We start from the raw sequence: 72,089 nt of genomic DNA, 5'->3' as shown, positions 1-72,089 counted from the left end.
AGGGTTGGTAACATTTTCTTTCAACTCTTCAGAAAAGCAGGAACTTCAAAAAAGCCTAGATCTCCTTTTTGTTTTCATGAGTCATTCTTCAGGGCGGACAAATCTTAGATCGGTCTTGAAGAACCATTTCCCGGGTAAGAATGGGTAGCAATCTGACCAGCATACACACACACAACCCCGCATGAGGCCTGCCTTCCACATTGTAGACAGTGGCCAGCTCATTTCTGCTGAAGTACAAAAAGAAAGAAACTACCTCCTTCAATGATTATAGCAAAGTTCTTTGTAATATGTTTTAATCCATACCTGGAAGGTGCGAATTAAACTACAAGACATTCAGTGTATCCAATAGCTTTCAATTTGTGTCAACCTGATTCTCCCTTCGATCTTTCTCAATGAATAAATTCTTACCAGTAGAATACTGTACTGCTCTGCACTTTCCTCTGATACGATCTCTGGTGGCCATGAGGGTAACCACGGCTGGCTTGTTTGCACTTGTCTCAGGGGCTAGGTAGAGGAAATTGGACACAATAATTAATTCAGATTCAATGCCCAGGGGTGCGTCAAGAAACCTGAACTTGAAGCTCAGGTTGCAAAAACGCAATTCAAAGAGAACATGATATTCCTTCTCCCCTGGCGTTTTGCTGATAGAATTGTAAAGCTAAATGGAAGATTACCCCCTACTGTATTACATTCATTTTAAACATCCTCCACTCTAAGAACAGCAAAGCTACAAGTAAAATGATATCGCCAATGTACTTCCTTGATTTAAAATTCTGTCAGCATAAATCCAACTTCAACTTTTTAAATGATCTTTGAAAAACAAACAAACAAAAAAAGGATCCTTCTATCAGTTGCTCCTACTTTAAAAACACACTGTAGGGTGAGACTGCTGATTTTTATTTTCTTCCAAGAGCAATTTTATAACGGAAAAACACTGTGACCTTACCCTTATGAGAAGTTGAAAAACACAGACACACTTTATGTTGAGCATAAACAAAAATACCTAACTACCAGGTTTATTTCCTGGCCAGTGAGCATTTGATGTGTTTATGAAGCCTTGTAAAGTATTATAGCAGCTATGACTATATGGAAAGTCTCCTTGAACAGGTTAGTACATGACCTCAGCCTAATAAGGGCTGCCATCAGCTCCTTGTGGGATTCTGGCTTTTTACAGTGGTCTGTGATCCGGTTATGCTTTCCTGAGTGTAGTCACCGGCATCTATATGATTATTTCAGGGACTTAACAGAGATGCTTATTGAATAATTGTATAGGAAAAATTTCTCATTTGACTACAAACATGGAACATAGAACATAGTCTTTCCCCTCTTCTCTCTTCTCGTCCTTCTTTCTTTCCTTTAAAAAAATTTTTTTTAAATTCTTACTTTTTTAGAGTAATCTCTACATCTAACATGGGACTCAAACTTATAACCCCAAGATCAAGAGTCACATGCTCTACCAACTGAGCCAGCCAGGTCCCCTCTCCTCCCTCCTTCTTTTGCTTTAATTACAAAGGCAATGTATGTTCTTTTTTAATGTAGAAAAACAGAGAAAAGAGTTTTTTAAAGAAACTTTTATTACCTCATCGCTGCTTCCCTCCCCTGTTAATATCCTGGTGCAAAATCTCACCATTTAATTTGTATGCATTGGTTTCTATGTGACAAAGTTAATGAATTACACACACTACACAATTTGGTGTTCTGCTTTCAAAAAACAAAAAACAAACAAGCAAAAAAACACATTGTGTCAACTGGTGCCTGGGTGGTTCAGTCAGTTAAGTGTCTGACTCCTGATTTTGGCTCAGGTCATAATCTTGGGGTCATGAGATTGAGCCCCACATGGGGTTTGGGCTGGCATGGAGTCTGCTTAAGACTTTTTCCCTCTCCCTCTTTCCCTCCCTGCCCTGCCCTTGCTCTCTCACTCTCTAAAAAAGGAAAGAGAAAGAAAGAAAGAAAGAAAGAAAGAAAGAAAGAAAGAAAGAAAGAAAGAAAGAAAGAAAGAAAGAAAGGAAGGAAGGAAGGAAGGAAGGAAGGAAGGAAGAGGCAAAGAAAGAAGGGGCATCTGGGTGGCTCCGTTGGTTAACCAGCTGCCTTGGCTTAGGTCATGATCCCAGAGTCCCAGGACTGAGGCCCTCATCAGGCTCACAGCAACGTGGGGAGTCTGCTTCTCCCTCTGACCTTCTCCTCTCTCATGCTCTCTCTCACTTTCTCTCAAATTAATAAATAAAATCTTAAAACAAAAAGAAGAAAGAAAAGGAAGAAAGAAAGAACGAACAAACATTGTCTCATCACTTTTGTTCATTTTTAGTTACTTTAATGACTACATACTGTGGTATAAAGTGGTGATGCCACAGCTTACCTCACCATTAGCTAGTTTTCTCCCCAGTCCAATATAGACGCTTTCTTCTGCTATTAAAACAACACTGTAATGATCATCTCTGTGCAAAAAGAATAGTGAATTCCAAAAATGTAATGGACCAAAAAGTAAATTCATAGCTCCCGGGTCAGCATGCCAAATTACTTTCCAAAAGGGTTCTTTTAGTTTATACAGACACTGGCTATGTGCAGAGTGCCCACACCCTTCATTGCCATGGGAGTTTATGGTATTTTTAATGACTTCTCTAATTTAATAGATGCTTTTGATAGTTCCCAGTTAGGATTTTCATTTCTTGGACTACTAGCAAAGTTAATTTTTTCCACAATTTGACGACTTGCAAAGTAATTTTCTCCCATAATCTTGTTCCCTATTTGTATTTCTTCTCAGACAAACTTGACTCTTTGCGCTCTTTCCCGCATATCTATCAGTGTCTTTGTGTTTTTCTAATGGATTTGTGGGAGCTCTTACTATTTAATACTTTGGTCTCCTATTTGCTGTAAATATTTGTTTTGCTTTTAAACTCATGTACACAGAACTTTCAAGTTTCAGTGTAACACTATCTGTGTAATTTTCCCTTATTGACTTCTGTTTCTTTTAAACTTAGGAAGCTCTTCACATGCAAAATATACAAATTTGATTCCATTTCTTCTAGGTTTTCCATGTAAAGTGTTTAACTCTTTAATTTATCTTGAATTGGTGTTCATATTGATGTATATATAGGTCTAAACTGTTTTCTCAATTGCTAGCCAGTGATCTCACTCATTTGAATATTTATAACATTTTATAGTACAGATGTAATTCTGAGATTCAATCAATTGTGTTTTACAGAGGTATCTATTTAAGACTTACAGCTGAACTGATTGTAGCTTTATAAGATGCAGGCATAATGCTTATGGCTCCATAGGTAACAATTTTTTCATTAGAATGCTTCTTGGATTTTACTACATAAATTTCATTGAACATACTTATTTTTCAGTACAATATTTTCACCACTGCTTATAGAAAAATTGTATATTTCTCCCAAACTCACATTTTTAATAAAAGCACAGATAGAATGTCTTGAGTTAGTATAAAGAATAATAAAATCAGTAATTATTCTTGAGTCAAATCAAATTAGTAGAATATCATAATTATGTTAGTATCATAATGTGTAGACCATTTAAAAGCATACTAAGCAACAGTAAAGGGGACTATATCTGGGGTGTTACATACAAAGCAAAAGTTTGTTAATAACTATATTAATCGGTGATCAGAAAGTGATGTTTTAACCATATTACATATTAACATTGTATTTCATATATAGAGATAAGCATTGTAGGCATTTTATTGTACTTTGTTCCCTGCTAAGGAAATCAGTTGGGTGGTTTTTGGGGGGATTTTGTTTGTTTGTTTGTTGTTTTAAGATTTTAAATTTTTTCTTAAAATTTTATTTATTTACTTGACAGAGAGAGAGATCACAAGTAGACAGAGAGGCAGGTGGGGTGGGGATGGGGGTGGGGGGAACAGGCCCCCTGCTGAGCACAGAGCCCGAAGTAGGGCTCAATCCCCTTCCCTGAGATATCATGACCCGAGCCAAAGGCAGAGGCTTAGCACACGGAGCCACCCAGGTGTCCCAAGATTTTATTTTTACGTAATCTTTACACCTAATGGGGGCTTGAACTTATAATGCCAAGATCAAGAGTTGCGTGCTTTACTGACTGAGCCAGTCAAGCACTCCTGTTGGATGTTTTAAGTTGATATGCCAACCATAAGATTTTTCTCATTTAAAATAATGGAAAATAGGCTCTTATTCAACATTTTCAGGGCAATAAGTCTGATTACCAAGAACAAATTATTGACTAAGTGGGAGGTACCTATTCTTTATACTTGTGGGACCAGAGCTGCCTTACCATTAATATTCTTTTCTTTAATATTTTTTCAAGCCTTTTTTTAACTGAACCACTAGGAATAAGTTTCCTAAATGATGCTCCCAAACCTCCAAATACTTTAATACATCATTCTTATAAACCATGACATTTCCTACATAACCACAATACAACCATCAAAATTGGTGAATTAACACCAATGTCCTACTACCATCTAATTCATAGACTACCCATATTTTGTTCATTGTCCCAAAAAATGTTCTTTATAGTAAAAGGATCCATTCCAGAACAGTGTTGTATGTTGTTGTCCTGTCTCCTTAGTCTTCTTCAATGGAATAGTGTCTCAGTGTTTCCTTGTCTTTCATGACCTTGACAATTTTGAAGAATGTTCCTCGATTTGGGTTTGTCTGATGTTTTTTATACTTGGATTCAGGTTTTGATTTGGGGGCAGAAATGTCACATAGTTGTTGTGTTCTCATTCTATTGTGCCACAGAGAAACATTAAAAGTTAGTGTATCAGTTTTATCCTCAAGTTTGTAAAGGAGCAAGAGTAAAAAAAGATTACCTAAAACTGGACAGAACAACCAATATTTCTCTTTGTTCTTGGTTAACAGTAAACCAAGTAGAAGGGTGTTGTACCAGTTAGCTATTGCTATTTAACTAACCCACTTCAAAACTTACAGCTTAAAACAACAACCTTTTTTTAGTCCATGATCCTTTGAGTTGGCACTTGAAGCTGGGTCTAACTGGGAGGGTTCTTCTGGTCTGGGCTGGGCTGAGCTGATCTCAGCTGAGCTTGCTCATAAGTTTATGGTCAGCCAGGGACTCAGCTGCAAGGTCATCTGGGATGACTCATTTCTCCAAGCTCCAGCATTTAGAAGAGAAAGAGCAGAAGCCCAGGGTCAGAACTTAGATATCATTTCTGCCACATCTGAAATCATAAGGTCCTATAGATTCAAATTTTGTGTAAGTAACAATTTTTATGAATGGGAAGGGCAAATGCTGTTGATTAAATAGTAAATTCAAAGTAAAAGTGGTTTAAAGAAAAAAAAAAGTAGAAGTTTTTCTGGTTACCCGTGGCTATGTAATAAATTGCTTCCAACTTAGTCGCTTAAAATGACCAATTTATTTTGCTCATGATTTTTACACATCATGAATTCAGAAAGGGTTTATTTCTGATCTATGAGGCCCCTGCTGGGGTGGTAAGGACTGGAGGATCTACTGCTAAAATGATTATTCCACTGGGATGTGGCACATTTGTTGTTCGGCTTTCTCTCCTGACCCATGATGTCTCATTTTCCAGGGTCTCTTCACTTGTCTGGGTTTCTCACTGCATGCTGGTATTAGGTTATATATGTTTCTTTAGACCTGACTGACTTCCAACCCTAAGAGTTCCAAGAAACAAGAAGAGAAAGTTGCCCATTTCCTTAAACCTGGATCCAGAAACCAGTGTAGTTTCACTTTGGCCACTTTCACTTGATTAAAACAGCCACAGATTTTAACTAGGTTCAAGGGGAGGAAGGCAGATTCCCCATTTATCCATAGGAAGAGTGTCAAGGAATTGGTGGACATCTTTATGCTGCCTAGGGTCACAAACTATTTATATTCTTCCCACGTGCAAAATTTGCTAACCCCCTTCCACAGTCCCCAAAAGTTGCACCCCATTATGTCATTAAGATCTCAAAGCCAGGTGCAGATAAACCTCCTTGGATTTGGTTCCTCAGGTATATGTCCTCTTAACCTAAAGTCCTGTGACTAAAGACTTAAGTTACTTGCACACACACACATACACACACATACACACACACACTCATATACCAATGTACAAGGCTGGGGCAGGCCAGTGTAGACATGTGCTTTCAAAATGGGAGAAAACAGGAGGCACAGAGCGATCACTGTTTCATAACAATGCTGACATCCAGAGAGGTATTGACAGTTCCTTCATTAAGCCCTGCACCCTGGTACACAGCTCTGTGGTTCTTGGTTCTGTCCTCTAAGTCATTTCTCATTTTCCAAAAGAAATAGTCTGTGTTTTCTACTGAGTAATTTTCTCAGCCTGACTCCTTCTTCTGTTAGTTTAAGGATCCAGAGCCATCTTTCTAATTTTATATTTTCTCTGACACTTTCATCTCAAGGTGCTATAATTCCTTTAAAAATATCATGGGGGTGGGGGGAGATGCCTGGGTGGCTCAGTTCATTAAGCGGCTGCCTTCGGCTCAGGTCGTGATCCCAGGGTCCTGGGATTAAGTCCCACATCCAGCTCCTGGATCATCAGGGAGCCTGCTTCTCCCTCTCACTCTGCCTGCAGCTCTTCCTGCTGTACTCTCCCTCTCTGTTAAATGGATAAATAAAATCTTTAAAAAAAAAAAAAAATCAAGGGGGGGTGGCACCTGGGTGGCTCAGTTAGTTGAGCAACTGCCTTCGGCCTGGGTCATGAACCTGGAGTCCTGGGATCGAGTCCCACATCGGGCTCCCTGTTCAGTGCAGAGTCTGCTTCTTCCTCTGACCTCTCCCTCTCATGCTTGCTCTCTCTGTGTGTGTCTCTCTCTCAAATAAATAAATAAAATCTTATAAAGTTTTTAAAAAATCATGGGATTTCTGTGTATAAAACTATAACCCATCTGTTAGATAAAAATCATGCCTACAAATATTTTTGAGATAGGCTCTTCTCTACCTTTGGTCTTCTGAAAAATTGCTTAAGGATGGAAAAATATCCTTAAAATTATTAGAAACTCTATCATTTAACAGAGGGTCTGTAAAGGTACCCTCAAAATCTAGCTGATAGAGTCTATGAATATCAACTTAAACTTTTCTGAGATCTTATCACAGAGATTTGTACTTGCAGTTTGACTTCATCTTTGCCCTGAGTCTTTGTTTTACTACCCTGGTTTTGATCTTTTCCTGAGGCTACTGTGTACCTTAAAAATGTTTTCTCACCTGGAAAACAGATGGGAAATAGTTCTTTTTTTGAAGCCAACAAGTCTTGGCTCCTATATATTTCTTATGAATTCTGCAAAATAATAATAATAATAATAATAATTTCATTATCTTATTTCTCTTCATGCATATTTTATCATATGCAGATACAGAAAACAGTTGTCACTTTTAACAACCTACTTATCGAGATCCACTGGTTCATTACGTCCATCTTGTTTCCAAAATACTTCAGGTGATAGTTTTGCACTTCTGTAACTATAATTATAACTATACATTATATAACTATACCTTATGTAACTCTACATAGTGGGTTGCTGTTCTGCCAAGCCTCAATGATAACCTTCTGTCCTTCCAGTCTCAGTTAACATCTTTGTAGTCTCTGCCCACCATTCAGTCTCAAAATCCATGCCGCATAGTATAGGTTTTTTGTAATGGCAACACACTTTTACTAGGTACCTATATATTTCCTATTATCTATTGTTTCTTAACAAACCACCGCAAAATCTAGTATCCCAAACAATTATTTCATTTGCTCAAATTTTGAAGATGGAGAATTCAGGCACATACAGGGTGACCTCAGCCGGGCAACTTGTGTCTGATCCATTTGTTGATCAGTGGGGGTCACTGGAGCTGGGTATCCACTTCAGAGATGACTTATAGGTTTCACTCATATGTCCAGCTTAATCTCAGTGCTCCTTTGTCTCTCTTACTCCACATGGTATTCATCCTCCAAGGCCTTTTCATAAGGCTCTGGTTTCTCACATCATAATGATCTTAGGGTGGTCGTACTTCTTCATGGAGGCTGGCTTCCATAAATGAGTGTTCCAAGTGAGAAGACATAGAAGCTGTCAGTCTCCTAAGCTCTGGGTCCCTAAACTAGCAGAGTATCATTTCCACTATAGTTTATGCGTCACAACAGTCAGGGAGCCAACTTAATTTTAATTGGAGGAGACATAGAGTCCACCTCTTAATGGGGGAAGTATCGAAGATTTTGTGACCATCTTTAATACAGCACAAAGTTGAATCTATTGTTCTCCATACTTTAACAGACCAGGAGATTTGAAATAGGAAGGCCATCCAATATGATTGATGCCCAAGTCTAGTCTCCTTCACTGATGCTTATTATCTTGGTTTCATTTTCCTTCTCTGATTCTCAGTCTCCTCATCTGCAAATACAATAGGACATAAGTATTCTGTAATTTAATATTCATGGCTACCTTTATATTAGAATCATCCTAAAGGTTTGTGATATGAAATAATTTGTCATTTGGTCAAAATATCCATTTAAATCATGATTATTGTGAGGCTGCTGATCCTGGCCTACTTATAAACATCTACATACAACTCATTAGAGCTTTGTTTCTCTCTTATGTCGCTTAAGCAGTAATTTTTTGTAGTATTTTAAAACTTTATTCCTTAGGGGACCAAGATAAAGATATCCGCTCTCACTATTACTGTTCAACAAATACTGGAAGTTATAGCCTCAGCAATGAGACCCCCAAAATAAATAAAATCCATCTAAGTTGGCAGGAAGAAGTCAAACTTTAACTATTTGCAGATGGCATGATCCTCTATGTAGAAAACCTGAAGGACTCCACACAAAAACTTACTAGAACTGATACAGGAATTCAGCAAAGTCACAGTGCACAGAAGTATCTGTACAGGCTTATGTGTATATATTTCAGTGTATAGAAATCTGCATAAAGAAGCAGTAGAAAAAAGAAATCAAGGAATCAACCCATTTGTGATTGGACCAAAACAATAACATACCCAGGAATGAACCTAATTAAAGAGGTAAAAGATCTGTATTCTGAAAACTATAGAACACTTACGAAAGAAATTGAAAAGGACACAAAGAAATGGAAAAGCATTCCATGCTCATGGATTTGAGAACAAACATAATTAAAATGTCTATATTACCTAAAGAAATCTACACATTTAATGCCACTCCTATCAAAATACCACCAGCATTTTTCACAGAGCTAGAACAAACAATCTTTAATTTATCAAGTGATAAATACCTAATGGGGATGCCAGGCTTTGGGCTTCTCTGAGTATGATGACCCATAAAAGTAGGCCTGTACCTTGCAGGATCCTTGTAACTATAACATCAACATCCTACAAGAGCTATTGATATGACCCAGCAATTGCTGAATCTTAAAACTTGTGTGGAACCACAGAAGACCCCAAATTGCCAAAGCAAAAAAACTGAAAAAACTGAAGAAAAAAACTGAAAACATCATGAAAAAAGAAAAAAAGAAAAAAACTGAAAACATCATGATTCTGGATTTCAAGCTATATTACAAATCTGTAGTCATCAAGACAGTATGATATTGCCACAAAAGAAGACACATAAATCAATGGAACAGAATAGAGAACCCAGAAATGGAACCACAACTATATGGTCAACTACTCTTCAGCAAAGCAGGGAAGAATATCCAATGGAAAACACACAGTCTCTTTAATAATTGCTGTTGGGAAAACTGGACAGCAACATGCAGAAGAATGAAACTGGACCACTTTTTTGCACCATACAAAAATAAATTCAAAATAGTTGAAAGACCTAAATGTGATGTGGGAAACCATCAAAATCCTAGAGGAGAACATAGGCAGAAACCTCTCTGACCTCAGCTGTAGCAACTCCTTACTATTGGGACTTCATCAAGATAAAAATCTTCTGCACAGTGAAGGAAACAACTAACAAAACTAGAAGACAGCCTATGGAATGGGAGAAGACATTTGCAAATGACATCTGATAAAGGCTTAGTATTCAAAATCTATAAAGAATTTACCAAACTCAACAACCGAAAAAACAAATAATCCAGTTAAGAAATGGACAGAAGACATGAATAGACACTTTTCCAAAGAAGACATCCAGATGGCTAACAGACACATGAAAAGATGCTCAAACATCACTTACCATCAGAGAAAGACACCTCAAAACCAAGATGAGATACCATATTACACCTGTCAGAATAGCTAAAATTAACAACACAAGAAACAATAGAAGATTCAGAAAAAAGAGACCCTCTTGCATTATTGGTGGGAATGCAACCTGGTGCAGCCACTCTGGAAAACAGTATGGAGCTTCAAAAAGTTAAAAGGAAAAAAAAGTGAAAAGAAGAACTACCCTATGATTCAGCAATGGCACTACTAGGTATTTACCCAAAGGATACAAAAATACTGACTTCAATGAGATACATGCACCTCACTATTTATAGCAGCATTATCAAAATAGCCAAACTGTGGAGAGAGCCCAAATGTCTATCAACTGATGAATGGATAAAGAAGATGGTGTGTGTGTGTGTATGTGTGTATACATATGTGAATGTATGTATATATATGTATGTATACATACACACATACACACACACATACACACACACACACCCATAATGGAATATACTCAACCATCAAAAAGAGTGACAGCTTGTCATTTGCAACACTGTGGCTGGAGCTAGAGTCTATTACGCTAAGTGAAATTAGTCAGTCAGAGAAAGACAAATATCATATGATATCATTCATATGTGGAATTTAAGAAAGAAAACAGATGAACATATGGGAAGGGAGAAAAGAAAAAAGAAGAGAGGAGAAACAAGCCATAAGACACCCTTAACAACAGAAAGCAAACTGAAGGTTGGTGGAGTGGAGGATGGGTTGTATGTAAGCGATGAATCACTGAATTCTACTCCAGAAACCAATATTGCACAGTATGTTAGCTAAAATTTAAATTAAAACAAACAAACAAACAAACAAACAACTTTGGTCCTTACGGGGAATTTTCTATTTTAAGTTATACTGGTGTTGAAAGAAAAACCAAAGACAAATAAAAGATGTGGCTCTTAAGAGTTTTGGATAAATAAAATAGAAGGATGTTTCATTTAATAGAGTCTCTAGTGCTGACAGGAATGAATATGCCATCAAATTCAGTATTTCATCTGTTAATTTAAAACACATAATGAAGTTTCTACTTCTCTACTATATTTTTGACTTTGGAATTCCTAAAGATCTCCACATTTATCTACTGTGAGTGACAAAGGTTTACTAAAATGATAAACCTGAAATTAAAAATGAGATAATGTATGAGTTGCTGAAAGGTATATAAAAATAACCCATTGACCTAAAACACTAGTGTTTCACTAGAATGTAGGGTCTTGAGGACATGTTTTTGTGTCTCTAGTACATAGCATACTGCCTAACACATATGAGTGTAGAATTTTCCTATTGAAAATGACAGAAATCCAATTCAAATAACTATAAGGAAAAATGGGAATTTCTTGCCTCACTTTATCCAAGAAAGTGTGACAAAACTGTGGGGAGAGCATCTGGATCAAAGGAATAGCTGGAAGTACTTCTCAGATTTACCAGGAACTACATCTTTCATTTCTTTTTTCTTTGAGAGATGATTATCTTCCAAGGCTTGCATCTTACAACTTCCAATCGGTCTTTTACCAAGCCCAACAACCTTGGATATAATTTGTCAATTTTAGGTCAGGTGAAAATCTCTAGAGCAATCAAATATGAGTTGAAGTTGAGGAGTTTGATGATTGGTCCCTCTGGGTTCATGCTTCTACTCACAAACCAATCCACCATGGCCGGGAGATCATGTGAAAGCATATAGGTTTCCAAGATAGTCACAAGGAAGAGACAATGTAAGTTATGAGAAGATTTTGAATTGGTTTCTGGAGCGCATAGTGTTACAAATTTCTAATAATCTCAGTATTTGACAAAAAGTTGCTTAACAAGTATCTGTTATTTCATATCATAGTCCATAAATTTACTCTAAATGTCATGGTTGTGTAAGGGGCCATTAATGTGTCAGCCGTGGTTGCACAATCAGACAAGACATTATCACAACTGCCACATAACTAGCTCCCTCCACCACAGGACCTACTGCCTGGGGTTCTAATTTCTGTCTGACAGCTTTACCTGCAAGGCTAGGAAGTCGGCAAGTTACAACAAAAGGTGAAGCATTTTGGATTCCTCTCTGATAAGCTGGCAAGGAAAAACTGACTCGCTGATACCATCAGAATTTGGGTGACCCATTAGGTAAAAAAATAAATTCTGGAAATTGTGATCCATTATTGGCATAGAAATACCACTGCCATGCAGGTGAGGACTGTAAACTAGAGTTAGATTCTGCTATTTTTAGCAACAAACTACTCAACGGCCACTTATTCAAGAAACATTAATTAAGGGACACCTGGGTGGCTCAATGGGTTAAGTATCTGCCTTAGACTCAGGTCATGTTCCCAGGGTCCTGAGATTGAGTCCCATGTCGGGCTCCCAGCTCAGCAGAAATCCTGCTTCTCCCTCTCCCTCTGCCTGCTGCTCTGCCTATTTGTGCTCGCTCTCTCTCTCTCTGTGTCAAATAAATAAATAAAATCTTAAAAAAAAAAAAATAGAACCATTAGTTAAGCCTCTGCTAACCCAGAACTATGGAAAGGACTCCCTCATCCATTCTTCTCTGTGATCACTGACTCTGTCTTCCAGAAACATTTATTTTGGAAATGTTTATTCACAAAACATATATTAAGAATCTCCCAAGCCCCCAAGAACAAATTATACATAAATCATTTTAATATAAAGTGATAAGTTTAAAAACAGTGATAAGCTTAATGTTAGATATGCAAGGTTTCTCTGAGATGGCACTTGAAGTAAGTTTTAAATAGCAGGAGTTAACCAGGCAAGAAGGAGAAAGGAGGGTATTATAGGAAAGTATGAATAGAAAGAAGCATCTTTGCTTGAAAGAAGCATCAAGTTATGAGGAAGATACTCAAAATACTTTGGTGTTCCTGAAACAAAAATCATAAGAAAGTAACAAGAAATGAGACGGCAAAAGAAAACAGGAGTTGTATGTGTGGGGTAATTGGGTGATGGACATTAAGGAGGGCACATGATGTGATGAGCACTGGGTGTTATACATAACTGATAAATTATTGAACACTACATCTGAAACTATTGATGTACAATATGTTGGCTCATTGAATTTAAATTAAAAAAAAAAAAAAGGGTTGCCTGCGTGGCATGTCAGTTAAGTGGCTGCCTTCGGCTCATGTCATGATCCCAGGTCCTAGGGTCGAGCCCTGAGGCAGGCTCCCTGTTCAGTGGGAGTCTGCTTCTCTCTCCCCTCTGCCTTTCCCCACCATTCATGCTCTCCCTCTCTATGTCTCTCTCGCTCACTCTTTTTCAGTCTCACATAAAGAAATAAAATCTTCAAATAATAATAGTAACAAAAAAAGAAAAAGAAAAAGAAAAGAATACAGCAGTTATATCACAAAGAGCTTGGGATGCTACGTTAAGGGAGCTTAAGTTTTATCTTAGAGGGAATGGGAGGCCACTGAACGGTTCAGTAGCAACTTCTGGTTGATGTGTGGAGGATAGATATGGCATATCCTAATGATGAATGACCTACACCAGGTTTGATTTGTTTTACTTCAACACATAGTTTCATGGTTTGGTGACAGCAGTATATGTAAAAGGTTATGTTTGGGGAAAAGTCAAGGAACCATTGTATCTAACTGTAATTCCAAATTTTATTCCTTAAGTAATTCCAAAGAGAAAATAATTGATTACCCGTAACTTCTCATTCCCTTTGTTCTCAATTATCTCTACCATTCCTCTGCTGCTCTAATATTTTTTCTTTATGCCTTATTATCATCTTTCCACTACAATTTGGGAACGTATGGTAGGCATATATTCATTTAGATTCCAAAATCTTACTGGATAAACATAAAGGCCTCCTACTCAGAGACAAAGAACGCACTTCGATTCCGTGTTCCATTATCCTCCTTGCTACCTGTTGCCTGGGCCCTGAGCTAGTACCACGGGTATCCCCAGTATATTGTTACATCCCAGTATATTGTTACATCAGTGCTATACGCCTTTCACTGATCTTTACATCAGGGGGATAGACTAAGTTATGCTCTAACAGACAACCCTCCAGTCTCAGTAATGAAAACAACAATGTCTTCCTTCTCACTCTTACCCACATATCCATTCGCATCAGTGTGGCCTTTGCTCTGTCACCCTCCCTAGAAAGCCACCTGAACAGAGACTGGGACTCTGTGATTCCATGATGGCTGAAGCCTATGCCGTCCAACATGGTAATCACTGGCCGTATCTGTCTACTGAGTACTTGAACTATAGCTAGTCCAAATTTAGATTCAGTGTAAAATACATACCCCACTCAAAGACTCAATATACAAAAAGGAATGTGAAATATTTCAAGAATAATTTTCTATATTGATTACCTGTGGAAATGAGAGTTTTGATATAAACTATCTTGAGTTATAATAACATTACCACTAAAATTAATTTTACCTTTTTCTTTCTACTTTTTTAATGTGACTACTAAAAAATGTATACTTACATACATGGCTGGTATCATGTTTCTATTGGATCGGGCTGATCTTGTCAGAAAAAAGGAAACACACCCAAGTGCTCACTGGTTCATAAAGTTTCTACCTAGGAGTATCACAGACAACTAGCACTCGTGTTTCTTTGTCCAGAACAAGTCACATGGTCACACCTGACTTTTTTAGGAAAGAGGAAGTAGAACTGAACCATATGTGCCCAGGAGACCCAGAATGACTTAGTCTACAGCACTACTGACACCCACAACTTCTTTCTTTAAACAACTTCACAAATGCTGTCCACAAGAGCCAAACTATGGAAAGAACCTGATGTCCATCAACAGATGAATGGATAAAGAAGATGTGGTGTATATATATATACAATGGAATACTATGCAGCCATCGAAAGAAATGAAATCTTGCCATTTGCAACGATGCGGATGGAACTAGAGGGTATTATGCTGAACGAAATAAGTCAATCAGAGAAAACAATTATCGTATGATCTCCCTGATATGAGGAATTTGAGAGGCAGGACGGGAGGTTTGAGGGAGAATGGAAGGAAAAAATGAAAGAAGATGAGATCAAGAGGGAGGCAAACCATAAGAGACTCTTAATGCCACAAAACAAACAGAGTTGCTGGGTGGGGGTGGAGGGGTACGGATAAGGTGGCTGGGTTATGGACATCAGGGAGGGTATGTGCTATGGTGAGTGCTGTGAAGTGTGTGAGCCTGACGATTCACAGATGTGTACCCCTGGGGCAAATAATACATTATATGTTAATAAAAATAATTAATTTTTAAAAAAAAACAACTTCACAAATGCCAACTATGCAGCTGACTTAACATTAAATGTCAGTGAAGGGTGGAACTTCATCAGTTTATCATTCCCAACACTTGCTTTTCTCTTTACAACCCCTGTCCGCACTCACATTTCCCAAGAAACACTGACTGATGAGCTAACGTGAAGCTGACGTTCCTAGGGCAGGAAGGAGAAACACTTGTAAGAATTAACTTGCAACCCTGCTTAGGGGCAGTGACACGCATTACTGCTGACCACAAGGGAAGAGATACAGGAGGGGGACTTTCTGGGTGGGAAGCAATCAGAGGTGGAGTAGTTACTGGTGAGCCAAGCGTCATGAAGTGTATAAAATAAGGATGTACAACCACGGCGTCCAGGTATTTAGAACAATCATGAAACAAAAAGCAGCCTGTGTGCATGCACTATAGTTCGGCAGAGTTGCTGTGGGGGTGGTGGTTGCACAGAAAGACAGGCAGGAAGCTGGGCTGGGAGAGCAAAGAATGTGCGTAAGTTGTGGATCTGGGTTGCACAGCTAGGCCTGCAACCTGCCAGGAGGCCAGGGGCCAGAGGCAGGTACAGATCAAGCACAAGGGCAATGTTGTGAATCAGACCACCAGTCTGGGCAGCACAGCAATGACCAGTCAGGCCAGATGGCGGGGTGTGAACCACTCAGGAAGGTAAGAAACTAGGGGTCCTTCAGCACTACAGAGAAAGGCCGGCAAAGTGACGCTTTACCGGAAGGAAAAGGGCAGGGCAAAATGAACAAAAGGAGAGGTGCAAAACTCGAAAAGGAAACCTCAGTGTTGCAAGCGGTCTACAGGCACAACAGGGACACTTCCTGTTTGCTTTTTTCTGGTACAGGAATTAGTTCCTGGCTTAGTCTGGAAGCTATTGGTGAGAGGAGGTAAGAGGGTGAATCTGCCAGAAGTAGGGAGTATTCACAGACAGATGAGAGACTCTCTCGACCAGTTCACACTAAAAGAGCAGGTAATTACACAATGAGGTCTTTGAAGCTCACACACCTCCCAGGAAGATCCGTGATGTCTTTACAGGTGCATGTTGGCTTCATGACCCATTTTTAAGGGAGCACGTGCTCATCCAGAAATGGCTGCGGTTGGCCCAGAGCCAGTCAACTTATCTTGTTCCAGCCTTCCATGTGATCTGTGCTGTGCACTGATAAACTGACTATCGAGGCAAAGCAGAGCAGGCTGGAAGCATGATTCACTCCGAGGCTAACGGCAGTAGAGCACATTCTCCCCCAACACTTGGCCAGCAGGACGATCTCCTTCCTGAGAGCTCACACTTCCGTTTTATTTGTTGGTTAAGTTGCTTGGCTGGGAGGTGATGATAGTGTTCTTTGGGGTTTCTTCCTTCCTTCCTTTTCTCTTAGCGTGAAGATCATTTATTTGCCTCAGTAGTGGGGGCAGGAAACTCATCTGAAAGTGGAAGGTAGAGGTGTGGGGACAGGCTGAAGGACTGGGCTTTCTGAGGGGACAACCAGAGTCGGCTCACTCCGTACAGAGGCCATTAGGCTTCTGCATGAGAAGAAGGGAACTACGTCTTGCTTATGAGGCCTGAAGAAGGCAGGACCAGGACTTGTGGAGGACACTTGAGCAGACGGCCTTCTGCCCTCCTGTTTCCCTACCACACACTCCCCTGGGGACCTCATTCATTCCCAGGAATTTCAGTGCCGTCTCTATGCTGACAACCTCCAAGTCCCTGTCTCCAGGTCAGACCTGCTGCTTGGGGGCACCTCGGTGCTCATCCTGCACCATTCCCCCTCTTGCTCATTACCCCTCAGCTACCCTGATTTTCTTTCCATTTCTTCAACATGCTGACCTCCAGAGAATTTGCATATGTTCTGCTTTCTGGCTGTAATACTCTCCCTTCAGCTGCTTGCATGATTATTGCGCTCTCTCTCTCTCTCTCTCTCTCTCTCTCTTTTTTCTCTCTCTCTGTCATATCTCCTGTCACCTCCTCAGAAAGGCCTTTCCAGAATGGTCACCTTTCCCTATCATTTTGTCTCGGCCTCTTGCTCATTTCGTTCAAAGTACTTTTTGCAACTTGTAATAATATCTTAATTGAATGATTTTGGTTTTTTGAACCGCTACCACCTAGCCTGTGCCTTGCATGTAGAAGGTACTCAATGTGTTTTACTGTTACTGTTTGTTCCATCTGTCTTACACCTGAATTCCACCATCACAGTTGCCTAAAAGTCACCTGGTTGTCCAGAGTCGGTCTGTTCAGTAGACTGGGGGGGTCTGGCTGAAATAAGGGACACCAAGCAAATTTCCAGAAATTGTGCTAGACTGAAGGGGGTAACGTGTCAGCCAGAACTGCCCCATTACATAAGTGGGAATATTTTCCAGTCTGTGCTTCAAGACCTCACCCATCAGCAATTCACTCATCATGTGTAAACAGGAGAAAGCCTCTGCCTGTGCTTTAGATCTTGCTCAATGCACCCCCAATTGGGCACGAGGATACTCCTCTGAGAACACAGCAGACTATACATAGATTCTAGAGGTCCACAGGAAGCTTGGGAAGGTAGGCAAAGAGTTCCAGGGTATATCCTTTGTTGCTGGTTGGGGACACACTGATACAGCCTGAGCCAGAGTAAAGAGCTCTTCTTCACAGTAATTAGACTTCACGAGGATCTAAGTCCCATGGCATCAGGTTCGAACAGAACTGATAAGACCCACCTTCTTCGAGTGGAAACGTAAAGGAAGAAAATCCAAAGCATCAAGGGGAGCTGAAGAAACATGGCATAGGGCAGTGTGAGAGTGTGTTTTGTAAAGTGAAGTAAAATCGTATTAAGAAGAGAGACCCTCTCAGCAAGGAGATAGGAGAGACCAGACTATGAGTCAAATAGAAATGATAAACAAGATCCAACTTTGGGAGGCACCGTTGGTCAGACTGGGAAGTTCCTCCTAGAGTTGCCTCCACATCCCAGGGCAGTAGAACTGCTTTTGTACCTCCAGCCTGGTAAGGTGCCAGAAATTCCACCTGCCCTGCTCCACTTAAGAACCGTGTGCCTGAATGGCTTCAAAATCCTCCCGCAGTTTTAAGAATTTAAGAAGTTGCATCAGATTGCTGGCAAGGCACTCACACAGAAACATAGGTCAGGAGGGAAAGGGGAGAGGCAAGATGTGACAAGACGGAGTGTACTGTGGAATGGCTCCTTGAGTACCAGGTGTGGAGTGTCTGCCCTCAGGGCCAGTAACTCAATCCTTGTCTTTACCAAATGACTCATTTAAGTTCATCCCACAACACTGTAGTGGAAAGGTATGGAGATCACAAGTTTCTAGGGAGCTCTATTCTCTCCTGTTGGGTACCCTGTTATAATATAAATACCCAGGTATTTATATTAATGCCCTAGAGCTCGGCATTTATAAAGAAAGAGAACTATATTTATCTGTATATCCTCATTATAGGGACAGAAAGGCAAATATGCAATTTATTCCCTCAAAAAACTTTAATATTTGGGGCGCCTGGGTAGCTCAGTGGGTTAAGCCTTTGCCCTCAGCTCAGATCATGATCTCAGGGTCCTGGAATCGAGCCCCGAGTCGGGCTCTCTGCTGATCAGGGAACCTGCTTCCTTCTTTCTCTCTGCCTACTTGTGATCTCTGTCTGTCAAATAAATAAATAAAATCTTTAAAAAAAAAAAAAACCTTTAAAAATAGAACTTCCCTATGACCCTGCAATTGCACTCCTGGGTATTTACACCAAAGATACAGATGTAGTGAAAAGAAGGGCCATCTGTACCCCAATGTTTATAGCAGCAATGGCCACGGTCACCAAACTATGGAAAGAACCAAGTTGCCCTTCAACGGACGAATGGATAAGGAAGATGTGGTCCATATACACTATGGAGTATTATGCCTCCATGAGAAAGGATGAATGCCCAACTTTTGTAGCAACATGGACGGGACTGGAAGAGATTATGCTGAGTGAAATAAGTCAAGCAGAGAGAGTCAATTATCGTATGGATGGTTTCACTTATTTGTGGAGCATAACAAACATCATGGAGGACAAGGGGTGTTAGAGAGGAGAAGGGAGTTGGGGTAAATTGGAAGGGGAGGTCAATCATGAGAGACTATGGACTCTGAAAAACAATCTGAGGGGTTTGAAGTGGCGGGGGAGTGGGAAGTTGAGGTACCAGGTGGTGGGTATTATAGAGGGCACGGATTGCATGGAGCACTGGGTATGATGAAAAAATAATGAATACTGTTTTTCTGAAAATAAATAAATTAATTAAAAAAAAAACTTTAAGATTTAAGGATAGCAAACTTCAGGCATGAGTGAATTCTGTAGCTAGAACCTCCTCTTCCAAAGCCAGCCTCCCTTTCCCTTTCCCTTGGATCTGGCTTCATTCTCAGACTGATTCCATGTCCAAGCTTACTTTATTTCTCTTCTTAAGATAAAAAAGGAGCTTTTATTCCTCAGTAATTCCAAGAAAGTTCTCAAAACAGGCTCTGTTTGGACTAACTTAGTCATATGACTCTCTCCAAACTAATCATTATGTCTACCTGGACAGTAGGGGAGGGAAGTTTAATTGTACCTGAATCACATGACTAAGGGTAGGAGATGAGTAATTTCCCCCCCAATATTAAAATACTGTGAACTATAATAAGAAGGAGGAGCAAAGGCTGGAAAAAGAAATGCAAAATAACAGGGGGACTGGGATAAAAATAGGTAGGAATCCATGGAGCCAATTTTATCAGGAGAGTTAATCAGGAGAGTAATGTAGAGTCATGGTACGGAGGTGAGTGAAATTGGGGTGTGAATTGAATGCAAGGGGCAAGGAGAGAACCCACAGTAGGATACGAAGAAGGTTGGTAGTGGGGATTATTGAGAGCATGGCTCTATGAGTAAGGCTTTACCCGGACTTACCAGAAAATAGAGCCTAAGGCAACACCTAATTGCTATTGCATCATTGGGGGGATGCAATCTCCAAGCAGCAAAAGTGAGGGAGAAAGGCAGTGATGCTAGGAGCAAACACAAGACCTTTCACTCCTTTGTGAAGGGACACTGAGAGCCTCTCCTAGAAAGGGGATACCTCCTTTATACTGTACCAGGACCCCCTACCTCAGAAGAGCCCATTATAGGCAGGGACAGAGAAGTTTATCTGCCATGGAAGTGTGCCCCTCACCTTCCCCAAACTTCTGTGAGGTTGCCTGGCCCATTCAGTCTGTGAAGCCAGGTTTTTCTAACCTGTGGCATCGTGTTTCATCCATGTGAGGAGAGGAGGTCATAGGAAGTGGCACAGATTCCTGATTCCAACTCGCCTCACGCAGTAGAACAGTACAGACTGAGTAGAACTCAGGCGGGGAGCTGACAGCTGCAGAAACAGCTGAATGGAAGTGAGTGGCAGAAGGCCCAGGAGCTCTGTGAGGCCAAGAGAATGTGAGGTGACCTACAGCTTGTATTTGGTACCAGGTTCGTATTTTTAATTAGGATTTTTTTTTAACAGCTACTAGCTCTGTGTTTGGTATATTGTAGGTCCTCAATAAAATGTAGATAAATGAGGAAATGAATAAGTGCAAGACATTATGTTAAGCGCTTGGGTTACAAGAGCAAGAAAAGCATAGATTTCAGATAAATTCATTTAAAAAGGTTAAGGATCAATTTGTTCATTTCGGAGGGAGCTCAGCTGGGCTGAGGGCAGGCTAAAGTTTTTAAAGACGTAGTCCTCACTTGGGTTCCAAGCTGTAATCACTGAAATATTTCTACATAATAGCATGTGGGGAATTGCCTGAAGATCTCCATATTATTTATTTATTTTTGTATATGTATATGTATATAGATACATATATATGTGTGTGTGTATATATATATATATATTTTTTTTTTCTGTTACATTATTTTGACATCTTAAAAAACCTTTCTAGCAGGGGAAAGATCGCTCTTCCCTGACCTAGAAAATTGTTAGAGATAGCAAAGGGCCCAGCCAGGAGTATGTCCTTCATATGCAAACTAACCAATCTAGAGTGGACCTCATCTATGTAGCCTGTCATCTAAAAAGACAATGTCCCTTTCCTTGTTCATCCCAGGGTCAGGTATCAGGTAACTAAGGGCCAACCTTATAGCCCAAAGCCCATGGAAAATATTCAAACTAGCCAATCCTAAACTGTTCACCCTGTTTTTTAAAAATTAATTAATTGATTGACTGATTAATTGATTTGAGAGAACACGCATGAGCATGAGAACACGAGCAGGTGGGAGGGGTAGAGGGAGAGGGAGCAAGGAGCCTCACAGAAGACTCGATCCTTGGGATCATGGGATCATCATCTGAGCCTAAGGCTGATGTTTAACCAGCTGAGCCACCCAGGTACCTCATTTACCCTGTTCTGCCTTACCTTTCCTGGGGAAATCCCAACAAAAATTCTGGCCTAAAGTTCTCCTTGCTCCTACCTTCGCACCCTGGTACCCTTGTGGCCCTGCATGGCATGCTGTGCGTCCGGTCTCTGGGAACTTTGAGTATAATAAACTGCTTTATTCCTGAGTGTTTCCCACGTTTCTTCTTGTGGCTGCTCCTCACAGATCATCTCAGAAAAGAATACAAAACAAATACCAACCTATGGGCAAGGCATTATATAATGAATACATATGCTTCATCTTACAGACATTATAACATGTATATCCATATGGATATATACACACAAAGTATATTTTGATCTGATATTGCAGATAGCCTATCACTCATAAATTTTTGTGATGTAATTGTTAAAATGTTTAGCAACAACCACTCCTATGATAAATTATGACTAACAATCACGTAACATTAACATGGCCCAAATCCTATTCTGAGAGCTTTGCCAATGTTACCTCACTTAATTTTCACAATGGTTTTACGAGACAGCGCATAGCCCACCAAGAGATCTTCTTAGGCGCAATCAAATCTCAGACCAAGTGACCATGAGCCACCAGCCTATTCAGAAGAACATAAGAGAAGAACCAAAGCTTGCCCTCAGCTTCAGACTTTTCCCTTCAGTGGCAATTCTTGAATAGGCCAGTAGCTCTAGGACAGGAAAAAGACCCACATGGGGTGACTGCAGGATCCACTGGACTTAGAAACTTTATTCTCCATGATTTTCAGAAACATTGAATGGAAAGTACAGAGAGTTCCCATATACACCCTCAACGCTCTATCCACACGCAGTGTCCCTTATTATTAAAATCTTGTATTAGTGTAGTACGCTTGTTAAGCTTGATGAACCACTGTTGATATGTTACTATTAACTTTAGTCCGTAACTAATACGAGGGTTCACTATTGGTTTCGCACGTTCTGTGGATTTTGACAAAGGCGTAATGTCACATAATGTACCCACCATCGCTGTATCATGCAGAATAGTTTCACGGTCATTAAAAACTCCATGAATGCCACCTATTCATTCACCCTCTTTCCTCCAGACCCCTAACAACCACCAATCTTTGTACTGTCTTCAATATTTTGCCTTTTCTAGAATGTCGTTGAGTTGCAATCATACAATATGCAGCCTTTCAGTCTGGCTTCTTTCACCTAGCAATATGCCCTTAACATCCCTCCATGTCCTTTCCCAGTTTATTAGCTCATTCCTTTTTATTTATGAATAATACTCCATAGTATGGATGTGCCAGAGTTGTTTACCCATTCACCAATTGAAGGACATCTTGGTTGTTTCCAAGTTTTGGAAATTTTTTTAAAAGATTTTATTTCTTTATTTGAGAGGGAGATAGAGCATGAGCAGGCGGGAGGAGACACAGAAGAAGGAGAAGCAGACTCCCCACTGAGCAGAGAGCTGGATGTGGGGCTTGATCTCAGGACCCTGAGATCATGACCTAAGCCGAAGGTAGACTCTTAACCAACTGAGCTACCCAGATGCCCCGTGGCAATTTTGAATGAAGCTGCTGTAAACACTCATGCATAGACTTCCGTGTGGATGTAAGTTTTCAGTTCATCTGGGTAAATACCAAACACTGCAATTGCTAGGCCAATTTAAATATTTCTGGTAGGATGTTGATGTTATAGGTAGAAGGATCCTGTAAGGTATAAGCCTAGTTTTAAGGGCCATCATACTCAGAGAAGCCCAAAGCCTGGCATCCCTATCAGGTGTTTATCATTCTTTTCTAATTCCTCCCAGTCCAGATGTGATGTACCACTCAGGGCTCATTTTTACCATAAACAACCAGTAATATAGTTGGTATTTCTACTTTTTCCAGGTTACCAAGAGAACAGAGCTGAAGAGTTAACTAATGGTTAAATCTCACAGAGGAATGATAGGCTTGTTAGACCCTTTTCTCACAGGTAGCTACTTCCATTTTCTCCATTTTTCAAATGAAGAGACTGAGGCACAAAGGGCCAAATAACTTACTCAACATTACAAAGCCAGTAAAAAGTTGAACCAAGGCATCAGGGAAATACAAATCAAAACCACAGTGAGATACCACCTCACACCAGTCAAAATGGCTAAAATTAACCAGTCAGGAAACAACAGATGTTGGCGAGGATGCGGAGAAAGGGGAACCCTCCTACACTGTTGCTGGTGCAGCCACCCTGGAAAACAGTGTGGAGGTTCCTCAAAAAGTTGAAAATAGAGCTACCTAGGACACAGCAATTGCACTACTGGGTATTTACCCTAAAGATACAAATGTAGTGATCTGAAAGGACACGTGCACCCAAATGTTTATAGCAGCAATGTGCACAATAGCCTAACTATGGAAAGAGTCTAGATGTCCATCAACAGATGAGTGGATAAAGAGAACTTGGTACATATATACAATGGAATACTATGCAGCCATCAAAAGAAATGAAATCTTGCCATTTGCAACAAAGTGGATGGAACTGGAGGGTATTATGTTAAGCGAAATAAGCCAAACAGAGAAAGATAATTATCATGTGATCTCTCTGATATGAGGAATTTGAGAGGCAGGGCGGGGAGTTGTGGGGAAAGGGAGGGAAAAAATGAAACAAGATGGCACTGGGGAGAGACTCTTAATCTCAGGAAACAAACTGAGGGTTGTTGGAGGGGTAAGGGGTGGGCAGAGGAATAGGGTGGTTGGCTTATGGACATTGGGGAGGGTATGTGCTATGATGAGTGCCATGAATTGTGTAAGAATGATGTTTCACAGATCGTACCCCTGAGGCAAATAATACATTATATGTTAAAAAAAAAAAGTCTAGCCAAGGATCAGATCCAGGCATGTGGTTCCAGAATCTATCCTCATTAATGCTACATTATACTGCCTCAAGCATTATTTGCCTTTAAAAAAAAATAAACAACAGTAATGTTTATGTAAATAAGTCATGGGTTATCATTTCTGGAATATTAGATTATAAACCTGTGACCACCAAACTTCTGTAATGCTGATTTTATCTAAGAGCCTCTCTATTTCTGGACTCCAGGGGAAATTTTTTCAAAGCCTCTAATTTCTAACGGGTGGGGAAGTCCCCAGAATTTCTGGGGACTCTCACCAACTTAAGGCCTCCAGCTCTTCTCTGACTCGGGCCCCTGCACCAGAGCTTACCACCTCAATTTTATTGACCACAAAAACCATGATGCAGAACTTGGCCATTTTATTGGTTTTCAGAAGAAATCCAATCACCTCAACGTTTTTGTGATTTTATAAAATTTCCCGACTGTGCATGAGATCACTGAGAAGAGTCACCTTGTTCAGTTCATGGTATTCCAACCAACATGGCATTTGCTTGGATCTATTATCCTCTTTTTCCTCTCTATCCCTTCTCCCTGTGCCCCACCCCCAATGCAAATAAATTTGTCTTTTTGTCTCCCTTCCTCCTCAGAAGACTTCAAAGCATCTGAACCATTACCCCTCAGGGAAGTAGTCACTCTTTACAGGTTTCTCAAGGCTTTATCCATAAGAAAGGCGAGTCTCCCCCAAGGGGAACCTGTGTACATTGTTATATGATATTTTTTCCGTCTTACTATATTGTGGTAGAATTATCTGACCAGCAGCCTGTTCTAATAGGCCTTCAGTGACTATATTTGATAACAGTAGTAGAATGAATGAAACATACCAGGAATGTGTCAGTATAGATCTTTTAGCCGATTACATTCTTTTTTTTTTTTTCTACTTTTAACTTTCCATTCAGTATAGCCAACCAAATAGTAGAGAGAGCAGTAGCAATTTCTTATTTCTCATGTAGCTGGGATTGTACTTTTCTCATAAACCTCCAACTCTACAACCCAGGAACCATTATATCCAGTTGCTCTACACTGTGTCATTAAAAGTCTGTAAGTTTTCACTTAAAAAGTGCTCTATTTACAATGCCTGTCTTTGTTCATGATTAGCCAAAGCCGTGATTGGCAAATTAACAACAAATTGAAACACTTCATCTCTCACTCTTGAACTAGTATTTTCTACTAGTTCAAGTGATGTAATTTAAGTCAGAGCAATCATCTGAAATACTGTATTCACTAGGTTTTAGTTCAGTACAACTCTGCAAATCTTTTGAATGCCTGCTATTTACAAGGCACCATACCAGATGATGGGAGAGATATGAAGAGGAGTATAGCACTGGAAGGAAGCCTAGTGGGACAGATAAGACATGAACCTAGTAACTGCAACATAAGGTAGAACATAATGGCCAAAAGAAAAAGTTACAAATATCCTGCTATGAGATTTAAGAGGAAAGATCTATCACACCAAGTTGGAGAGAGTGGGAGGTGGCATTAGGGTCGGTCCCTGACAACTAAGTAGAAGTCTGAAAGTTCAGAATGATGGGGAGAGTACTCAAGATGAGAGGCCCACAAAAGCAAGAGTGGGGAAGTGAGAAAGTAAGGGGTAGAATCAGAGATCAGCAAAGTGCTTTTTTTGTCAGGAGCACAGGACATTGAGGAGGACTTCAGGCCAAAAAGTTGGAAAGGTAAGACATTTGAAGACGCTGAAAATCTGCCTTAAAATAGTAAAAATAATTGAGGGTAGAAAGCCTCCCAGTCTTGAAGTTACAACCAGTTTCACTTCTGGGATAGACACTGGAATTTACCTTTGGGGCCAAACTGCTAAATTAGGTTTTGTAAACATCCATTCAATGAGCCTTTTAATTGTGTCAGTATAAGGGCAAGAAAGTACTCACTGTTTTTCTTAAAGAAGGCCAAAATGCAATGAAGTAACCCAAATGCAAATGATTTGAGCAGTCTATTTAGTAATGTAAATTGGGTGTATCTTAAACTCAATTATGCTCCTGCAGAGTTATAATTTTTTTCTCAATCTAGAATTAGAATTTCTTATGTCTGAAAATTGCTGGTTGGTCTTGGGAGTTGTGATGATTGATTCTTGCCCAAGCATTTGTTTACAAAAGATCAGGAATGAAAACCTGGCTCTAGTAGGGGTGTGAAGAACCATTCTTCTCTTCACTGCATGCTGGAGGAAAGGCTATAAGGGAATTGTATTTGGCTTGTGGTAATGCTTCCAGGCTGCATTCTTGGTGGCCCACCTGTGGTGTAATATAAAACTAGACAGTCTAACTTTAGTAAATGTGGTCTGGGAAGACTGGACCCGCTGAGCCATGGAGCCTGATTCATATTCAAAAGTAAGGTTCCCAGGTAGGGAATGGAGGTCCTCAGTATCTCTCAACCTGGGAAGTCAATCCTAAATCGGGAAACGAGGCCATTGAGGACAATGGTTTAGTCTCTTCGGGCCTGGGTACTCTGCAGGTTCTGAATTTCCTACCATGGACATCATGGGCCCATTTGTGATAGAGTGAGCTGACCCTTCCATATGGAGGTGGGAAACACTTTATTTAAAGATTCTGAGGTCATGTTTTAGCCTGTGGGCTCTAAGCGTAGCAAACTTTAGTAGCAGTGTGACATCATTCTCTGTGTTGTGTTTGTGTTAGCCTCAAACATTGAATTTAGTTCTGTGGAAATGCTATAGCCTGGGCTCAGGTGTGCTGTAAGGAATTAAGGAACAACCATTCAGGGTTTGGAGTGAGAGGCCATAGGGCTGCAGGGTACTTTCTCAGAGGCCTGAGAGGATCTGAGTGGTGGCTGTCAATAGAGAACACTGGGCCTTCTCTGGAAGTGTGCAGGAGCAGAAGTGGGAGCCATGTGGAGGGAGATAAGTAAGCCAGACAGAACTGGAAGGACCAGCTCCAGATCACACATGAGGCAGTACCCAGGGGAACTGTGAAAAATAACCTGGGGAAATAATGGGAGAAACCGAAATGAAGGACTTTTCATAAACAACTAGCCTATACCCAAGAATGTGAATTTCTTTTTTTTTTTTTTTAAGATTTTAATTTATTTATTTGACAGAGAGAGAGGGAGAAAGCAAAAGCAAGTACAAGCAGGAGGAATGGCAAGCAGAGGAGAAGCAGGCTCCCTGCTCTGCAAGGAGCCCGATGCAGGGCTCAATCCCAGGACCCTGGGATCATGACCTGAGCCAAAGGCAGTGACTTAACTGACTGAGCCACCCAGGTGCCCCAAGAATGTGAATTTCATAAAGGGCACTAAGAAGCTGAGAAACCATTCTAGAAAAAAGGAGACGAGAGATAAGACAACCAAAGAAATGTGTAATCCTGGATTGACTCCTGGATAGAAGAAATAAATGTCATAGAGGACATTTAATTATTGGAAAATTGGCAAAATTTGAAATGGGATGTATTTTGGATAATAATAATATATCACTGTTAGAGTTCCTGAATTTGATTAGTGAATTATGGTTATGTAAGATAGTGTTCTTGTCCCTAGGATGTATTTAGGGATTTAGGAGATATGATCAGGATATAGAAGTGAAAGGTCACTTATACCCACAACTTATTCTCAAGTGATTAAACAAAAAAAAGTATAGTAGTAACGTGTGTGTGTGTGTATGTGTGTGCACATCTGTGTATGCACATCTGTGTATGCATATGTATACAGAAAGAGAGAGCAAAAAAAATCAAATATGGTACTGAAGAGCAATAATTTCATGAGAGAGGACTCAAAACAAAATAATTTATTGTCAAAAGTGTGACTTTATTTAGATATATCTTATCAAATTGTATATCTTAGTAAGGCCTGGACATAGAGGTGACTTCATTTGGTCATCGTATCTTTGTAAGGCTTGAGATATGATATCGTCCTGTGTTTCAAACACTAGGTGCTACATTCGTAAGAACTTCAGTAAACATGCACACCACATAATAATGTATCCGTTTTCCTTTTGGTGATTTAGAGATAGAGCTTTCTAATTGCTTCATTTTGTGTCATGGTGCAGAACAGGTATGCTGATTGGCATGCCTGCTTCACTTGGTACCCTGAAAACATACCAACTGAACTCATTTTTCATCTTTAACATCTAATGATGTCCTCATAATAGTGCTTATTGAATGAATTGAAAAACTGTATAAATAGCACTTAAAGGAGGCAGTGAACGTTATGGAATACACAGCATGGACCAAAAGGACAAACCTTCCTGATGAGATCACCACCACACTTAGTTACTAACAGGTCAGATAAAAAGAAGTAAACAAACCTAGTGTTAGTAGCTTTTCATGAGGCAACCAGCAAGGTCTCCTGTACCACAGTATGAGAAGTATTTGGGGAAACAAGGCTAGACTCGGTGGATTTGCACGTGGTTGATGGCTCTGAAGAGAAGAATATAGGGCCATGGCTCTGACCTTCCAGTTCAAAATTTTATGAAGAAAAACCTTTGATAGTAGTCTAACAAAATATGACTTCTCATTAGAAGAGATAAGTAATATATATTTCATTATGGATTCAGGACCCAAAACGAGCTTTCTCCACAGACCAGAAAAACAGGTCTAGGATCCTTAAATTTTTTTGCTATGTGTAATCTTCAAAATAATCATGATGGTTGTAGACTACATGGTCTGATTCATGGAAAAAACAATAAAGCTTAAGTACTCTAGTACAGACTAAAAGCAAGGGAGATGTTAAACTACTCATCTAACAATATATTAGAAATGTTTTCCTCCTACAGAAAGAGAGATTGTGCTGTAAATCCTATAGTATGTCCCTATGTTATACTAAAAATGCATGTGATATAGTAAGAACTTAATTCAATTTCTGGATGTCCCAGTTTTATCATTTTGGCAAATAGCTGAAACTACCGTTTGGTGACAAAATATAAGCTTTATCTCTGAACTTTTTGATAAGATTTTAAATTATACACAGATTTTTGCATTCAAAATTAAGTGTATTTACCCTGAAACAGTTGATTACTCAAACTTTCCCTTTAGTGTTTAATTAAAATTGACCTGGATGTTTAAATAGCATTGTGCCTTAAACAAAAATGTATTTGGCTTCTATTTTCTTGGAGACGTAAGTTGAGTTGAAAACGTGTTGTCTCAGGTGTGGTGCACAACTGGTCAATTGTTGAACACTGCATCTGAAACTAATGATGTACTGTGTGTGAGCTAATTGAATTTAAATTTTAAAAAAAGAAAATATACGTTGTTTCAATGAAGGATATAGCACGTACTTCAGTGAGCAGATACCTCTATAATCTTTCTACTCTGGAATCTCAATAACTACCTTTATATATACAAGAAGCTAAGTGAGCCTATGCAATAATCTATGCATAAACAATCTAAGGAAACATACTTCTTGGGGTGCCTGGGTGTCTCAGTTTGTTTAGCGTCTGCCTTTGACTCAGATCATGATCCCAGGGTCCTGGGATCAAGTCCCACATGGGGTTCTCTGCTCAGAGGAGAGCTTCTCCCTCTCCCTCTGACTTTGTGTTCTCTCTCTCTCTGTCAAATAAAGAAATAAGGTCTTTAAAAACAAAAAAGGAACCATCCTTTTTGAATACACCAGTCCATCCTTACATTGGGTTTAACTTTGCAAAGGCAGCATTCCAATGCCTCTTGGTTCAAAGCCAGGAGTGATCAGCTTTTATGTGCTCGCATGAAACTGGTACTGGGTAGAATAGTGTCACCCCAAAATTCATGTCTTTCCCAGAATCTCAGAATGTGGCTATATCTGGAAAAAGCATCTTAACAGATGTAATTAGTGAAGATGAGGTCATACTGGAGTAGGGTTGACTCTAAATCCAATCCAACTGTTGTCCTTATAAGAAAAGAGCAGAGGGGGCACCTGGTAGTGGCTCAGTCTGTGAGACTTCCAACTCTTGGTTTTTGCTCTGGTGTTAATTTCTGGATCATGAGCTCCAGCCCCGCATCAGGCTCTGCGCTTAGCACGGAGTCTGCTTGACATTCTCTCTGCCTCTCCTTTTGCTCCCCATCCAGTCATGCTCTCCCTCTCTAAAATAAATACACAAAACTTTAAAAGAAAAAAATAAAAGAAGAGACACAGACATGCACACAGAGGGAAGATGATGTGAAGACAGAGACATGCAATGAGAAAACCATGTGATGAGGAAGGCAGAAGTTAGAGCGATGCATCTACAAGCCAAGGAATGCCAAGAATTGCCAGCAAAGTCAGAAGCTAGATGTGGAAGTGATTCTCCCCTAAAGTCCTAGAGACTGGCCCTGCCAACATCTTAATCTTAGACTTTGAGCCTCCAGAACTGTGGGATAATAAATTTCTATTATCCTAAACTATCCACTTTGTGATCCTCTGTTATGGCAGCCCTAGGAAACCAATACAAAACCTGAGGTGCCCATGGAGAATGAATTTACCTCAGGGACTTGTGAAAGATGCAAAGTCAAGGTGCCTCAAGGGTTTTTCATAAAGTTCTGATGAGGCTTCACAGAACACCGGATCGAGTCTCCCAAGTTGCCTCTCTTTGGCAGGTATTATCCCCACTTTAATCTCTTTTCCCCTTGCGGCCAGGGTGATCTGTCCAAAGCCTAAGTGTCATCCCTCATTCCTCTGCAAAAAGCACATCAACTGTTTGTCCCAGTGCCCACAGGATACATCCCTAGTTTCTCAGTGTGGTGTTTTCCTGACTGTCCATATATCTTGTGTCACCTGGTGCCAACTGTCCAACCATCTATGTTTCCAAATATTCCTGCTCTTTCTCCCATCTGCCCTTTTGCTTTTATCCCCTCTGCCTGTAGCACTCTCCTTCCCAGCTACATCCCAATACCCTTTCTCCTGGCTAATGCTCCTCGTTCCTGGCTTGGACATCTCTTCCTAGGAGGCCTTCCGCCCCACCCCCAAGTGACCTCTGTGGATTCTATGCTTTGCCCGACATTGCTCATCCCCGTGTTGCACTTGCTTGTTTATTTGCGTAGCAAGCAGGAATTTTACTCTTCACTACTCAGGTGGAAAAAATGTCACATTCCATTATTTCTAAAATTAAAACCAAATGTGCTTCTTATTCTCATTCCCTTGAATCATAGGAATTCAGTCTGTGAGCTTCCTCCTTCCCCCACACTCCCACGAGATCATCCAAGAATTCTGAAATTCATGCAATATCAGAAAACTGGTTCTGTAGCTACATGATTTGGCGGTGGCATGCTGACCTGTTGGGTACTGATTGGTAAACTCAGGGACCAGCCCCCCTACAGCCACGCCCTCCACCAGCTGCAAGACACATAGCCTGCAGAGCCACTATGAGCCTCAGCATGGATTACCAGTCTGAATTGACTCCCACTTTATATGCCCATTCCATTATATACAGCAACCCCTCAAATTCCCTACTTTTATTTACATCTCGGGAAACCGCTGCTCTTTGCTCCCCACCTTGCACACATATACAGACAGGCATTACTATCTTTCCCACCTAAGTCTTTATTCCTTGCCCTGAGTCAAACCAGGTGCTTAGACTTTATAAGTACAACATAAGGCTCTCCATCTGGGTAAAAGTGGAAAAAGATCTTGATTCTCATTATTCCACATTCCCTAAAGCTGCAAAACAAGAGCAATACAAAAAATAAGATGCCAGTTAATTTTCTAAAAACAATCTATTGTATAGTTTTTCTTCCTCACTAAGAGTAGAAGTTTCTTGAGATGGAAAATGCCATGTTCACCACAAAGTACTCATTCAATAGTAGGTGTTTGAGCCATTATACTGTACAGGTAGATAGCAAACTATCTTTAGAACATGGGCAAACTTGATAGTAATTAAATAGCATAGATGAGGGGTAAACAGCACAGAGTTAGACCAATTTGGATTTGAACACATGCCCTGCTATTTACAAGCTTGTGATTTTGATGTATCCAGAGTGTTTGACAACCAGAATACATCATTATTTTTAACATTTTCTCCTCTATGCAACAGTTATTTTCAGTAATATTCATGTAATAATGGACAGGTGATTGTTATTTTCTCAATTAATTCTTACGTTTTAAAACAACAATTTTACAAAGTCAATTTCAAAGCTAAAGGTATTCAAATTCATCCAAATATTTAATGAATGAACTAAAATTTGTACTTACTAAACAAAAGGATGATACTGCACAGTTGGCATCTGTTTTATTAATTAAAATCTTAAAGAAAAACAAAAACTCCAAATTATTCACAATGACAGCATCAGTAACTCAAGTTCTGTTCTTTGTCTTTATAATCCTGTACTACCATTGCTCATTTTAAATTTAGTATTTAAACACAGGTGTATGTAATAGAACAGGGGTTTGAGATATGAACTGCAGTCAAAGCAAAGGTCAAGCAATTTCAAACCATCAAAAACTTATTCTCTAAACAATTAACTTCCAGGTAGAATCCAATGTTTATTAAAGGAAAAGTAATTTGTAAAATGCTTAATTTTGAGGCATATTCTTTGTTATTAAAATCCAGTAATACCCACAATAGCTACTTAAAACTTGGACCCCAAAAATGTTTTTTTTTTCAGAAAGGAGTATTTTATTACTGCCATTGTTCAGCATTGTTGGAACATAATGATTCATTTAAAAAAAATTTTTTTTTAGAGATTTTATTTATTTATTTGACAGACAGAGATTACAAGTAGGCAGAGAGGTGGGGGGAAGCTGGCTTTCACCGAGCAGAGAGCTTGATGTGGGGCTCGATCCCAGGACCCTGGGATCATGACCTGAGCGGAAGGCAGAGGCTTTAACCCACTGAGCCATCCAGGTGCCTGGGAACATAATGATTTAAACACACACACACAAGCACACAGTACACACACACTCATGAAACATGTTCATAGAAGCGTATTCTTAATTGCCAAAAAGTTGAGGCAACCCCAGTGTCCACTGATAAACAAAATGGTGTATCCATAAAATGAGATATAATTCAGCCTTTTTAAAAAGGAGGAAAATTCTAACATGTGCTACAACATGGGTAAACCTTAAAGTATGTTAATTGAAATAAGCCAGTCACAAAAGGACAAACCCACTTCTCTGAGGGAGTTAGAGTAGTCAAATCCATTGAGACAGAAAGTAGCATGGTCTTTGCCAGGGACTGGGGGTAGGTGAGAGTGAGGGGTTATTGTTTAATGGGTTCAAATTTTCAATTTTGCAAGATGAAAAGAGTTCTGGGGATGGATGGTGGTGATGGTTACACAACAATGTGAATATACTTCATGCCACTGAGCTGTACATTTAGAAATGGCTAAGATAGTAAATTTATGTCATTTATATTTTTGCCACAAATTTTTTAAATGCTTTAAAAAAGCAAACATGGTATGACTTTTAGCTAGTTTTTTTTGCTGTTTTTTAAGATTTTATTTTATTTTCATTAATTAATTAATTAATTTGACAGAGAGAGACACAGCGAGAGAGGGAACACAAGCAGGGGAAGTGGGAGAGGGAGAAGCAAGCTTCCTGCCAAGCAGAGAGCCCGATGCGGGACCCGATCCCAGGACCCTGAGATCATGACCTGAGCCAAAGGCAGATGCTTAATGACTGAGCCACCCAGGTGCCACTAGATTTTATTTATTTTATTTAGAGAGAGAGAGAGCACCCAAGCAGGAGGAGGGACAAAGGGTGACGGAGAGAGAGGATCTTAAGCAGACTCCGCACTGAGTGGGGAGCCCAACACAGGGCTCACTCTCACCACCCTGAGATCATGATCTGAGCTAAAATCAAAGAGTCAGATGCCCAACCGACAAAGCCACCCAGGTTCCTCTTAGCTAGTTTTATTATATTTAAATTATCTGCAGACAGTGCACCTCTTACTACCAGAACTCAAGGCAGACCCTGTCCACCCCCATCCCTTGTTCTCCTGGACTTGGGGAAAGTTACTTAACTTCTTGGAGTCTGTTACCTTATTCTTAACATGGAGATGGAGTCATTGAAAGAATTAAATAATTATGCATGACATATAGTAAATGCTTAGCAATGTTATTGTTGTACTAATATTTAAATGATGTTTAGGGTCCATGACATCAGTTAAGCCAGGGAAAGGATAGAAATGCTGTTGGCAGAACTAGAAACTGGCAGCACAATACATCGGTTCTTTTTTTAAGAGAGAAATCTGATAGTTTGTAACAAAGTCTAGTGTGCAATTTTTTTTTTTAAAGATTTTATTTATTTATTTGACAGAGAGAAATCACAAGTAGATGGAGAGGCAGGCAGAGAGAGAGAGAGGGAAGCAGGCTCCCTGCTGAGCAGAGAGCCCGATGCGGGCCTCGATCCCAGGACCCTGAGATCATGACCTGAGCCGAAGGCAGCGGCTTAACCCACTGAGCCACCCAGGCGCCCTAGTGTGCAATTTTGACTTACTCTTTCACTCCAGTGAATAAGTGCTCCTCTGAGGGTCCAGGGCCCCCCCACTGCTCCTAGCGACCACCCAATCCCAAGCAAGCATCCTGCCCATCCCTGTCATGAATACGAGTCAGCCTAGGAAATTCAATGTGCTCGCCTCAGCTGGACAGCCCCTGAATGGTAAACTGAAGCACCAGCCCAGTAACATTATCCACACCTTCCTGATCTCCTTCCGGCTCTCCGAGCGAAGGCTGAGAAACTGGAAGTTAACACAGAGTAATAATAATGTTTAGCTACCATTAGGGCTTCCTCTCTTGAAAGTTAAGTTATAATGATAATTTTTAGAAGATTTTTCTGGGTGGAATTCATTAATTCTCAGAGGCAGCTTCTGCTTCTGCAGCATGAAGGAAGTTGTACTTGTTCCTTCAGAAACAGGATATCACTGACCACATCTGACATGACAACATGCAGAGGAAACTCAGTACCTTTGGTAAATGTGCGAGACCAGCTGCTGCTACAAGAGTTAAAAAAAAAAAAAAAAGTAGGATAGAATAAAAAAGCCACTCTAATGTACAGAGCACACACCACACAAATAATTACCGCAGTGTTTTTAATTTTAAAGCTAAGGTCTAGAAACTTAATATTATTTGGATTTTGTTGTTTTTATAAATTACAAAAAAAACACTTGTTCCCCATCCCCACATAATAGGCAGCTTTTCAAACATAAGATTTATTACAAATGACAACTACTGATGGGAATTTTGATATCCAAAAGCAGTAATGTCCCCAGAATTTAGTAGGAAAATTACTTTTTTTCCTGAAGAGTATATTTAAAAACCCTTAATTTTCCTAAGGGAGTAAAGACAAATGATATGAAGAAATTATCTTCAGAGTCTTATTTGACGCACTAGAAACAAGGTTTCACATTTTAAAAGTTTCCATTGGCATGAAAAGATGAGTTTTCAGACCACCACCACCATCACCAGGCATCTCTTTTCCTGGATGTTGGTGTAGGAGTAGAAAGGGGTTTTGTTTTTTGTTTAATTTAATTTGTTTTCAGTGTTCCAAAATTCATTGTTTATGCATCACACCCAGTGTTCCCTGAAATCCCTGCCCTCCTTAACACCCACCACCAGGCTCACCCAACCCCCAACCCCCTCCCCTCCAAAACCCTCAGTTTGTGAGATTGTGGACTCTGAGAAGGGGATGTTTTAAAGTGTAACTTGAGTTTGGAGAATAGACAGAAATTACACTAATCTTAGGCACAGGTTTCTTACTAATAAGAGGAGGCAAAGGAAGGAAGAAAAGAAAAGAGATAGAAGACAAAAATTAATTAATCAATTCATTAACTACAGGAATACTTCATTTTATTGCATTTCACTTTATTACACTTGACTGGTACATTTTTTTCCAAATTGAAGGTCTATGGCAATCTATCAGCGCCATTTTTTCCAACAGCATTTGCTTACTTTGTGTCTCTGGGTCACATTTTGGTGATTCTCGTAATATTTCAAACTCTTTTATTACTGTATTTGTAATAGTGATCTGTCACCAGTGATCTTTGATATTACTACTGTAACTACTTTGGGGCACCACTCGTGCCTATATATGATGGTGAGATTTTGTGATAAAGAGATGAAGTTATGTGTGTTCCCTGGTCTCTTTCCCTCACCTGAGGCCTCCCTATTCCCTGAGACACAAAAATATTGAAATTAGGCCAGTTAGTAATCCTGCGATGACCTCTTATGTGTCAAGTGAAAGAAAAGGTCCATCAATGCAGCAAACTTCATTACTGTTATTTGAAGAAATTGCCACAGCTGCTCCAACCTTCAGTAACCACCACACTGATCAGTCACCAGCCGTTGAGGCAAGACTCTCCACCACAAGAGTACATCTGGCTGAAAACTCGGATGATGGTTAGCCCTTTTTAACAATAAAGTATTTTTTAATTCAGATATCTACATTGTTTTTTAGACATAACGTGGTTGCAAACTGAATAGACCACAGTAAAGTATAAACACAACTTGTCTATGCACTGGGGAACCAAAAAATTCATTTAACTCATTTTATTGTGATCTTTGCCTTATTGTGGTTTCTGGGAACCCAAACTGCAGTATCTTCCAAATGTGCCTACAGCTAAAATAGCTTTTAAATCCTTGTTATTCAAACCGTGGCCCAAGATCTGCAGTGTTCGAATCCCCTGGGGACTTGATAAAAATGGAGACTTTCAGCTCCACCCACTCCCAGACCTATGGAATCAGCATCTGCATTTTCATAAAATCCTGCAGGTGGTTTGTAGTGTATTAAAATACAAGCAGCTCTGTTCAGAACCATGCAAAAGCCAGAAGGTGGCAGGGTCTTGGCCACACTTTCTGCCACACTTGGATCTAGTGCCCCAGCTAGAGAAAACAGATAGCCCTGATTAAATAAATGCCAGACTCAGGAGTCAGAGAGGTTAGCAGAGCTGAGAGAGGGCACAGGCACAGGGCCCAGGAGAAGCAATATTCTGGCTGCATGGAAGCAATATTCTGACTGCACACAAGAAGGCATGGGCCATGGGACTGAGGCCTAAACCCAGGGATGTGGCTACAAACCAATCCCAAATCCCTTCAGCTCTGAGGACTCCATGGTTAGAAATCACATCTAGAAGCCAAAGGATTGAGTAAAACATTTCCTGTGTGTCTGCCTGGCTATCAGGGAAGCCATTTTGTTGTGAATTCTGTCCCTCACACAAAAGGGCTTTGGAAATGAGGTCATTCTTGAAAGCATCGGGTAAAATTATTAAAATAAAGCCAGCTGACAAAGGAAGTAACAGAGACTTTTTAGCGTGGAGTCCGTCAGAGGGTTCTTGACTACTTGTGAAGCACATTGTCACAGAGGACTAGACACCTCGTTATCTAAGACAGGGCCACTGATGTCTACTCCAACAGACACGTTTACCAATAAGCCTCAAACTCATGAAATTCCATTGGTGAATGCCATCTCCAGCAGCCCTGTATAAGGGGATGTCCATAAGAACAAACAAGTAAGCCCTCCATTCCTCCGACAGAACAGAACATTACTCTACTGATGACCAATTTAGACCCACAGAAACAGAAATACTTTATAGAGGACAGTTAATCAAATGATACTTCAGCAGATGAATTCCCAATCCAACAGTTTTGATATAAGTAAGATAAATAAACTGAAGTTTTATTAGACAAGGAAGGATGCTGATACAATTTAAAATCATTTATTTTACAAAAAATATAAAACTCCCTTTTCTGGAGGGCCTTGGAGCCTCTCACCATGAGAACACAGGCCCAAATCCATGTGGTTAGCAATCCCATGAGCAGTACGAGGTTGGCTCCATTGTCAGAGGAACAAAACCTGCTTAATGGGACACCCTTTGTTTGCCTTAATCCAAGGCTAGATTTCTCTTCATAGTTAGAAAAATATCATTTGAAGTAGAATGCTATGCAAGGGATAGAATGGCAAGCATCTCAGAGAAAGAACTCTCCCAATAACCAGAGTGCACTGCGAGTTCTTGGAACCCGCTGCTCCCTTCATATTTGGCATTAACCGGCTTATTGTCCTTGTCTAGACAAGTGCTATGGGCTGTGTAAACAGTGAATTGCTACATAAAGCCTCTATTCATCCAGAATGAAAATGTGTCAATGTGCAGCCTTTTAAGGTCCAAGAGGGGCCTCTGTGCAGAGAAAGAACTACTTATAGTGACTTTGGTTTTAAACTAATATTTACTGATTAACATTACAAACTTTAAAACCTGATTTCCTTACATTTTAAAAAAACTTTTATTTTTAATTTTTTTCAGTGTTCCAAAATTCATTGTTTATGCACCACACCCAGTGCTCCATGTAATACGTACCCTCCATAATACCCAACACCAGGCCCACCCAACCCCCCAACCCCTCCCCTCCAAAACCCCCAGTCTGTTTCTCAGAGTCCACAGACTCTCATGGTTTATCTCCTCCTCCTATTTCCCCCTATTCACTTCTCCTCTCCATCTCCCAGTGTCTTCTGTGTTATTCCTTATGCTCCACAAGTAAATAAAACCATATGATAATTGACTCTCTCTGCTTGACTTCTTTCACTCAGCATAATCTCCTCCAGTCCCATCCATGTTGATACAAAAGTTGGGTATTCATCCTTTCTGATGGAGGCATAATACTCCATTGTACATATGCAACACATCTTTATCCATTCGTCTGTTGAAGCGCATCTTGGTTCTTTCCACAGTTTGGTGACCGTGGCATTGCTGCTATGAACATTGGGGTACAAATGGCCCTTCTTTTCACTACATCTATATCTTTGGGGTAAATACTCAGTAGTGCAATGGCAGGGTCATAGGGTAGCTATATTTTTAATTTCTTAAGGAATCTCCACACTGTTTTCCAAAGTGGCTGATTTTCTTACATTTTAAGTGCAATTTACAAGTCATGTTATTCTATTTATAATTCTTTTTTTTTTTTTTTAAAGATTTTATTTATTTATTTGACAGAGAGAAATCACAAGCAGGCAGAGAGAGAGGAGGAAGCAGGCTCCCTGCTGAGCAGAGAGCCCGATGCGGGCCTCGATCCCAGGACCCTGAGATCATGACCTGAGCCGAAGGCAGCGGCTTAACCCACTGAGCCACCCAGGCGCCCAGTTCTATTTATAATTCTAATAAAATATGAATCACTGTTATTATTTTATTAACATTTGATTAACTCAAGCTAAAGAGGCTAAATTTTTTTATGATGTCTTTCCCATTTACAAATGTAGTTAATCCCCCAAGTTATTTAGTCACTTCCTTAACTACATTCCTTAACTACACCTGCAAGTTTCATGTATTTGCTATTCTCTTTTAGGACTTCAAACGTTTGGCAGGGTAAACTCAACAATCCCTGTCAGGAGCCAGTACAGGAGGCCTACTATAAGAGCTGTAAGGGACTGAATATGATTGGCTGTTCATTTAGGTCCACTCACGCGGGAGGTGCATGAGCACAGTGCGGTGATTGGCTAGGCGGGCTAAGCTGCCGGTGTATATATGCTTGAATGTACTTGTGGGGCGGGGGGGGCCGCCGGGAGCCAGGCCGAGCCGCGCCGCGCCAGCCGGAGGGTGCCGCAGCCCGGACCATGGCGGCGGTGGCAGCCACGGTGGTGGTGGCGGCGGGCGCCGAGGGGCAGCGCACGGCCCTGGAGGCGGCGGGCGAGCGGGGCGGCGGGAGCTGCGTGCTGTGCTGCGCCAGAGGGGGAAGAAGATAAAAAGAAGCCATTAAAGAAGCTTGCCTCCACACGTGTCTCCGTGTCGTTCTTGCTGGTGAGAGCGACAAGTGGTGCCGAAACCCGGGAACTCGTGCAGAAGAGACGCGCGGAGTTAGGCAACGATCAGGTAAGGAGTGCACCTATTTCTGTCTAGTGAGCGACAGGGAAAGTTCCTAGGATAAGGATGAGAGTAAAGCTTTCCCGGATGGGAAACGAGATGGCTGCATATAAAATGTTGGGGCCGCTAACTGACATTCTTAAAGCAAATGGGACCCCTTTGAAAAATAAGAAGGCTCGCTTATTTCTAAAAGAAGTGGGTCAAACTGCTCCGTGGTTCTTAGAGGAGGGATTGCTTAATATTCCCCAATGGGAATATCTAGGGGAGGACCTCAGGCGCGACCCGCGCACTACACCGGGAACTCTCGCTGTTTGGTCCTTAGTGAAGGTCTGCTTACAATCGTCCTGCGAACCCATGCGCAAGGCGGTTCTACAGGGAGGAGAGATCTTAGAACAAGTGAAAGAGGAATCTTGTAAAGGATCCTCGAGAGATTCCAGTTCTGAAAGTGAAAGCTTAGAAGAAAGCTCGGATGAGGAAAACGCCCGTCCGGGTGATAAGAGAAAAGTGACGGGAGGGGGTCCCTCCGATGATCAGAGAGTGGAAGAAATGAAAAGAGAGCTTGCAAAAAAGGAGGAAGAGCTAAAGAAGGCTATGGCGCAGCTCAAAATGCAGGGGGAAGTTATGGCGCAGCTGAAATTAAAAGCGGAAGAAGGAGCTATGGTACAGTTACAAACAAAGACGGAAGTGGTAGATAACTTAGATCCTATGCCCACGCGCCCAGCCCCAACAGCGCCACCTTACGAAGGGCCTCCTCCTTATAAGTCATGCTGCTCAAAAACCTGTTATTGTGCGACATGTACCGCACAAAATTAAAGAAAAAAAAAAAAAGAGATTTTCATTTAGTCCAAAACTTGCAACCTTTTCTAATTCTACCTTTCCCGGTTTAAATTATACATACCAAAACCCTGCCCAAGGAGCTTCTGTCCACCTCTTAGATAAGTGGCTACTCTGTAACACTGCACAAGCATGTACCGGTCTGGAAAGCCTGCACTTCCTTAATGGGTCTATATGGCACAACTGTACATACAAGGCACACCCTAGCGCCACGTTTGAGACGAACGTTACCTGCAACTGCACCACAGCCAAAACAATATCCTATCCGCCCACACCTGTTTGCCTCAAGCCCCCTTTTTTCTTTATAGTATTCAATGCCTCCGCCACTAACTATGCTTTTAGTCTTTCTTGTGAGTCACAGAAATGTCTACTTTCTGAATGCTGGAACACCACAGTTGGAGATTCTGCAATCATCACCAAGATCCCGACGTATATCCCGATGCCAGTACAGGTGAACCCCGACAACCTGCCAGTGCTGCTTCGACATAAACGAGACTTTGGAATAACAGCAGCTATTATTGCAGCTATCGCAGCATCCGCCGCTGCTGCTACTGCTGCTGCAGTAGCGTTGACAACGTCAGTACAGACAGCAGCTGCGCTCAACAACGTCACAGGAATGGTCGCTGAAGCATTGGCTACGCAAGAACAAATTAACGGACATTTGCATGCTGGGATCCTTATTGTAAATCAGAGTTGATCTAGTACAGGAACAAATAGATGTCTTAGAATCTATAATCTCAACAGGATGTATACATAATATGGCGGGACTTTGTGTTACTCCCGTAGCTTACAATAACTTGTCAGTAGCAGCCAATCTGTCTCGACAATTGGGAAGAATGCTTAATGGTACCTGGAACCATCAGAGCTCAAATTATATCCATAAATTCTACCAAAGTAACTATTGCACCTGTTAGTGAGGGGACAAAAATGTTACAGCAATCTGTTTCGTTCCTCAAACAGTGGGCCGGACTTGGTGCCATGGCTGTTCTCTTAATCACAGCTAACGTACTAATGGTACATTGGATGTGTGGCCGTGTCCGTCGCAATCAACGACAACAACACCTCATGGTTCAAGCCATGATGGCTCTTGAAGCTGGTACCTCCCCCCAGATATGGCTAAGTATGCTAGATCGGTAGTCAAAGACGGGTAAGACTGATCCCACACCATAGCAACCTAAGACAGGAGCTCTTCGACCAGGGAGAGTACCCGATGACGGGTAAGTATGTGTGCTGAGGATTGACAACCTAAGACAGGCACGATCTCAGCCATTATAAATAAATAAAAAAGGGGGAGATGTCGGGAGCCAGTACAGGAGGCCTACTATAAGAGCTGTAAGGGACTGAATATGATTGGCTGTTCATTTAGGTCCACTCACGCGGGAGGTGCATGAGCACAGTGCGGTGATTGGCTAGGCAGGCTAAGCTGCCGGTGTATATATGCTTGAATGTACTTGTGGGGGGGGGGGGCCCGCCGGGAGCCAGGCCACGCCGCGCCACGCCAGGCGGAGGGGGCCGCAGCCCGGACCTGGCGGCGGTGGCAGCCACGGTGGTGGTGGTGGCGGCGGGCGCCGAGGGGTGGCGCGCGGCCCTGGAGGCGGCGGCGACACCCGAGTGGGGCGGCGGGAGCTGCGTGCTGTGCTGCGCCAGAGGGGGAAGAAGATAAAAAGAAGCCATTAAAGAAGCTTGCCTCCACGCGTGTCTCCGTGTCGTTCTTGCTGGCGAGAGCGACAAATTCCTATAAGCAAAACAATTCTGTAAGCCAATAAATTGAACATGCACACATAAATAGTGAAGCTCAAAGTTATCTTAAAAATTTAAGAAGTCTTCATAAAATTAGTCCAATTCATCCCTATCACTTTAATATTATAAGTCTGAAATCAATACTGTGGATAAAGTTGAAAGCACATGGGGTATCTGTTTTAAGTATTAAACTTTAAATAGCAAAAATAGGAGATTACCCACTGGTTATTTATTCCTAGACTTTACACAACAGTATTACTTGTGGGTTGGTTAATTTTATTACATCCAAATTTAATTGTAAAACTCTATATGGCTGAAAGGACACTTAGTTAGACAAAAGTGGAGTTGTAACATCCCAAATAAGTTGAGGTAATTGCACTGATCCTGGACCCTAAGAGGTTTGCTGATGAACCAGAGATCCCAGACGAGGACACAGTCCTGAGTTACATACTTGCAAAGAGAAATGTGACAAGAGAGAATTCTATACTTTTTCCCTGGGTTTGGGTTATCTTTTTTTTTCCCCAGCTTAATTTTTTTTCATGGTTATGGCTTGGTTTTGGTAGATGGAATTCTACAGACCTCCCTTCATCCTCCCTTGTTAACCATGGTTGAACTAAACTAATCCCTTCATTGCATGATTGAGTCTGCATTCTTTTTAGATCTTTCTCAGACAACAGTTCCCCAGCCCTCCTGATGTCATCTCTTGGATCATAAATTCTTCTCAATCCTCTGCTGGCTCTATGACTACAAATCTTAAAGTCATACCAATGGCAAAATGTTATAATAATCATTTGTATACTCCAAATAGCATCCCTGAATACCTGCAGACAGATGATTAAAGAGGTTAAGAGAATTTACCAGCACCCTTTACTAGCTATATGATGTAGGGCTGTATAATATAATGAATTAATGGCCCAAAAGCCATTATCTTCCCCCCTTGTCTTTTTCAACCATAGAAGCTCAGAGCTAATATATTTATTTCAAACTCCTGTAAGGTGAGAGTGATCATGGACCCAATTCTAGCCAATGAGAAGGAAATGGAATTTACAAAGAAGATACTCTGGAAAAAGATTTTTTAAAGGGATAAATTTGGCTTATATCCCCTTCAGCCTAACTTCTACTCTTCTATCCTCCAAGAAACAATGTCTAGAGGTCTAGAAAGATTTTGCAATTCTAAGGCCATATGATGCACCCTAAGGATGGAAGAAAACAAAAATGCAAAGAGTACCAGTCCTCTTGATTTCTGTTAACATGCAAAAAAAAAAAAAAAAAAAGTACCAAATGTTTCAACCCATAATAACCAGGTTTTCTGTTTCTGCTACTGGTGTCTATTCCCATTCCTAATTGAAACAGGCAAGTTACTTATTCTATCTATGCCCTAGTTTTTTCACATATGAAATAAAGATAATATCAGTATCTATCTCAAAAGAATATAAGGATTATATCAAATAATAAGGGGAAAGGGTCTGACACACTGTAAGTACACAGAGTTGCCTATCATTCTTGTCATTATTGTCATCACCATCATCATCACAGGCAGGAGACTGAAAAGACAAATGTGGAAAGTGTGCAAAATACAATTTTATTTCCTAACTGCCCAAAGTAGACCAATTTGAGTGTCTGTCAACTTATTTATACAAATATACCAGTGCCCATAATTATAAAATATTCATACTTACTAACATAATATAAAAACTTTTCTACAGTATTGCTGTTCCTATAATATGACTATAGTCAGCCAGAGGGCATGTCAGTGAAAACATGCTTGTGCTAAAACTATTAAGATATTGTATCTTTATCTCAATTTCTTATTATATTAACAATATATTTTCATTAAACAATACTTGGAAAATAGCTGAAAGATGCCCATAGCTCCACGAGAGCAAGAAGCTAAATCTTAGCCAGCTAGTTTATAAGAGAAAACAATAGTTATGAACTCGTAGGTTTCAGGAAAAAAAACTTCAAAAACTGGTCTCAAAAACTACCTCTGCAAAGGATCTTGGATGTAGTTGAGTCATACTGTGGAGCAATTTATGCTCCAGGACATTGCTGAAAACAATAAACCAGTCAGCCAGCAATTAATGGAGCCTAACAGCTACATGTGATACCAACAGAGGCAGATGGTGCAGTAGATAGATCAAGAGAAGACAGTTAAAGACTGCCCTACTAAACCCACTATCATGTCAGGAATTGTGCACATGCTCAAAGATATGACTGCTGAGAGGCAACATCACAGGGTTCACACTGTAGGAAAATAGAGTTGATTAATATAGTCCAGCCAAGTTACTACACAGAAAAGCAAACAACAAAAACAAGCTCCCAGGATGAGGGATGACAGTATCCTAAGTTGCTATAATTTACTACCTAAAATTCCAGTTTTGAACAACAACAAAAAAAGATGTGAAGAAGAGGAAGAAGAAGAAGAAAAGAAGAAGAAGAAGAAGAAGAAGAAGAAGAAGAAGAAGAAAAGAGAAAGATATATAGAAAGAAACAAAGAAAAAGAAAATAATGTATGTCCCATATGTGGGGAAAAACAAGCACAGAAACGGCCTATGAGAGTGTTGCCTTAAAAAGTATAGGGAGGTAGAATGGCAATGTTTCATCAAAGAGAATATCAAAAAGAGAAGTAAAAAAGAACCAAATCAAAATTCTGGAGTTGAAAAAATATAATTGGAATGAAAAATTCATTAGAATTAGCAAAATTGAAGATAGGTCAATAGAGATCATACAGTCGAAAAAACAGAACAAAGAAAATGAAGCAAAATGAACAGAGCTTCCAAGAAATGTGGGGCAACACAGGTTTAAGCACACCAACATACGTCTAATAGGAGTAGCAGGAGCAGAGAGGAAGGAGCAGAGAAAATACTCAAAGACTGGGTGCCTGGGTGGCTCAGCCAGTTAAGCATCTGCCTTCAGTTCAAGTCATGATCTCAGGGTTCTGAGATCCAGCCCCAACATCCGGCTCCCTGCTCATCAGAGTGTCTGCTTCTCCCTTTGCCCCTTCCCCGCTTGCCATTGTGCTTGTGTGTGAGCTCTCTCTCTCTCTCTGAAATAAGGAAATAAAATCTTTTAAAAAATATTCAAGGAAATAATGATTGAAGACTTCCCCAAATCGATGGAAACATGAGTCATCAAGAACCTCAAAGAACGTCTAGTACAATAAACACAGAGAGATACACATTCAGAAATATCATAGTAAAAATGCTGAAAGACAGAAAGAATGGCAAGAAAACAAAAAGGAAATTTTGTAAGTAGCAAAAACACTCATCATCTAAAAGGGAACCCCAGTAAAATAAACAGATAGCTTCTCAGCAGAAACAACAGAGGCCAGAAGGAAGTGGGATGACATATTCAAAGTGCTGAAAGAAAAAAGATTAACTAAGAATGTTATATCCACCAAAACTATTTTTCAAAATAGAAAGCAAAATAAAGATATTCACAGATAAATGAGAAAATTTGTTGTTAGAAGACCTGCCTAACAGTAAAGGTAAGAATGTGATTATAAAGTGTACTCTAAATGCATATTTCCTCTTCTTTCTTCTCTTAGATGATTTTTAAAGTAATTGGTTTCTGGACCCATAACATATATAATAGTTTTTTTTTAAGATTTTATTTATTTACTTAGTAGAGAAGGGAGAGAGAGAGAGAGAGAGAGAGCAAATGCATGAGTGGTGGGGAGGGGCAGAGAGGATCAGGGAGGCCCAGATGCAGGGATCCATCCCAGGACGCTGGGATCATGACCTGAGCTGAAGGCAGACACTTAACCCCCTGAGCCACCCAGGTACCCCTGGATCCATACTGTTACATAATATATAATAATATATATTATATATAATATATATAATATATTTACATTATATTACACAATATTATTATGTATATATTATTTATATATTAATATTATATATAATATAATATTATTAATATAATTATCTATTAAATATATATTATATAATATATTATTACATTATTATATATTAATTAGATATGCTATATATTAATTATATATAATTATATATTAATTATATAGCATATCTAATTAATATATATTATAATATAATATATAATAATATATAATAATAGTGTAATTATTATAATATATTGTATATAATATAATATAATAATTATATATGATTATATATTATATAATATAATATATATATTATAATATAATATATATAATATATAATATAATATATAATCATATATAATTATATAATTATATATAATATAATATAATTTATATATTATAATATAATATATAATATTATATAATAATATAATTATTATATTATATTATATATAATAATGTATATTATAATATTATATATAATAATGTAATAATGTAATCCATAATGTAATATATTTGACAATAACAGAACAAAGAAAGTGGGTGGGTGCAAAACTATATTGGAATAAGGAAGTGGTACCAGATGGTAATTCAAATCCACAGGAAAAAAAGAAGGGACTCAAAAGTGGTAAATAAGAAAGCTGACATAGCAAACTGTATAAATATATGCCTGTTCTTTCTCCTTTCACCTTTTTTTAAGACGTTATATTTTAGAGCAGCTTTATGTTTACAACAAAATTGGAAAGGAGGTGTGGGGATTTTCCACATACTCCCCCAAGTACATGCATAGCCTCCCCCATTATCAATATCACTAACCAGAGTGGTACATTTTTGCCAAGGATAAACCCTCACTGACAAAGCATTATCACCCCAAAGATCATAGTTTACTGTGTGTTTACTTAGTGCTGTGTGTTTACTTAGTGTTCATTCTTGCTGTTTACATTTTATGGGTTTGGACATATGTATAAAGGAATGGATGTAAATGTAAATGCCCCTAACATTGTTAGGGGCACTTGAGTGGTTTAGTCAGCTAAGCATCTGCCTTTGGCTCAGGGTCCTGGAACTGAGCTCCACATCAGGCTCCCTGCTCAGGGGCTAGTCTGCTTCTCCCTCTCCCTTTGCCCATCTCCCTGAAATAAATAAAATATTAAAGAAATATATCCATCATTCTTATATCATATGGAGAATTTTCACTGCCCTAAAAATCCTCTATGCTCTTCCTATTCATCTCTCCACTCCCTCCAATCCCAGGAACCACTGGTCTTTTTACTGTCTCTGTAGTTCTGCATTTTCCAAAATGTCATATAGTTGTAGTTGTATGGTAAGTATGTAGATTTTTCAGATTGGCTTCTTTCACTTAATAATATGCATCTAAGATTTGTCCATGACTTTTCTTGGCTTGGTAGCACATTTGTTTTTAACACTTAATAATATTCCATTTTCAGGCCACATTTTATTTATCCACTCACTGACCAAAAGACGTATTTGTTGCTCCAAGTTTTGGAAATTAAACATAAAGCTGCAATAAATATATTCGTGCATATCTTTGTGTGAATATAAATTTCCAGCTCCTTTGGATAAATACTAGGGAGTACAATTGCTGAATCATGTGGTAAATATGTGTTTAGTTATGTAAGAAACTACAAAATTGTCTTCCAAAGTGGCTGTACCATTTTACATTCTCAACAGCAATGGATGAGTGTTCCCGTCGCTCCATATCCTCACCAGCATTTGATGTTGTAGGTGTTCTAGATTTTGGCCATTCTAATAGTTGTGTTGTGGTATCTCATTGTTTGTTTTGTTTTGTTTTTGTGTGCATACCCCTGATGACATAAAATATGGAGCATCTTTTAATATTCTTATTTGTCCTCTGTATATCTTCTTTGCTGAGGCATCTGCTCAAGTCTTTAGTTCACTTTTTTTTTTTTAGATTTTTATTTATTTATTTGACACAGAGAGATCACAAGTAGGCAGAGAGGCAGGCAGAGAGAGTGGGGGAAGCAGGGTCCCTGCTGAGCAGAGAGCCCGAGGCGGGGCTTGATCCCAGGACCCCAGGATCATGACCTGAGCCAAAGGCAGAGGCTTTAACCCACTGAGCCACCCAGGTGCCCCTTTAGTTTACTTTTTAATTGTATTGTTTTCTTATTGTTGAATTTTAAGAGTTATTTGTATATTTTGGATAATAATCCTTTATCAGATGTGATCTTTGCAAATATTTTCTCCCAACTTGTGACTCATCTCATTCTCTTAACATTGAACACATTCTCTTAAGACAGAACAGAAATTTTAAATTTTAATAAGGTCTACCTTATCAATTATTTCTTTCACGGATTGTGGTTTTGGTGTTTTTTGACCAAACTCAAAGTCATCTAGGTTTTTTCCTATGTTGTCTTCTTGAGTTTTATAGTTTTGTCTATGAACTAATTTTGAGTTAATTTTCATGAAAGACCTGTGTCTAGATTCATTGTTTTGCATGTGGATGTCCACTTTCACCTTCTTTAAAAAAATATAAAATAATAAGTAAATAAAATAATAATTATAACAGTGTATTTTTGAGTTTGTAATATATATAAATGTGATATGTAAAATAATAATAGCACAAAAGGGTTGGAAGAAGGATTAGAGTTAAAGAGTAACATTTCTATATCTCACTTGAATTGTTAGTGTAAATATGAAATAGATTTAATAAGTTAAGATGCATATGATAAATCCCAGAGCAATCGCTAAGAAATAACTCAAATATTAGTGAGAAAATTATCAAAAGAATTAAAATATTATACTAGAAAATATGCACTTAATGTAAAAGAAAGCAATAAAGAAGGAATAGAAGAACAAAGAAGAAAAGAGACCTATAGAAAGCCAAAAATAAAATGACAGGCATAAATTCAACTATATCAATGGCAATATTAAAAGTGACTGGATTGGGGCACCTGGGTGGCTCAGTGGGTTAAAGCCTCTGTCTTCAGCTCAGGTCATGATCCCAGGGTCCTGGGATCTAGCCCCACATCGTGCTCTCTGCTCAGCAGGGAGCCTGTTTCCTCTCTTTCTCTGATTGCCTCTCCGCCTACTTGTAATCTCAGTCTGTCAGATAAGTAAATTAAAAAAAAAATTTTTTTTAAGTGACTGGATTAAACAATCCAATCAAAAGGCAAAGACTCAGAGACTGGATTTAGAAAAATCAGATCCAACTTTTTGATGCCTATAGTACACCTTTTTTTTTTTTTTTTTTTTTAGATTTATTTATCTATTTGTCAGAGAGAGAGAGAGAGTACAAATGGTAGAGGGGCAGGCAGAGGGTGAAGCAGCTCCCTGCTGAGCAAGATGAGGGACTCAATCCCCGGACCCTGGGATCATGACCTGAGCCAAAGGCAGATACTTAAATAACTGATTGAGCCCTTACAGCACTCTTTAGATTCAAAGATACAAATAGGCTGAAAGTAAAAGAATGGAAGAAGATATACCAATGGGTCAGAGAAAAATTCATCAAGGAAATAAGGAACTACATTGATATGGATCAAAAATGAAGATACAACATACCGCTGTTACAGAATGTAGCTAAACAGGACTTGAAGGAAATTACAGCTATAAGTTCCTATATTCAAAAAGATGAAAGGTATCAAATCAATAATCTAAATTTCCACCTTAGGGCATTGGAAAAAGAACAAACTAAACTCAAATCAGATAGATGGAATGAAATAATAATTAGAGCAAAAATTAATGAAATAGAGAACGGGCAAACAACAGAGAAAATTAAACAAACCTGGTTCTCTGAAAAGATCTACAAAATTAATAAATCTTTGGCAAGATAGGTTAAAAAAAAGTAAAAAGAACTCAAATTACTAGAATCAGTAATGAAAGAGGGGACATTACTACTGACCGTAGAGGGGGAAAAAAAGGATTATAAAGAAATGCTATGAACAATTGTCCATCCAATGAGATGAAATGGAAAAATTCTTAGAAAACAAATAAACTACCAAAATGAAGTCAAGAAGTAATAAACTATTTGAATAGGCCTTTTCAAAGAGAGATTGAACTAACAATCAAAACTACCCAGCAAGAACAGCCTAGGCCCTGCTCTTCACTTCTGAATTCTGCCAAACATTCAGAGAATTAATACAAATCCTTAATAAACTATTCCCTAAAATAGAAGAGGGGAACACATTTCCCTAACCATTTCATGAAACTAATATTACCCTGATACCAAAACCAGACAAAGACATCACAAAGAAAGAAATATTACAGACCAACATCTCTTATAAATATGGATGCAAAGATCCTTAACATAATACTAACAAAATGAACTAAGCAATATATAAAAAGAATTACACACCATGACAAGTAGAATTTATCCCAGTAATGCAAGATTGTTTTAAAATCTTAAAATCAACTCATATAATACATCAATAGAAAAAAAAAATGTCATTATTGCAAGGTAATAGGTATAGGAAAAAAGCATTTGATAATTTTCATGACAAAAACAATAAAATACAAATAAAAGGGAACTTCCTAAACCTAAAAACGGACATTAATGAAAAACCCAGAACTAAAATCATGCTTGATTATCAAAGACTATATGCTTTTCCTCCTACAATCAAGAACAGGGCAAGAATGTCTTCCCCTTCACTACTTCTGCTCAACATTTTACTAGAAGTTCTAGTCAGAGAAATTAGGGAAGAAAATTAAATAAAAGATATTCATATGCAAAATAAAGAAAGAAAGAAAACTTTATTCACAGATGACATAATATTGTATGGTGATGCTATGGACGCCATTAAGAAACAATGAGAACTAATAAATGAATCCAACAAGGTTGCAGGATACAAGATTAATATACAAAAAAATTCATTTTGTTTCTATACACTTGCAATGAACAATCCAAAAGTGAAATTAAGAAAACAGTTTCATTTATAATAGCTTCAAAAAGAATAAGGTACTTAGGGATAAGTTTAACAAAAGAAGTATAAAACTCTGAAAACTATAAAACATTGGAAGAAATTAAAAACAAAAAAATTGGTAAACTATGCCTTGTTCACAGATCAGAAGATTTAATTCTGTTTAGCTAGCAATACTCCCCCAAATGATCTAGAGGGTCAACAGGATCCCAGCTGATTTTTTTCATAGAAATTGTCAAGCTGATTATAAAATAACATGAAATTGCAAAGGACCAGATTAGCCAAAACAATCTTGAAGAACAAAGTAGGAGCGTTCATGCTCCCTGATTTAACAACTTATTACAAAGCAAAAGTAATCAAAACAATGTGATAATGTCATAAAGACACATAGTAGATCATTGGAATAGAATGGAGAGTTAAGAGATAAACTCATACATCTATGGTCGGCTGATTTTTTACAAGGATGCCAAGACCATCCAATGGGAAAAAACAACCTTTTAAATAAATAGGGCTAGGTCAACAGGATAGCCACTTGCAAAAGAATGAAGTTGGACTCTGACTTCACATCATATGCAAAAATTAACCAAATGGATCAAGGACCTAAATGTAGGAACTAAAACTATAAAACTTTTTAGAACAAAAGACTAAATATTTCTGACCTTAGATTTAGCACTGAAAACACTAACAACAAAAACATAGATAAGTTGCACTTCACCAATTAAAGACTTTTCTACTTCAAAGAACACTATCAGGAAAGTGAAAAGATAATCAACAGAATAGGAGGAAATATTTACAAATTATGTATTTCATAAGGTATTTGTACCTAGGAATATGTAAAGAACTCTTACAACTAGATAATAAAAGACACCTCAACTTAAAAAGGAGCAAAGAGGGGCACCTGGGTGGGTGGCTCGTGGGTTAAAGCCTCTGCCTTCAGTTCAGGTCATGATCTCAGGGTCATGATCTCTGGGCCCCGCATGGGGCTCTCTGCTCAGCGTGGAGCCTGCTTCTTCCTCTCTCTCTGCCTGCCTCTCTGCCTACCTGTGATCTCTGTCTGTCAAATAAATAAATAAAATCTTTTTAAAAAATGACTTTTTAAAAAAGAGCAAAGAATCTGAGTAGGCATTTCTACAAAGAGGACAAACCAGTGGCTAATAAGCTCATGAAAAGATGCCGTATATCATAGCCACCAGGAAAGTGCAAATCAAAATTACCATAAGACGCTATTTCACACTCACTAGGATGGCTATAATAAAAAAAAGATAATGGCAAGTATTGGTCAAGAGGTAGAGAAATTGAAAGCCTTACACCTTGCTGGTAGGAAAAACGGTGCAGCCACTATGGAGAACAGTCTGGCAATTCCTCAAATGTTTAAATATCTACCATATAGTCCAACAATTCCACTCCTACGTGTATACCCAAGAGAACTGAAAACATATGCCTACAAAAACCTTGTACATGAATGTTCATATTCATAGAAGAATTATTCATTATGGCCAAAAAGTGGAAATAATCAAAATGTCTATCAGCTGATAAGTGGGTAAATAAAGAGTGATACATCTCTGCAATGGAAAATTATTCAGCCATAAGAAGAAATGTAGTACGGATACTTGCTACAACATGGATAAACCTTGAAAACTCCCGACTCAGTGAAAGAAGTTAGACATAAAAGCCCACTTATTGCATGATTCCACTTAAATGAATCGTTCAGAAAAGGCAAATCTGTAGAAACAGGACCTAGATTAGTTGCAGCCTATGGCTAGATTTGAGTGGAGAGAGAGGATTGGGGGAGTGACTGCTACAGGTACAGGTTTCTTTTTAGTGTGGTAAAAATGTTCTAAAATTGATTGTGGTAATGGTTACAAAACTCTGTGAATATACTAAAAAGTGAATGAGTGAATGAGTGTTTTTTGAGCGAATTTAATGGTATGTAAAATATATTGCAATAAAGCTGTTATAAAAACATGACTGCAATAACTTATGATGCCTACAAAATAATCTCTTATATGTATATGATAAACTATAATAAGTTAACCATTACTCTCTTTTTTATTCTTTATATTTTTATTAACATATAATGTATTATTAGCCCCAGGGGTAGAGGTCTGTGATTTCTCACCAGGTTTACGCACTTCACAGAACTCACCATAGCACATACCTTCCCTAACGTCCATAGCCCCACCACACTCTCCCTACCCCCACTTCTCCTGGCAACCCTCAGTTTGTTTTGTGAGATTAAGAGTCTCTTATGGTTTGTCTCCCTCCTGATCCCATCTTGTTTCACTTATTCTTTTCCTACCCCCCAAACCCCCCACGTTGCCTCTCAACTTCCTCATATCAGGGAGAGCATATGATAATTGTCTTTCTCTGATTGACTTATTTCGCTAAGCATAATACCCTCTAGTTCCATCCACATCATCAAAAACAACAAAATTTCGTTTCTTTTGATGGCTGCATAGTATTACTATATATATATATATATATATATATATATATATATATATATATATATCTCACATCTTCTTTATCCATTCATCTGCTGATGGACATCTAGGCTCTTTCCATAGTTTGGCTATTGTGGACATTGCTGCTCTAAACATTCAGGTGCACGTGCCCCTTCAGATCACTACATTTGTATCTTTAGGGTAAATACCCAGTATTGTGATTCCTGGGTCATAGGGTAGCTCTATTTTCAACTTGTTTAGGAACCTCCATGCTGTTTTCCAGAGTGACTGCCCCAGCTTGCATTCCCACCAACAGTGTAGGAGGGTTCCCCTTTCTCCGCATCCTCACCAGCATCTGTCATTTCCTGACTTGTTAATTTTTGCCATTCTGACTCGTGTGATATGGTATCCCATTGTGGTTTTGATTTGTATTTCCCTGATACCAAGGGATGTAGAGCACTTTTTCATGTGTCCGTTGGCCATCTGGATGTCTTCTTTGCAGAAATGTCTGTTCATGTCCTCTGCCCATTTCTTGATTGGATTCTTTGTTCTTTGGGTGTTGAGTTTGATAAGTTCTTTATAGATTTTAGATTCTAGCTCTTTATCTGATATGTCATTTGCAAACATCTTCTCACATTCTGTCAGTTGTCTTTTGGTTTTGTTAACTGTTTCCTTATTGTGCAAAAGCTTTTGATCTGATGAAGTCCCAATAGTTCATTTTTGCCCTTGCTTCCCTTGCCTTTGACAATGTTCCTAGTAAGAAGCTGCTGCAGCTGAGGGTGAGGAGGTTGCTGCCTGTTTTCTCCTCAAGGATTTTTATGGATTCCTTTCTCACATTGAGGTCCTTCATCCATTTTGAGTCTATTTTCATATGAGGTGTAAATAAATGGTCCAGTTTCATTTTTCTGCATGTGGTATCCAATTTTCCCAACACCGTTTGTTGAAGAGACTGTCTTTTTTCTATTGGATATTCTTTCCTGCTTTGTCAAAGATTAGTTGACCATAGAGTTGACGGTCTATTTCTGGGTTCTCTATTCTGTTCCATTGATCTATGTGGCTGTTTTTGTTCCAGTACCATATTGTCTTGATGATGACAGCTTTGTAACAGAGTTTGAAGTCTGGAATTGTGATGCCACCAACTTTGGCTTTCTTTTTCAATATTCGTCTGGCTATTCAAGGTCTTTTCTGGTTCCATATAAATTTTAGGATTATTTTTTCCATTTCTTTGGGAAAAAAATGGGTGGTATTTTGATAGGAATTGCATTAAATATGTAGATTGCTTTAGGTAGCATAGACATTTTCACAATATTTGTTCTTCCAATCCATGAGCATGGAATATTTTTTCATTTCTATGTGTCTTCCTCAATTTCTTTCATGAGTACTTTATAGTTTTCTGAGTATAGATTCTTAGCCTCTTTGGTTAGGTTTATTCCTAGGTATCTTGTAGTTTTGAGTGCAATTGTAAATGGGATTGACTCCTTAATTTCTCTTTCTTCTGTCCTATTGCTGGTGTATAGAAATGCAACTAATTTCTGTGCATTGATTTTCTATCCTGACACTTTACTAAATTCCTGTACAAGTTCTAGCAGATTTGGAGTGGAGTCTTTGGGTTTCCCACATATAGTATCATATCATCTGCAAAGAGTGATAGTTTGACTTTTTCTTTGCCAATTTGGAGGCCTTTAATTTCTTTTTGTTGTCTGATTGCTGAGGCTAGGACTTCTAGTACTATGTTGAAAAGCAGTGGTGATTATGGACATCCCTGCCATGTTCCTGACCTTAGCAGAAAAGCTCTCAATTTTTCTCTATTGAGAATGATATTCACAGTGGGTTTTTCATAGATGGCTTTGATGATATTGAGGTATGTACTCTCTATCCCTACACTTTGAAGAGTTTTGATGAGGAAAGGATGCTGTACTTTGTCAAATGCATCTATTGAGGGTATCATGTGGTTCTTGTTCTTTCTTTTATTAATGTATTGTATCACATTGATTGATTTGCAGATGTTGAACCAATCTTGCAGCCCTGGATTAAATCCCACTTGGTCGTGATGAATAATCCTTTTAATGTACTGTTGGATCCTACTGGCTAGTATTTTGGTGAGAATTTTTGCATCTGTGTTCATCAAGGATATTGGTCTGTAATTCTCTTTTTTGATGGGATCTTTGTCTGGTTTGAGGATCAAGTTAATGCTGGTCTCATAAAATGAGTTTGGAAGTTTTCCTTCCATTTCTATTTTTTGGAACAGTTTCAGGAGAATGGGAATTAATTCTTTAAATGATTGGTGGAATTCCCCTGGGAAGCCATCTGGCCCTGGGCTCTTGTTTGTTTGGAGATTTTTGATGACTGCTTCAATCTCCTTACCGGTTATGGGTCTGTTCAGGTTTTCTATTTCTTCCTGGTTCAGTTGTGGTAGTTTATATGTCTCTAGGAATGCATCCATTTCTTCCTGATTGTCAAATTTGCTGGCATATAGGTGCTCATATATGTTCTTGTGATTGTTTATATTTCTTTGGTGTTGGTTGTGATCTCTCCTCTATCATTCATGATTTTATTTATTTGGGTCCTTTCTTTTTTCTTTTTGATAAGTCTGCCCAGAAGTTTATCAATCTTATCAATTCTTTCAAAGAACTAGCTCCTAGTTTCGTTGATTTGTTCTATTGGTTTTTTGGTTTCTATTTCATTGATTTCTGCTCTGATCTTTATTATTTCTCTTCTCCTGCTGGGTTTACTTTTTTGTTGTTGTTTTTTCTCCAGCTCCTTTAGGTGTAGGGTTAGGTTATGTATTTGAGACCTTTCTTGTTTCTTGAGAAAGGCTTGTATTGTTATATTTTTCCTCTCAGGACTGCCTTTGCTGTGTCCCACAGATTTTGAAATGTTGTGTTTTCATTATCATTCTTTCCATGAATTTTTTCAGTTCTTCTTTAATTTCCTGGTTGACCCATTCATTCTTTAGAAGGGTGTTCTTTAGTCTCCATGTATTTGGGTTCTTTCCAAATTTCCTCTTGTGACTGAGTTCTAGCTTCAGAGCATTGTGGTCTGAAAATATACACACAAAATAAGGGTAAACACAGTGAAGGGATGGAATATGACTATAAAGATGAAAATTTTTTTTTTAATTTCTAAAAAAGGAGTTGATAAGATAAGTTGGTTGGGAGAATAAAGAAAAAGAAAGTGGAGAGAATGTGCTCAGGCTGGAGACTAGAACAAAGCCCTGTGCTATATTTAGGGTATTTTTAGATCTATTAGAAGAATTTGTATCCCAAATTTTTTTAGAAGAAAAAACCCTATGCGTATACAAAAAATAAAGTTGGATACAATGAAGGATAAAATATAATAGTGAAGGTTCAAAAAATATTTTTTATGAAAGGTATTGTTAAGATAAACTAGTTAAGAAATGTTGAAAGAGGAAAGAGCAAAAGTTAAAAAAATTCTAGCATAAGAAAAAAAATTTTTTTTAATTAATTAACTTTGCAAGACTAAAGAATCATGGGGAGAAAGCCATGGATTCCATGCTTTGCTTTCTCCTCCTCTGGAATTCCGCTGTTCTCCTTGGTAAGTGAACTTAATCTTGGCTGGATTTCTTGCTGATTTTCTGGGGGGAGAGGTCTGTTGTAGTGATTCTCAAGTGTCTTTGCCTGAGGTGGAATTGCACTGCCCTTACCAGGAGCCAGGCAAAGTAATCCACTCGGGTTTGCTTTCAGGAGCTTTTGTTCCCTGAACTCTTTCCACAGAGTTCTGGAGGATGAGAATAAAAATGGTGGCCTCCCAATCTCTGGCCCAGAGGAGCTGAGAGCTCAGGGCCCCACTCCTTATTGCGCCCTTGAAGAAAAGCGCTCATCACTCCCATCTCCCTGGCCTCTGGCCATGCTCCGAGCTCAGCCAGCTTGTAACCAAGCATCTCTGTCTCTGGCACACAGGCCTGCCTGGAGTCTCCAAACCCAGCAGATCCCTGCACTCTTCCAGGGGGGTCTCCCTGGATCTTGTGGGGTCCCTGCTCACAGAGCAGTGGCTTGACTGTGCCATGGATCACAGTTTAAGGTAACCTGAGTTGAGAGCTCACTCCTCAGCTCTGTCTCTGTAGCTGGCTTCCCTGCTCTAATACCTGTGAGCTCTGCAACACTCAGACATCCCCAATCCTTCTCTGACCCCGTGGGACCTAAGATCATGCAGTTTCCATGTGGGCTTCACCTTGGCTTAGCCCATGGAGCAGACTTCTAAAAGTTCTGATTTTGTGCTCTGTTTCACCTCTGCTTGCCAGGAGCCGGCCCCTCCCCCCATGGTCTATCTTCCCATTGCTTTGGATTCACTTCATCTCAGGTCCTACCTTTCATAAAGTGGTCGATTTTCTGTTTCTAGAATTGTTGCTCTTCTTCTCTTCACTCTCCTGTTGGATTTGTAGGTGTTTGGAATGTTTGATAAACTATCTAGCTGATCTCCTGCTACATGATGTCATCTCAGCCTGCTACTCTTCCACCATCTTGACTCCAACCATTACTCTATTTTGAATAATTGGTTTTAGGTTTAAATATGATTTTAAAAATGTTATAATAAGCATACTTATACATAAATTGCATTATCTCTAATGATTTCCTCAGTATAAGTATTTCCATAGATAAAAATCTGGAGAGGAAATATTTTATAATATTAACAATTCTTATCTCTGAATAAGGGAATTATGGATGATTTTGATTTTTTTACTTTTCTCCATTTTCTATTCTGTATTACTTTTTAATCAGAAGGAAATTAATATGATAGTCTTTATATTATTTACATTTACACGAAGTTGGACATAATTAACTAGCTTAATACAATGTATATCTAGATATAAATAATACTGATAAATATTTATATGTTTAATTATTAATATTAATTAAAAGTCTATCTTCCTTCAGAGACCATTAAGCATATAGAAACTGCAAATAAAAAGAAATCCATGATGACTAAGTTCCTGCTATGATGCTAAGTTTTGTAAGACATGTGAATGTCTGATAAAAGAGTCCATATCTGGAGGGACTCATTTATTTCAGTAATTTATGTCTGAAGTGTGAAAAAAGAATAAGAAAAAGAAACATATAAAACCACTTCAAATGACATATGGTTAGATTATATATTGTCTGAAATCTTGGACTATACTAGACATTTCTTTTTGTCTCCCATAGCATTTAGGAATGCTTAGTCATATTTGTTCTTTTTTTCCCAAGTGCTCAATAGAATATAGGTCCAAAATCTTCTATCAATGTAAGACTATATAGCACTTTCCTGAAAAGAGACTTTAACATCATTCATTATATTATACATTCATTCATTATAACGTACTTCTATAAATGTATCCCTATGCATTAACTATTTAATTATCCCATTACATGTTAGTCTCTGGTAACAAAATGAGAAATTGCCCCACATTCCAAGGAATACTTTATTAGCATGTAAACACTCCTCTGTAAATGTTTCTCTAGATTCTAGCTTGGACTTCTGAACCTTCCAGAAGCAATCAGCAGAGGTATGTGTGGTCAAGGACCCATTTGCAGAAAGATCAGTTGCCCAGAAAGCATCAGCATAGCAGTTGCCTGTGAGGGACCACACCAACTCAGGGTCGGGGGATAGTTGGAGCAGCAGTAAGGTTAGAGAAATTGTTTAGGTGAACCCAGCTTCTCTGGAGGCAACTCTCAGTGCTAGGATTTATGAGAGATTCCAGAAAAGGGAAACATTGAGAACTGTTCATTTGGTGGATGGGAGTTATTGATCCCGAGGACTTAAGAGATAAACAATTAATTTTGAAAAAGAAAAACAAAGCTGGAGGTTTCACACAAATCCAGACTTCAAGTTATATTAAAAAGGTGTAGTAATCAAAACAATATGGTACCTGTACAAAAATAGACATAGATCAGTGGAACGGAATAGAAAAACCAGAAATAAACCCATGATTATAAGGTCAAACAAGTATTTGACAAAGCAGGAAAGAAAGTCCAATGGAGAAAAGACAGTCTTTTCAAAAAATGTTGTTGGGAAAACTGGACAGCAACATACAAAAAAATGAAACTGGACCACTTTCTTATACCCTACACAAAAATAAACTCAAAGTGGATTAAAGACCTAAATGTGACACCTGAAACCACAAAAATCCTTGAAGAGAGCACAAACAGTAATGTCTTTGACACTGACCTTAGCAAAATTTTTCTAGATATGTCTCCTAAAGCAAGGGAAATAAAAGCAAAAATCAACAATTAGGACTACATCAAAATAAAAAGCTTTTTCATAGCAAAGGAAAAATAAACAACACTAAAGGCAACCCACTGAATGGGAGAAGATATTTATGAATGGAATCTATGGTTATAAATGGTTAATATGATGCAAAATATGTAAAGAACTTACACAACTCAAAACCCAAAATCAAGTAATCCAATTTAAAAATGGGCAGAAGACATAACAGACACTTTTCCAAAGAAGATATCCAGATGCCCAACAGACACATGAAAAGATGCTCAACATCACTCATCATCAGGGAAATGCAACCAAAACTCAGTGAGATACTTCATACCTGTTAGAAAGGCTAAGATCAAAAACACAAGAAACAACAAGTGCTGGTCAGGATATGGAGAAAAAGAAACACTCATGACTATTGTGGGAATAGAAACTGGTGCAGCCACTCTGGAAAACAGTTTGGAAGTTCCTCAAAACGTTAAATTAGAACTACATTACATTCCAGTAATCGGGCTACTGGGAATTTATCCAGAAACACACAAAATCATTAATTCAAAGGCATACATGAACCCCTATGTTTACTGAAACATTATTTACAATAGCCAAATTGTGGAAGCAGCCCAAGTGTCCTCTGATAAGTGAAAGGATAAAGAAGGTGTGTGTGGGGTGTGTGTGTGTGTAAAATGGAATATTACTCAACCATAAAGAATGAAGTCTTGCCATTTACAATGACATGGATGGAGCTATAAAGTATAATCCTAAGTAAATAAGTCAGTCAGAGAAAGACAAATACTATATGATTTCACTCATATGTGGAATTTAAGAAACAAAGCAAATGAGCAAAAGGGAAAAGAAGAGAGAGAAACCAAAGAACAGACTCCTAACTCAGAGAATAAACTGATGGTTTCCAGAGGTGCAGTGGGTGGGGCAATGGGCGAAATAGATGATGTACATGTCATAATGAGCACTAGGTGGTATATAAAATTATTGAATCACTATATTGTACAAAACCAATTTAATACTGTATGTTGACTCTACTGGAATTAAAATTTTAAAAGGAGAGAGAGATAAACTGTTAATGACCTGTCTTAGGATCTACCCTGGTGGGTTCTAGAGATCTGATAAATGTTAACCCCTCAGCCTGTCATATAAGACCCTTTAAACAGACTCCCAACTTTCTCATTGATCCTATCACCCAGTGCTAATCAACTCTGGTAGTGATATTTCTCACAGAAGTGCAGTCTAGTGTGTTCAGAAAGAACACGCTCTGTGGAGTTACACTGCATGTGTCTCAATCCCTGTGCTGTCACTGCCTAGCTAAGGGACCTTGGGGAAGTCACTAACCCTCTCTATGCCTCAGTGTCATCATATATGTAATTAGGAACATGATCATAATCACTGTATCTGTCTCAGGATTAATGTGAGAATTAGATGAGTTTATTAGTTAAGCAACAAGAATAGTCAGCCATTATTATTCTCCTTAATAGTTCTTTCACATCTCACCCTTTTTTAGTTGTATTTGTTCTGTCTAGAATTCTCTCCCCCTTGTTCCTTCCCTTCTATTTCCCTTCTTTGACAGCTAAAGACAGTCAGCCTTTAAATTTCAACCAAAGATTCACCTCTTAAACCCTCCTCCATTCTACCAAAGTATTCATTCCTCTTCTGGACCTCCAAAGCATTTATTCATTACTTTTGCCCTCTTTGCATAAAAAAAGAACAGCTATAGTACAGCTGTTAGAGAAATAAGGGCTCAAAAGAGAGAGAGGTTCAAAGAGCTTCTATCAGCATATTGCAAAAGAGCACATATTATGCTTAAACTGTTAGTTGAAGCAACTAACGATGGAGAGAATAAAAGTTTTCTGCAATGCGGCAGAAAAGACCTGATTACTTCCTTCTTAAAGACATTTCCAATGCCTTCTTCTCATATGGAGAACAAGAAACAGAAACTTAAAGTTCATCTCTGAATCTAGGAAACATCTGTAACCCCAAACCACATTATACTAGGAGGGAAATCAGATAGAGAAATGATAAATGACTTAGCAGAACACAGGGAGGTCACATCTAAGTGTCTGCAGAGGTGATACAGGCCAGAAACAAGCCAATTTGATTTGCAGTATCCCTGTGGCTCAGAATGTAGAGACACCAGCACCTGAAAAGCAATGATGAGTAGTATTAATAAGATCACTAAAAAGTCTGTAAAAAAGACCACATCTTCATTCCCAACTCTCTCAGCCTGCTGACCATTCCTCTAGAAAAATTTGAACCAGAAGCTACTAACAAGGAAGGGTGAGGTCAAGCACAAGAGTAAAAAGAGAATTTTAAGCAAAAGTCTGCAAGAGCCTACCAGCTCCCACCCTTTGCCCAGTCTAAATATGAGTATCTAGGTATATACCTGCTAGTAGGGGAAAATTCTTCTCTGGAGAAACTGACCACATACACTAAAGAAATACCTTTAGCTATTAATTTATGGAGTCTAAAAGGAAAGAGGAGGCTGGCCAAGCCCAGGGTTTCTTAATTTAAGCACTATTGACATTTTGGGCCAGATAATGCTTTGTTAGGGGTAGGGGTGGGGGCCGTTGTGCTTGTGCATTTTACGATATTTAGCAGCATCCTTGGCTTCTACCCACTAGATATTAGTAGTATCATTTGCCTAATCAAAAATATCTTGAGAGCTTGCTTCAGCAGCACATGTACAAAAATGTCTTCACACACAGTCAAGTGTCTGTCAGTAGTAGAGTGTGGGGGTGAGAAATCACCTCTGATAGAGAACCACTGACCTACAATGAAGCTCGTCAGTTTGCAAGCCTCTCCCTACAGTTTCTCATTTGCTTTCTAGTGTATCAACAGCCCTTTGAGTGAGCATAGCCCCAGACACAAAAGGTAAAGATGAAAGCAAAAAATGACTGTAATTAATAACCCCAGAGTGATAAGAGATGCTTCTTATTAAAACAAGAACAGTATGTTATATAATAGGAACAAAAAACAACAAAGAACTCTTAAAAATGAAAATATTATCAAAACAAAAAATAGAAAATATTATCAAAATAATTTTTAAGTTTTGATATAAGGGTTAGCTAGCAAAATGGAATAAATGTCACCAAAAATAAAATAAGAAGACAAAGACTGGACATAGACAGAAGAATATGAGAGTCCCAGTCCAGAATATGGACATCTAATAAGTGTTCCTGGAGGGAAAAAAAAAAAAGCTAAAAGTTACCAAATAATTTAAGAAAATTGTTGGAGAGGTTGGGAGAATGCAGACAAAATAGGTGAAGGGTATTAATAGGTATAAATCTCCTTATAAAAAAATAAGTCACGGGCATGTAATGTATAGCTTGAGAAATATAGTCAATAATATTGTAATAACTTTATATGGTAACAGGGGCTATTTAGATCTATATGGGGATTATTTCATAATGTATAAAAATATTAAATTGCTGTGGTGTACACCTGAAAATAGTAGGATATTTTATGTCAAGTATACTTTAATAAAGGAAAGAGGAAAAAAATTGTCCAAAACTTAAGGACAAAAATTTCCAGATATTAGTGGCTGAATGCCTAGTAAAATAGATATTAAGAAAATACCCATATCAACTTCAGCATATTGAACTGTAGGGAAAAAATATCCTAAAACCTTCCAAACAGTGGGGGGAAATAGATACATACAAAAGATTAGGTATCACAATGACATCAAACTTTTCCATAGCAAGCTTAGAAGCAAAAAGACAATGGATCAATGTATTCAAAAATCTTTTGGGGAATAATTTAAATCCATAAATTTTATACCCTGTCAAATTATCAACTGAGATGTTTATGGTAGGTATGGAACAGTAGGATGTAGTCAAAGCTTCTAAGAAAACTAGGAAAATTAAGGAAACTCAATTATTTCCTGCAGAAAAAATAGGAAAGGAAAGGTAATCATAGTACTTTCTTTTTGTTGTTAGGCATTGAATATTTCCATAATCAAAGCAGGAAATCAATGAATATAGAATAAGCAGGAAAAAATGAAATAAACTTAAAACCCCTGATAAACAATATCAAGAGGATGGAGGGAGGAGAGGAAAGGGTCATCAGGGAGAGAAAAAGTCTTGTATTCCTCAGCAGAAAATAACAGAGGACCTCCATTTCTAACAATATAGTGGTTATAAGCTGAAAACAATCGAAAGTTCTGGATAAAAGGTAAAACATCATCTTCTTCAAAGCATTATTGAGCAGATAAGGAAGAAAAGAATTCTCAGGCCAAGTCTTGAGGAGAGGCTGGAACTGAGAGAGGTTAAGTGAAGCAGCTGACTTTTGCTAAATTTGGCAAACTTGTTTTTAAGCTTTTTTTGAGGAAAAAGAGACAAAGCCCAGGTCCTAGTCAAGGTGAGTGTAATTGATGTTCTTCTACTGGGACCTCAAAAGATTACACACCCTCAGAGTTTGGGTGAACTATAGACAAACCTTCACACTTTTCCTTCCAGTGACTTTGAGATTCATCTGTTTCAAGTTTTGATACATGCAGAATGGGTATGGTTCTCAGATCCCAGCAGAAAACTGCACAATTCAACTGAGTATTTGAAGAGGGTTAATAATTGGTCTACTTATAAAGGTGTAGGCAGGGCTTAGGGAAACCAACAAAAGATGGGGAAGAACCCTGGTGCTAGCAACTGCAGGGAGCTGTTACCACCTCTAGGTGGGAGAGGTATGGTTGCAGATCTCAGAGAAAGCAACTATTTGAGGAGGGTTGCCAGAGAACACAGCCAGTCTACAGGCACATCGCAAAGAACGAACCAGGGATTTCACTTTCATTCCTACCTGGTGATGTTCTCCTGGGTACCTCTTGATTCAGTTCTGAGATCTTACTGTGAGCAATTTTTAAGGCAAGCTCTGACCTTCAGTGAAGCAGGGATCTTTATGCACTGCTCTGAGCCCCTTTCCAACACTTGCTTGAGGACAGCAATAAAGCCCATAGAGAAGGCTTTCGTCAGAGTCTGCTATCTCCCAGGACCAGCATCAGATTCAGTACACACTTTAATGTCAAATCTTAAGGTTCCTTTTGGGAAGTTCCTATCTGAGACATGCTTCAAACATGCAGCTCTTTTGTAGAGAAGAGATCACTGACATCTTGAAATTAAAAATTGATCAGCCCTGGTTTTCAGATTTGTCCTTTTACCTAGAATGTCTTTGATTACTTGCCATCAGATAAGTATCTCTTACAAAATAGTCATTAGTTGTAATCATAACTTCCTTTACCTGATGTCTTAGTTCAGGCTGCTATAAACAAGAAGCTATAGGCTGGGTGGCTTAAACATCAGAAATTTATTTCTCACAGTTGGAGACTGGGAAGTCCAAGATCAGGGAGAGGACTCTCTTGCTAGTTTGCAGGTGACCATTGTCTTGTTGTGTCCTCACATGGAGGATAGCAGAGAGGAAGTAAGCTCTCTCAAGTCTCTTCTTAAAAGGGCCCCAATTCCATCACCAGGGCTTACTCGCATGATCTAATTACTTCTCAAATGCCCTATTTCCAAGTGCCATTACATTGGAGATTAGGGTTTCAGCACATGAATTTTGGAGGGACACCTTCTGTCCTTACTTCCTTACTCTCTACAACCTGGACAGCTGAGTGGCTTAACTAAATGTAATGTGTACCTGTAACAAATGCTCCACTAACCATCAAACAGACGAGGCAATTTGAAATTCCACATATGCAAAAATGAAGTTCCATTTTGATCATATACAAATGAATTGCAAATCAATTAAATGAACAGATAGAATAACTTTAGAATGCTGAGATAGGCGAGACATTTTGAATAAAGAAAAAGAAAAACGTGCTTTTCGTTATGTGCCACCTTAATTTTATCCACTAGACATTACTGCTAAGCATCTATGGTTAATGACACTTTGAGGGACTCCAATATGTTTCAGACATGGAAAGAAAAATAATACTGGCTCCAAGATTTTCAGACATCCAATCAAATGTTTACAAAATATAATATGTTAACTGGTTAACTGTGACTTGACTCAATGTCCATATATAATTATATATATAAATATAATGCAATTTATATCATGACAACAAAAATAATTTATACTTAATAAAGCTGGAAAACTATAAAAATTAGTTTTGCTGGGGCGCCTGGGCGGCTCAGGGGGTTAAAGCCTCTGCCTTCAGCTCGGGTCATGATCCCAGCATCCTGGGATAGAGCCCCGCATCGGGCTCTCTGCTCAGCAGGGAGCCTGCTTTCCCTTTCTCTGCCTGCCTCTCTGCCTACTTGTGATCTCTGTCTGTCAAAAAAAAAAAAAAATCCTTAAAAATAATTAGTTTTGCTTTTGAAAGCTTATGAGAGTGTACTTTCTGTGAGAGGTGGGAACAGTTTAAGTAGGCTGATTAGATGCAGGGAAGAAGATGGGTCTTGGTTTGGTCCTAGGCAACTCCATTTACTCCCAGATGCCATTGTTGTCTGTTGCCCAAACTCAGCTCCATTTGACCATCATCTATATTCCCCTCAGAAGACATTACACGTGAGTGGTATTAATATGAGAAATACAGAACAATATCTTAAAATGTGAAGATATTTTCCATCTCTGGACTTACATTCCTCTTCCTAGAATTGCACTGACCTCAAAGTAAACCTTCTAGAAATTGAACGATACTGTGCAGTTTTATGCATAATGCACGCTCAGTGAAAGACAGTAAAGCCCAAATAAAATAAGCTTCATTTTCTCTATTCTGATGCTATTTCCCCCTAATAAGCTTTTAGGGAAGCAGTATCTGATTTTGTAAAATTCCTTTGCCAATTATCTTAATGATTCTACATACCAGCAATTTATCAGGATCTGTAACTGACAGTACCAATTATTCATAATTGTAACTTTTTATAACCACATTTACATTTACGTCACCTCTATTTTGCAGTGAGAAAAAAAGAGGACAAATTAAAAAGAACTAGTTTCTCTTTTGCTTCTCCCCCTATAAGTACAAGAAAGCAGATAAAAGATATTTTTAAATCCTGCAAGAACTAGTTGTAGATTTTTTACACTTAGTTAGACTTTATATATCTAAGCAGTTATTTGAGTGTTTCGGGCATAGTATATCAAAATGAAAATCCTTAATTCCATGCTTCTATTATAGCATTTCTCACATTGAATTGCAATTACTTTTTCTGCAATCATTTCTGATTGTAAGTTCTGTAAAAAATTCTTATCTATCTCTATGTCCCTAGAAATAGCATGTTCTTAGCTCCTGGAAGATGCTTAATATGTTTTTGACTAATTAATTATACAATTGCATTAAGATTATATAGAAATGATTAAAACATATTGTAATTTATCCTCAAATAAAAAACTTCCATTTATAATGCATTTCAAGGCTACTGGAATCCATCTCCAGGAATTCTCTTCTCTGTATAATATACCAGTTTTCTATTTCTATTGCATTATCTCCATCGGTATACTGACACATTCTAGTTTTCTCTTTTCTTGAAAAAATTATCTTGCTCTCTCTTCAGCCATTTTCTCTCTTCAGCCGTCACCCAAAATTTCTGCCCTCCTTTACAGAGAATCCCTCTGTTTTCTATATTACTGTCTCCAACCCTACTAGAGGAGTCAATGTCTTTTTTTTTATATTTTTATTTATTTATTTGAGAGACAGTGAGAGAGAGCATGAGAGGCGAGAAGGTCAGAGGGAGAAGCAGACTCCCCATGGAGCTGGGAGCCTGATGCGGGACTCCATCCCCGGACTCCGGGACCATGACCTGAGCCAAAGGCGGTTGCTTAACCAACTGAGCCACCCCGGTGCCCGAGGAGTCAATGTCTTGACTGGTTAATCAAGTCCTAGAAGCAGCAAAAGTGGAATATTAGAGACAAGGAGTTCTGGGAAAGATATATGTGGATGGATTTCTGGTAGTAGGCAAAGAGAGAGCTTTATGTTTTGCCATCAGAAAACACCCACTGCAGATGAAACCCCCACCAACCAGGTAAATTGAGTAACTCTTCTCAGCTGGCCAAGAACTTCCACAATGCGCCCACATGCAGAGTAGCATGGCAGCAAGGTTAGAAGTTATACACGGGGACAACATCACAGGTTCTCTCTAACCATAGCTTCTGCTGCTGAATACAGAACTGGGAAGCCGCAGAGACCAAAGCTGTGTTCTCAGTACAATACCCGCTGGGAAGGCTAGTTAGCCTCCTGGATAAATTGATTCTTTTGGATCCTTTCAATTCAAGAGGGGCAGTAATTAGTCTCTGACACTTTGAATGAGGATGTGAATTCCCTGCCTATAGTACTTTTTTCTCTGTGTTAATTTTTTAATTTGACTATAATTTACACGCAATATGACATTAGTTTCAGGTATACAAAGTAGTGATTTGCAAGTTTATACATCATGCTCTAATCACCACAATGGTAGCTACCATCTGTCCTGATACATCACTATTAAAATATCATTGACTGTATTGCTTATTTTGTGCCTTTTATTCCCATAACTTATTCATTCCATAACTGGAAGCCTTTAACTCCCACTTCACATCACTCATTTTGCCTATTCTATGACCCACTTCCCTCTGGAAAACATCAGTTTATTCTCTGTATTTATTGGTCTCATTCTGCTTTTTGTTTGTCCATAATATGTTGTCTGCAAAGGATGACAGTTTAACTTTTTCTTTACCAGTATGGATGTCTCTTTTTTCTTTTTCTTTTTCTGATTACTGTGACTGGGATTCTAGTACAATGTTGAATAAAAGTGTTAAGAATGGAATCCTTGTCTTGTTCCTGACCTTAGGGGGAAAACTATCAGTTTTTCACCATTGAGTATGGTGTTCACTATGGGTTTTTTATGTCTCCTCTAACCCCACTTTGCTGAGAGTTTTTATCATGAATGGATGTTGAATCTTGTTAAATGCTTTTTCTGCATCTGTTGATGTGATCATATGATTTGTATCTTCATTTTGTTGATGTGGTGTATTCTACCAATTGATTTGCAAATGTTGAACCATTCTTTCATCCCAGGAGTAAATCCTACTTGATCATGGTGAATGATCTTTTTAATGTACTGTTGTATGCAGTTTGCTAATATTTTATTGGGGATTTTTGCATCTAAGTTTATCAGGGATACTGGCTTGGAGTTTTCTTTTTTTGTGGTGTCTTCGTCTGATTTTGGTATCAGGGTAATCCTGGCTTCATAAAAAGTATTTGGAAGCTTTCCTTCTTTTTCTGTTTCTTGGAATAGTTTGAAGAGAATAGATATTAACACTTCTTTAAATGTCCAGTAGAATTTACCTGTGAATTCATCTGTTCCTGGACTTTTATCTTTGGGTATTTTTGGATTACCGATTCAATTTCATTACTTATAATAGGTCTATTCAGATTTCCTATTTCTTCCTGGTTCAATTTTAGAAGAGTGTGTGTTTCTAGGAATTTATCCATTTCTTCTAGGTTCTCTAGTTTGTTGGCATATAATTGTTCATAGTGGTCTCTTATAATCCTCTGTATCTTTGTGGTGTCAGTTGTTACTTCTCATCTCTTTGTTCTGATTTTACTTATTTGGGTCATTTCTTGATGAGTCTCTGCCACCAGTACTTTTGACAGCATCACTCTCTAAGGGCTTTATAGAAGGTGCTTTACCAACATGAGATTCTGTGAAACACTGCCACAGACCAAAGAAACCATTTCATAGCAAAGGGGTGTATGATGATGGGCATATGGTCATGGGACACACTAGTTCTCTGTATACCACATTTCCCAGAGTGTAAGCCTGTTAGATCTTTGGAATGGTTCAGTTAAGGTGCCAGCTTGGAGACATCATCCCACAGGGTTGTTGCCGAGTCCTTCCAGATGTGATATACACATTCAACAAATGCATGCTATACGGTGCCTGCTCCTCACAAGTGTACTACACAGGTCTAGAAACCAGCAATGGGCTCCTCTCACCATCTCTTTCATAGGCCCATGTGCAGAATTTGTTTCCTAACCCTGCAACTCTAAATTAGATGTCCTGGCTCCCAAAGAGAAGAGAATGCATTCACCAGACACACAGTAATATTTCACTGTACCCAGAACAACTCATGCCTGGGCACTTAGGACTTCTCATGTTCTTGAATCAACAGGCAGAGAAAGGAGTTATTCTATGGCTGCAATAACTGGGTTTACAAGGTTGCTGCTACTCTGATGGTCAGGAAAGAGCTTACAACTTGAAGAACTCTTTGGAAATCCCTTAGTGTTTCCATTCCCAGTGAATAAAAATAAACAAATACAGTAACCATGGGCTTGATGGACTAAGACAATCAAAGCCACAGTACCCCCAGAGATGAAGGTGTAGGTGATTTCACCAGGTAGAGAATCCAGAGAGGCTGAAACAATGGCCAAAGGTAGGAAAATATTAAATGGATTGTAGAGGAGAAAAATGAAGAATGTAACTTATGGTCTTGGGAACAGGTGTAGTAGCAGGACCAATGGCTTGTTTCATCAACCCTCCCCATTGTAAGTCTGTTTTTTTTAAGAGATGATGTGCAAACCCACCTCGAAGTGTTGATTGTCAGTAGAGCATATCTCAGTGGTGCAAGGTTAGACTGCAGTAGGCATTTAGGGTACCTTGCACACATGCTCTCTGTTCATCTGCTATAAATGTAGCTAAGATAGGGCACTTGTACTCGGTATTACCTCAACTTCTACCCCAGTTTTTCTATGATTTCTACTTAATGAGATACCAATTTTATTAAAATAACAAATTTTGTTTGTTTTTGAGTGATTCAACTGCCAGTGAAGGTGTTGTGAGATCAGATCAATGTTCAGGAGCTCAGTTAAAATATGATGTCCCTGGTTCAAGTAACAACAGTAACAAAATATTAAATTAGACACTATCCACATTAAAGGTTTTGCGCTTCAAAGGACACCATCAATAAAGTGAAAATGGAAGAAAATTTTTTCAAATCATGTATCTGATAAGAGACTTATATCTGGAATATATTAAGAACTCTTACAATTCAATAATAAAAGGCAAATAACTCAATTTAAAAATAAGCAAAGGATCTAAATAGACATAGCCCCAAAGAAGATATACATGTGGTCAACAAAGCACAGGAAAAGATGCTCAGTGTCATTAGTCATAAAGGTAATGCAAATCAAAACCACAATGAGCTCCCAGTTAACACCCTATAATCAGAAGAATGACTACAATAAGAAAAAAGAGAGAGATAATAATCCCTTGTACACTGCTTGTGGAAATGTAAAGAGCATAGCCACTTTGGAAAACAGTCTGGAAGTTCTCCAAAATACAAAACATAAACCTAGCAATCCCACTTACAGGTATATCCTGAAGACAAATGAAAACATATGCTCATCCAAAACTAGCACACAAATGTTCGTAGCCACATTACCCATCATAGACAAAAAATGAGTGACTCAAATGCCCATTAATTAATAAATAGATTTTTTAAAATCTGGCATATCTATACAATGGAATATTACTCAGCAATAAAAAGAAATAAAATACTAATCCTTGGTAAAAGATGAATGAATTCAGAAAACACAGTGCTCAGTGAAAAGTGCCGGTCACAAAGGACCACATAATGGATGATTCCAAGTGTGTGAAATGTCCAGTATAGGCAAATGCATAGAGACAGAAAATAGACTAGTAGTTGCCTAGGATGGGAGGAAAATAAGGAATCATTACTAGTAGGTATAGGTATTTTGGGGGGGGGAATCAAAATGTTCTAAAATTGATTGTAATGATAGTTGCACAACTCTGTGAATACACTAAAAGTAGATGGATTGTATACTTTAAATAGGTGAATGATACTGTATGTGAATTATATCTCAATAAAATTGTTACTAAAAATAATAGGATAAAGTAAGGATTAGGGAAATTAGAAACTCTCTGTTCTGTGTTCCCAATTTTTCTATAAATTAAAACTATCCTAAAATAAAATATTTGTTT

The 72,089-nt window shown here is 38.8% G+C and overlaps 1 long non-coding RNA gene across 1 annotated transcript; it reads right to left on the bottom strand.

Moving 5' to 3' along the window:
- Nucleotides 1-22,704: 22,704 nt before the first annotated feature.
- Nucleotides 22,705-39,937, bottom strand: LOC116575315. Its single transcript, XR_004279706.1, has 3 exons — nt 39,727-39,937; nt 30,474-30,481; nt 22,705-22,715 (listed from the first exon to the last, which is right to left on the bottom strand). It is a non-coding gene; the product is annotated as an uncharacterized LOC116575315 (long non-coding RNA).
- Nucleotides 39,938-72,089: the final 32,152 nt, after the last annotated feature.

Source organism: Mustela erminea, chromosome 16, assembly GCF_009829155.1.
Source record: "Mustela erminea isolate mMusErm1 chromosome 16, mMusErm1.Pri, whole genome shotgun sequence".
Lineage (NCBI taxonomy): Eukaryota > Metazoa > Chordata > Mammalia > Carnivora > Mustelidae > Mustela > Mustela erminea.
This window is presented reverse-complemented; position numbering and strand designations above follow the sequence as displayed.